At 36.0% G+C, this 71,456-nt stretch overlaps 6 protein-coding genes across 8 annotated transcripts in view; 2 read left to right on the top strand and 4 right to left on the bottom strand.

The window, feature by feature from the left end:
• The window catches only part of LOC132118556 (RING finger protein 150-like), a 13,030-nt gene extending 3,195 nt beyond the window's left edge, over positions 1–9,835 (bottom strand). The window contains exons 1-3 of one of the 2 annotated variants that reach the window (XM_059528480.1): positions 9,141–9,835; positions 1,597–1,847; positions 87–158 (exon numbers count right to left, since the gene is read on the bottom strand). In XM_059528480.1, the coding sequence (XP_059384463.1) occupies positions 87–158; positions 1,597–1,847; positions 9,141–9,591 (774 nt within the window). In that variant the 5' untranslated portion in view covers positions 9,592–9,835. The remainder of the gene's footprint in view (positions 1–86; positions 159–1,596; positions 1,848–9,140) is intronic. The other variant, XM_059528481.1, reaches the window with a different exon arrangement.
• Positions 9,836–23,234: 13,399 nt separating this feature from the next.
• LOC132118555 (anaphase-promoting complex subunit 10-like) lies at positions 23,235–26,395 on the bottom strand. Its single transcript, XM_059528478.1, has 5 exons — positions 26,240–26,395; positions 25,635–25,754; positions 25,477–25,567; positions 24,716–24,836; positions 23,235–23,621 (listed from the first exon to the last, which is right to left on the bottom strand). Exons 2-5 carry the CDS (start codon positions 25,747–25,749, stop codon positions 23,391–23,393), a joined length of 558 nt encoding a protein of 185 aa, XP_059384461.1. The 5' UTR covers positions 25,750–25,754; positions 26,240–26,395; the 3' UTR covers positions 23,235–23,390.
• Positions 26,396–26,416: 21 nt separating this feature from the next.
• Positions 26,417–40,173, top strand: LOC132118554 (ATP-binding cassette sub-family E member 1-like). Of its 2 annotated transcripts, none has more exons than XM_059528476.1 (18): positions 26,417–26,563; positions 31,029–31,183; positions 31,263–31,348; positions 32,333–32,430; positions 32,507–32,624; positions 32,755–32,892; positions 32,970–33,039; positions 33,141–33,237; positions 34,311–34,400; positions 34,473–34,594; positions 35,513–35,734; positions 35,816–35,875; positions 37,113–37,171; positions 37,245–37,355; positions 38,014–38,156; positions 38,247–38,369; positions 38,512–38,623; positions 39,570–40,173. In XM_059528476.1, the coding sequence occupies exons 2-18, from the start codon at positions 31,081–31,083 to the stop codon at positions 39,615–39,617; spliced, it is 1,800 nt and encodes a 599-aa protein (XP_059384459.1). In that variant the 5' UTR covers positions 26,417–26,563; positions 31,029–31,080; the 3' UTR covers positions 39,618–40,173. The 2 variants fall into 2 exon arrangements, with proteins under 2 accessions (XP_059384459.1, XP_059384460.1); XM_059528477.1 differs by lacking the exon at positions 26,417–26,563 and adding an exon at positions 30,582–30,769.
• Positions 40,174–40,329: 156 nt separating this feature from the next.
• LOC132118553 (OTU domain-containing protein 4-like) lies at positions 40,330–51,518 on the bottom strand. The gene is made up of 19 exons (XM_059528475.1): positions 51,061–51,518; positions 49,980–50,063; positions 49,831–49,881; positions 48,404–48,450; positions 47,642–47,714; positions 47,479–47,560; positions 47,248–47,398; positions 46,273–46,330; positions 46,033–46,156; positions 45,880–45,944; positions 45,444–45,538; positions 45,107–45,225; positions 44,774–45,024; positions 44,606–44,690; positions 44,317–44,372; positions 42,861–43,734; positions 42,557–42,733; positions 42,260–42,300; positions 40,330–42,166 (listed from the first exon to the last, which is right to left on the bottom strand). Exons 1-19 carry the CDS (start codon positions 51,214–51,216, stop codon positions 41,060–41,062), a joined length of 3,696 nt encoding a protein of 1,231 aa, XP_059384458.1. The 5' UTR covers positions 51,217–51,518; the 3' UTR covers positions 40,330–41,059.
• Positions 51,519–53,315: 1,797 nt separating this feature from the next.
• On the top strand, positions 53,316–57,253 carry LOC132118648 (reelin domain-containing protein 1-like). Its single transcript, XM_059528621.1, has 4 exons — positions 53,316–53,727; positions 54,510–54,735; positions 55,363–55,487; positions 56,183–57,253. The coding sequence occupies exons 1-4, from the start codon at positions 53,478–53,480 to the stop codon at positions 57,097–57,099; spliced, it is 1,518 nt and encodes a 505-aa protein (XP_059384604.1). The 5' UTR covers positions 53,316–53,477; the 3' UTR covers positions 57,100–57,253.
• Positions 57,254–58,592: 1,339 nt separating this feature from the next.
• On the bottom strand, positions 58,593–65,244 carry LOC132117797 (sodium/bile acid cotransporter 7). The gene is made up of 12 exons (XM_059527107.1): positions 65,057–65,244; positions 64,117–64,199; positions 63,901–64,037; positions 63,433–63,508; positions 61,769–61,807; positions 61,613–61,648; positions 61,415–61,498; positions 60,878–61,043; positions 60,383–60,434; positions 60,185–60,258; positions 59,964–60,109; positions 58,593–59,115 (listed from the first exon to the last, which is right to left on the bottom strand). Exons 1-12 carry the CDS (start codon positions 65,154–65,156, stop codon positions 59,098–59,100), a joined length of 1,011 nt encoding a protein of 336 aa, XP_059383090.1. The 5' UTR covers positions 65,157–65,244; the 3' UTR covers positions 58,593–59,097.
• Positions 65,245–71,456: the final 6,212 nt, after the last annotated feature.

Here is a 71,456-nt window from a genome sequence, read left to right as displayed (position 1 = left end):
GACACACACACACACACACACATTATAAAGAGGAAACAGAGAGAACGCACTGCTTTAAAGACCACCACACTGCATGTGTTCTTCACCTCATCTCCTTTCCTGATGCTCCGCACTTGTAACTGGCTGATGGCTTTTTTGGCTGCGTCTCCCAGCCTCCTCTGACCAATCAGAGAACAGAATGTGATTAATAAACGCTTTTCTCCAAGATCTTCTACATCCGTCTCTCGTTAGAACGATTAAAGACTGAGGGCTGTGATGAAAGCCTCTGTTGCCTTCAGGCTGCGGTGGTTTTCCTGTGATGTAAGTCACTTCCTGTGGCCTGGAATCATGGTTTAGTGTCACATTTAAAATACAATCCCGCAAATCACTGAATACAAGCAACAGTGGCCAAACAATGTGGTTTGATCTGAAGGCTGAACAATTCTTGGGCTGGGAATGTCTAATTGAAATTTTTCTGATGTTTTATATATATGTTATTATTTTATTAATAAGTGCACAATTTGGCCAACTTTTTGTGATTTTTTTAATCAATGTGGCTATGAAATAATAATAATAATAATAATAGATTCATTTTTGAATATATTATTAATAATACTAAACAAAAAATATATATTTCTAAATAAAAAAAAGTTTATCAATAAAACTGCAGTTAAATAAAAACCGGTATAATGCAAAAAATATTTTTTCAATTGTATTTTTATTTGTATAAATAAATATAATAATAAAAAGCACACTAATAATACTAAAATTTAAATATTGTTAATGTAATATTTCACTGTTCAACAAAATTTCTACATTTAAGAAAAATGTATATAAATTTATAATAATTTTACGGTTTATAATTTTATTTATATATATAATTTTCTTATAAAATATATATTTTTTAATATTAATGAAATACTCCACTCTAAAATAAAAAATTGTTTAAGAAAACATATAATATTTAAATTATAATAATTGTATTTTTATTTGTATTGTTATTTGTATAAGCAATAATAAATATTTGAAATATTATTAATCTAATATTTCGTTGCACAATATCATTTCAGTATTTTAGAACATATGTATAAATATTGTTCTTATATTTCATTCCTAATAATATAATAAATATGATTTGTTATATATTATACAGAAACAGGAGATGAAGTGATGATGTTAAAAAGAAACAGAGTTTATTGATCTTAGTTGCATATGTCTTCATCTGATGAGCAAAAAAATATTAGCAAGTAATGATATTTCAAACAGTTTCACAACAACAACAACAACAACGTCCTGTAAACCTATGGTTTCCATAAACATTCCCTCTTGTCCATCTCTTATTCACAAGCATGAGACTGAACAACAATGGAAATGCATGATCAAGGGAAAATGTATAAGAAATAAAAAAATATGAAATCGAGTAATATAATGAATGAATAAATGATTAAACAAAAATAATTGATAAACAATCAAATCATTAATCATATGAGTGACTAATGATTATGCGAATACATGATTATAAATGGATTAAAAAACATGCAATACATCACACACAGTTTGCACGTGAGGCTTTTAGAAATCACTTGAGGACGGAGATGATGTTTCTCAGGTTTGTACCTGATTGCGGTCTCTAGCGTTGGCGTATCTGAAGCGCTGGATGTAGTAAAAGACGAGCCAGGCCAGCGAGATGATCATGAGGATGATGAAGGAGATGGAGACGAAGACCACAGAGGTGCGGCTGACGTATTTCTGGAGGTTGCGTGTCCCGATGGTGATGTGCATGAGAACGGTGATGTTCCTCTCCATCAGAAGAACCAGCTCACGACCCTTCGGTTCGGGGATCATGATGGACACCACGTCACCGGAGCCTGAAACACAGAGACACAGTAAACCAGAGACTCAGCTGGAGTTAAAGAACCCACAAACCCACAAACTCTGTCCTGATCATCAACAAGTATAACCAGCACACAACTGGAGAAGGCTTCAACGGCTTATTAGTGGCACAGTAAAACTGGCTTAAATTAAAAGTTGAGCTGCAGAATGAATCATAATTATTAAACCACAAAGAGACTAATTAAATATGATGTATGCATGTAAAACTATTATCAGATACATAGAGATTCAAAGGTCGTCACGACAAACCATCAAAATAAAGGTTTGTTTCAATTTGAAGAAAGTATAGAACTTTGTTTTTTAACGGAGTATCACAGTTTTTCTCCTGTGTTTTCATTTTAACAGTAAGCCTCTGTGTTTATTTTCAGTTGATTGTATTGTAAAATGTTTTTGGTGTTTATTATTGTTGTTGTTTCAGGTCTTCATTTGATTATCACTGTTTTTGATCAAAATAAATAAATAAATAAATGGTATTAAATCAAAAATGTAATGATTAAAAAGCAGATAAAGATTTATTTAAAAAATGATTGCATTATTATTGTACAAACTGTTTTTTGGGTTTTTTTTTATGAACTCACTTAACTATATACATTTTTCAATTATTAAAATTTTATTCATTTAAAACGATATCCGGCACAATTGTGATGAAAAACATGGAACTTGGGAAAAATAACATTTAGTTTTGAGGGAGAAAATTATATAATAATTTACATTTTGTGAAACTTTTAATACATTTTTGTTAAAACTGTAGAATCCAGAAAAAAGCAGAACAATGGGGGGAGGGGTGTGTGAAATAATTAGAATTTGAAAAAAAAAATCCAGAATTTAAATCAGAATTAAAAAAAATAATAAAAGATTTTGTCTTAAAAATGTATTTGTTTGTGATTCTTTCTGATTCTTATGATTTAATGTAACCATTTAAAAATAATCCAGAATTTTTTTAATAATAAAAAAAGAATAATCTAGAAAAAAAAATTGAGGGAAAAGGGAAAAAAAGTTGAGAATTTGGGGGAAAAAATGAAAATAGATTTCATAAGGCCATATAAAAATACTTTTTGTTAAACTTTCAATAAATTGTTGTTAAATTGTTTTAGTACATTGTTGTTAAAAAAGTATAATGATTATTTAGACATGCTTTTTGATTTCTAAAATTTAATGTGACCATTAAAGCAGAATTTAGACAATTGTAAATGAAAATAAAAAATAAATGTAATCCAGAAAAATGTAAATGGGAAATAAAGAATTTAGGGGGTAAAACCATCACATCACAAACCATGAACACTTTCCTGCAGGACCTGACTTTATAGAGAAGTTTCTGTCACAGAACACCCACAAAAACAGTCATGCATGGGACACTTTACATTAGAATGCCCAAGGTCCTAGGACGAATTACTGTTTTCAGAACCTGAATGGCAGTGAATGGGTGCCGTCAGAATGAGAGTCCAAACAGGTGATAAAAACATCACAATAATCCATACCACTCCAATCTATCGGTTCACATCAGGACAAGCCATAAGAAACAAATCAATCATTAAAGTGTTTTAACTTCATTAGAGTGTTTCTCTACTTCCTGTTGGCCTTCTGTAGCAAATTGTAGCTCCGTGTAGCTGTTTTTATTTTATTTTTTTCTCTAGAATCTTTATCTTACTATCACTCTCTGTTTTTTAAAGTGGTAAAATATAACTTAATTCACACCATATTTCTGATATTATCGATCAATCTTATCAGATTAACTTTGATCGTTCACTTTTATTTTATTTACGTGAGTGCAGTAAACCTGCTAAGCGTTAGCACTCGTTAGCTTGTCATTAGCGTCTTCATTCGAACCTATCGCTGTTTTCTTTTCTCCTCTCCCTCGCTCCAGTTTTTCACAAGTTCATCAAACAACCGCAGTAAGAATTTTCATCAAGCACGGTGAGTAATGGCTTCTCCTGTTATTGTTATTTGCACCTCTTGCCACATGTACAGTTTATCTATCTCTGTCGCTGATGAGGGATTCACATGTGATAAATGCAGGGAAATAGTTAGGCTGACAGAGAAGATTTCAGAATTAGAGACACGCATCCAAACTTTAATTGAGGACAGTAAGAATGTTAGGGCTCTAGATACGGCTTTGGATGCGTCTAGCTCAGGGATTCCTATACATTGTTCGGTTCCGGAAACAGAGCCCCAGCAGCAGGGCAACTGGGTGACGGTGAGGCAGCGTAGTCGTGGGTCAAAACACCGCTCTTCTGTTCCGATCAAAACATTAAACAGGTTCTCCCCACTCAGTGATGCACCCACTGAGAAACCTGATGAAAGTGCTCTAGTTATTGGTGATTCTATTGTACGGAACGTGAATATAGAGACACCAGCCACCATAGTCTAATGTTTACCGGGAGCCAGAGCTCCTGACATCTTGGCAAATTTAAAAGTGCTGGCTAATGCTAAACGTAAATACAGTAAGATTGTTATTCATGCCGGCGCTAATGATGTTCGACTTCGCCAGTCGGAGATCACTAAAAATAACATTAAAGAGGTGTGTGAACTTGCAAGCACGATGTCAGACACTGTAATATGCTCTGGTCCCCCTCCCTGCTTACCGTGGTGATGAGATGCATAGCAGATTGTCATCACTCAATGGCTGGATGTCTAAGTGGTGCCCACAGAATAACATAGGTTTCATAGACAATTGGACGAGCTTTTGGGGCAGACCTGACCTGTTTAAAAGAGATGGTCTTGATCCCTCCTGGGGTGGCGCCACTCTTCTCTCTAGAAATATGGCAAATAGTCTTAGTGTTTATACTTGACTAACTGGGGCCCAGGTCAGGAAGCAGACAGACTGGCTAAACCGACCGTCTGCTAGCTGCCTCCCGTCACAGAGGTCAGTTAATTCTCAGCACATAGAGACTCTTTCACCTAGATATCACACTATAGAGACTGTGTCTGTTCCCCGAACTAGAAAATACAAAAAACATCCAAACCAAGTTAAGATTAACAATTTAATTGAGGTTCAACAAATAAAAAACAGAAGCAATATGGATAAACAAATGATGAAGTTTGGCTTATTGAATATCAGATCCCTTTCTACGAAAACACTTTTTGTAAATAATATGATCACTGATCATAATATAGATGTACTCTGTTTGACAGAAACCTGGCTAAAACCTGATGATTACATTATTTTAAATGAGTCCACCCCCCAAGATTACTGTTATAAACATGAGCCACGTCTAAAAGGCAAAGGTGGAGGTGTTGCTTCAATTTATAACAACGTTTTCAGGATTTCTCAGAGGGCAGGCTTCAAGTATAACTCGTTTGAAGTAATGGTACTTCATATAATATTATCCAAAGAAACAAATGTTAATGATAAATCCCCTGTTATGTTTGTACTGGCTACTGTATACAGGCCACCAGGGCACCATACAGACTTTATTAAAGAGTTTGGTGATTTTACATTTTGGTGAGTTAGTTCTGGCTGCAGATAAAGTTTTAATAGTTGGTGATTTTAATATCCATGTTGATAATGAAAACGATGCATTGGGATCAGCATTTATAGACATTCTGAACTCTATTGGTGTTAGACAACACGTTTCAGGACCTACTCATTGTCGAAATCATACTCTAGATTTAATACTGTCACATGGAATTGATGTTGATGGTGTTGAAATTATTCAGCCAAGTGATGATATCTCAGATCATTATTTAGTTCTTTGCAAAATTCATATAGCCAAAATTGTAAATTCTACTTCTTGTTACAAGTATGGAAGAACCATCACTTCTAACACAAAAGACTGCTTTTTAAGTTATCTTCCTGATGTATCCAAATTCCTTAGCATATCCAAAACCTCAGAACAACTTGATGATGTAACAGAAACTATGGACTCTCTCTTTTCTAGCACTTTAAATAAAGTTGCTCCTTTACGCTTAAGGAAGGTTAAGGAAAACAGTTTGACACCATGGTATAATGAGCATACTCGCACCCTAAAGAGAGCAGCCCGAAAAATGGAGCGCAGCTGGAGGAAAACAAAACTAGAGGTATTTCGTATTGCTTGGCGGGAAAGTAACATATCCTACAGAAAAGCATTAAAAACTGCTAGATCCGATTACTTTTCTTCTCTTTTAGAAGAAAACAAACATAACCCCAGGTATTTATTCAATACAGTGGCTAAATTAACGAAAAATAAAGCCTCAACAAGTGCTGACATTTCCCAACACCACAGCAGTAATGACTTTATGAACTACTTTAATTCTAAAATCAATACTATTAGAGATAAAATTGCAACCATTCAGCCGTCAGCTACAGTATCACATCAGACAGTGCACTATAGACCCCCTGAGGAACAGTTCCACTCATTCTCTACCATAGGAGAGGAAGAATTGTATAAACTTGTTAAATCATCTAAACCAACAACATGTATGTTAGACCCTATACCATCTAAGCTCCTGAAAGAGGTGCTTCCAGAAGTCATAGATCCTCTTCTGACTATTATTAATTCCTCATTGTCATTAGGACATGTCCCCAAAACCTTCAAACTGGCTGTTATTAAGCCTCTCATCAAAAAACCACAACTTGACCCCAAAGAACTAGTTAATTATAGACCAATCTCGAATCTCCCTTTTCTGTCCAAGATACTAGAAAAGGTGGTATCCACACAATTATATTCCTTCTTAGAGAAAAATGGTATATGTGAGGATTTCCAGTCAGGATTTAGACCGTATCATAGTACTGAGACTGCTCTTCTTAGAGTTACAAATGATCTGCTCTTATCATCTCATCGTGGGTGTATCTCTCTATTAGTTTTATTGGATCTTAGTGCTGCGTTTGACACAATTGACCACAACATTCTTTTGCATAGACTTGAATACTTTGTTGGCATCAGTGGAAGTGCATTAGCATGGTTTAAATCGTACTTATATGACCGCCATCAGTTCGTAGCAGTGAATGAAGATGTATCCTATCGATCACAAGTGCAGTATGGAGTACCTCAAGGCTCAGTACTAGGGCCGCTACTCTTCACGCTTTATATGTTACCCTTGGGAGATATCATCAGGAAACATGGTGTTAGCTTTCACTGTTATGCTGATGATACTCAGCTCTATATTTCTTCGCAGCCCGGTGAAACACACCAATTTGAAAAACTAATGGATTGCATAGTCGATATAAAAAACTGGATGACGAGTAATTTCTTACTGCTAAATTCTGAAAAAACAGAGGTGTTAATTATAGGACCTAAAAACTCTGCTTGTAATAACCTGGAACACTGTCTAAGACTTGATGGTTGCTCTGTCAATTCTTCATCATCAGTTAGGAACCTAGGTGTGCTACTTGATCGCAATCTTTCCTTAGAAAGCCACGTTTCTAGCATTTGTAAAACTGCATTTTTCCATCTCAAAAATATATCTAAATTACGGCCTATGCTCTCAATGTCAAATGCAGAAATGTTAATCCATGCATTTATGACCTCAAGGTTAGATTATTGTAATGCTTTATTGGGTGGTTGTTCTGCACGCTTAGTAAACAAACTACAGCTAGTCCAAAATGCAGCAGCAAGAGTTCTTACTAGAACCAGGAAGTATGACCATATTAGCCCGGTCCTGTCAACACTGCACTGGCTCCCTATCAAGCATCGCATAGATTTTAAAATATTGCTTATTACTTATAAAGCCCTGAATGGTTTAGCACCTCAGTATTTGAATGAGCTCCTTTTACATTATAATCCTCTACGTCCGCTACGTTCTCAAAACTCAGGCAATTTGATAATACCTAGAATATCAAAATCAACTGCAGGCGGCAGATCCTTTTCCTATTTGGTGCCCAAACTCTGGAATAACCTGCCTAACATTGTTCGGGAGGCAGACACACTCTTGCAGTTTAAATCTAGATTAAAGACCCATCTCTTTAACCTGGCATACACATAACATACTAATATGCTTTTATTATCCAAATCCGTTAAAGGATTTTTAGGCTGCATTAATTAGGTAAACCGGAACCGGAAACACTTCCCATAACACCCTATGTACTTGCTACATCATTAGAAGAATGGCATCTACGCTAATATTTGTCTGTTTCTCTCTTGTTCCGAGGTCACCGTTGCCACCAGATCCAGTCTGTGTCCAGATCAGAGGACAGTATCCAGACCAGATGCTGGATCAGCACCTAGAAAGGACCTCTACATCCCTGAAAGACAGCGGAGACCAGGACAACTAGAGCCCCAGATACAGATCCCCTGTAAAGACCTTGTCTCAGAGGAGCACCAGGACAAGACCACAGGAAACAGATGATTCTTCTGCACAATCTGACTTTGCTGCAGCCTGGAATTGAACTACTGGTTTCGTCTGGTCAGAGAAGAACTGGCCCCCCAACTGAGCCTGGTTTCTCCCAAGGTTTTTTTCTCCATTCTGTCACCGATGGAGTTTCGGTTCCTTGCCGCTGTCGCCTCTGGCTTGCTTAGTTGGGGACACTTCATCTACAGCGATATCGTTGACTTGATTGCAAATAAATGCACAGACACTATTTAACTGAACAGAGATGACATAACTGAATCCAATGATGAACTGCCTTTAACTCTCATTTTTGCATTATTGACACTGTTTTCCTAATGAATGTTGTTCAGTTGCTTTGACGCAATGTATTTTGTTTAAAGCGCTATATAAATAAAGGTGACATTGACATTGACATTCAAACTATGGTTTCTGGCCAAAAATGAGTCTATGATCCATAATAACGCTTCCTCCGTTAAAAAACTGGTCTGGTCTGAATCAGGAGAGAAATCTGCACAGATCAAGCAGTGTTTAAACAGCTCTAAACAAATAGGTTTTGAAGTGAGAGGTTAAAAGAAAATAGACTTTTTCACTGAAGGAAGCATTATTATAGATTATGGACTCATATTTTAGTAAGAAGCAAAGGTTTAAATAATGCCATGATGATGTTTTTGTTTCTTACAAACTACAGCTTACAAGCTTTTGTCTTCTCCAGATGTTAACTGCTGGACTGGATCACTTGTGGATTATTGTGATGTTGTTGTCATCTGTTTGGACTCTTGTTTAGACGGCACCCATTCACATCCATTGGTGAGCAAGTGATGCAATGCTACAGTTCTCCAAATCTGATGAAGAAACAAACTCATCTACATCTCGGGTGAGCACAATTTCAGCAAATTTTCATTTTTGGGCTAAACTACGCCTTTGTACATGTACTGACCATCATATTCAGCCAGACATGCATTTATGAATGTACCATTAGTCCATAACCAGATATGGATTCGTAACCACACACGGTGCATCACCTGAATCAGCCATAGTGACGGTCTCATTGGGGTTCGAGGATCCCACGTTGTATACGACCACAGCTGACGCGTTTTTTCCCACGGCGTTTCGGATTTTGTATTTGTACGTGCAGTTTCCGCGGCTGATGAGCGCGATCCACGCGTCGTGTCCGCGCGGCGTGAACCTGCTGTTGGGGTCGCACGCGTTTCTGTCCTGCGGCGCGGCGGGCATCGCCAGCACGCCTCTGGCCTCGCGCTTGAGCGAGTGCTCCCCGTAACGGCCGCACTCCGTCTTCTCGGTGCGGACCTCGGACGTGTCCGGATCCACGTACGTGATGTTGACGAAGGCCGTGTACCACTCCTCCTTCTCCGCCACCGTGAAGTCCAAACACAGCGGATGGACGAAGCAAAAGGACAGCAGCCAGGTGGACAGGGCCAGACTACGACACGCCTGGATCACCGAGAGTGCCATAGCTGTGTTTCCGTTACGCCCAGTAACCGACACTCATTGTCAAACCGTGTAAAATACCGAGTTTTGAGGTTAATAGCCTCTAGAGCCTGTTGCCTGTACGAGAGGCGCGTTGTTTCGGGGGAAACGCACGCAGAAGCGGCGCGACGGATGCATGGTGTCGGATGTTTTCGGCCATCGGCTGTTGACAATAATAACGGACGGATCGCGAGCGCAACAGCGACGATCTGCGCATGCGCGACACTCGTAAGGGAGCGTCGTGAAATACATGGTTTGTGAGTGAGATTAAGTAGAGAGAGAAAGAGAGAGAAGTAAATCTATATGGAGGAGAGAAGTTAATCAATGAACACAAAAACTGTGAGCAGCAAGTAACGTTAAAAGAGATTTTGAATCCAGTAAGAGGTGATGGTCTATTAATACAAGTTCTAAATAGAACTCAGTTAATTCATAGAATATAGAATATAGAATATTATTATTGTTATTCCTATTCCTCTGGGTTTAGAGGGACTTTGGCTGTAGATGGAGGAGCTGAACACGCAGCAACATCGAAAGCTTGAGTTCTGATAAGTCTGGGTAAAAAGATTTTAAGTCTCTGATCCATTGTTTCAGTAGATGGCGGTAATGCGCAATTTGTGATTGCGAGCCGTCAATAAAAAAACGTATAAGAAGTAGTAGAAAAATAAGAAGAGAAGCAGTAAAGCTATTAATCCATGTAATGCATGGATGCATTAATATATTAATATATATAAATACACATGTATATATATATATATGTAGGCTATGTATATATATATATATATATATATATATATATATATATATATATATTAATACACAGTACAAGTACACACACATATTATGTAAAACATTTTTTATTTTGGATGTGATTAATCATGACAGCACTTCCTTTTTAATGCATTCGAAAAAATTGCATATTTGAATTATTATTTATTTCATTAATTAAAAAGTCAAAACCGTAAAATGGAGAAATATCTTTACAAAAAAAAAACATTTTCTATGTGAATATATTTAAAAAAATTATTTATTATTCCTGTGATTAAATCTGAATTTTAAATGTTGATTAAAACTGAATCAGTGCAGTTCATTATCTCCAGCAGAGAGCGCTGTCTCACACTATTTCCATTCTGATGAAGAAAAGTGTCATCTGTTCCGTTGATGTAGACATTCAAGATCGTGTTCAGAGAAAAAGCTGTCCTGTTCTAGTGCTCTCTTAAACTGTGTTCAGGGGAGTTTCCCCAGCTATATTTAGACATCCTTTGTAATGTCCCTCACGCACAGTAGGGAATCCACAACCGATTGCATTGACATTTACACACAACAGTTCTGGTGCACATGAATGAAAGACACAAACTGGTGAGTGTAGGAGAACTAGTTAAAAATAAATTCAGTGGTCAGAGCAGCATCGACAAATAGGACACAAGCCCACATAAAAGTCACCATTTTACAGAGTGTATCAAAAAGCTTGACATTTTGGGTGTGTAATCTTCACCAGTGTCTCATTTTCTGCACTCTTTGTTTTATTCCTGTTGCTGCTTGGCCAGTTGGAAACCTGAGCAGTGAGACAGGCCGTAAATCAAAAGAACATTGATATAAATCCACTTTTCTAAAGGGAAAATACGGGATACAAGGATCCTTATAGTTCAGTTTAAGTCATTGTGTGTGTGTGTGTGTGTGTTTAATTAATTTATGTAGTACTTCATTATTTAAGTTAAATGTAGCTTTTATAGGACATCAGTGATTGGTCTGGCTCTGATTGATCACCAAAGAGAAATTTAAAGGGCACCTGGTGTCTGTGATTAAACTGATTTACAACAAAAACCATAGTTTAACCATGGTATTACTGTGGATATACAAGTGGTAAAATATTGTTACCACACCTTTTCCATGGTTCATTTTCTTAAGGGATTTGCATCTTTACTTTTTTTTTTACCCAATTGTTTAGTTTTTATAACTGTACTGCCTTAATGGTTTGATGTTTTTTATCTTGTGTAGAAAATAAAAAAGATTCGCGATCCGCTCTATGAAGTTCCATTCTAAATCAAGTGAGTCGCGATCCGAACTCCGAAGATCCAAATAAAACGATTCACGAATTTCACATCGGACTTCAGAGCACATATCACAAATCTTTCAAAACGCGGAATGAATTGCGAATCCTCTGATCTGAATAAAATGATTCGCGATCCGTGCTCCGAAGTCCTGATCTGAATAATGATTCACTCATTTCAGATCGAGTCTTCGGAGCAAACATCACAAATGACTCGACTCACGAAATGATTCGCAAACCTGCTCCGAAGTTCAAATCTAAATCAAATGATTCGCGATATGCGCTTTCAACGGAAAGTTCACCCAAAAATGAATATTCTATCATTAATTAACTCACCCTCATGTCATTACAAACCTGTAAAATCCTCTTCATCTTCAAAACACAAATTAAGATATTTTTGATGGAATCTGAGAGCTTTCTGACCTTGCATAGACAACTACACAACTGTAACGTTCCCAAACCCAGAAACGTAGGACATCAGTAAAACAGTCCATGTGACATCAGTGGTTCAGCTGTAATTTTATGAAGCTTTACAAATACTTTTTGTGTGCAAAGAAAACTAAAACAATGATTTTATTCAACAGTTCTCCTCTCTGCATCACCATCAGTCTGCTTTATCAAGAATAGCATGACGCTTGAGCTGCGCCTTGTTTACGAGCCAAATAATGCACATGCATGCATCGCGGTACTCTCCATAAGTGAAGAATTGTTGAGCTAATTGTTGTTTTTGTTTCTGGATTGCATTAAGAATAAGACATCAGAGAAAGAAGTTCAACACTTTCTTTTCAATCACAAGAACATGTCATTTTTAAAGTCATTTTTGCTTATTAGTATGATTGAATTAGATCATTACAAGACACTGGTTAATGAAATGGGATTAAATACATAAAGGATATTTGTGTTGACATTTAATCATTGCAGAGTTGTTTTTGTCCATTTTGAGGAATACTGAATCTGTTTTTGTGCAGGTGAGATGAGTAAATGTATGTTAATTTAGTCTAGATCTACAGTAAATCATGTTCACACAATGCCTTACTTACTTAACACTTCTGATTTCTCTCAACATGGGGAGAGCTGTCAGTCAATGAATGGCAACATAAAGTAACTGGCACTACTTATTTGAAAAACTAACTCATATACTGTATTTTTTTGTAACTTACATGTAATGCATTACCTTGGCAGTTACTTGAAAAAGTAATCATATTAATAGATTGCTGTACTTGCAATGCATGACCCAAAAACACTGGTTATGGGATTACTGTAGCTAGCTCATTTATTGACCAATATAGGGGATGGTTGAGGATAACAGCGGTCTTTTTTATTAACTTTAATATAGCCACAAATTATTTTATAAAGCATTAGAATTTTTACATAAACTTCAACCAATGATTCAATGTTATTTTTTTATATACAGTATACAGTCTCCTTTAACAGTAGATGAAACAGAACTTGAAGTGAGAATAGCAAAAGGATGCTTTTGCACTCATAGAGTCCGGATTAAGGCATCTTGAACAGGTGAATCTAAGTACCGGACACCCGAGATCTTGACAGCTGCATTGGAAACACACACACTATGCGTGTTAGTTTGGCTCATCTAGATTAATTTCAGTGAAGATCTCTTCTGCTGATCCCTGCCCTGTAATGCATAAAAATAAAGTGACACTGTAAACTCACAACATCACACATGCATGGACCTCTTTTTTTTTTAAAAACATAAAATAGACCAAAAATCATTCTACAATTACTTTCTTTTGGTTATACTGACCGGCATTGCTGACATTATTGTTGTTTTCGTTTTGTGTCGTATCGGTAGCTTCAGCTTCGGTCAAATCGTTCAAATCAGATTCGCCTCCAAGCAGATTCAGGCACAGGTTAAAATCCTCGTCCTTCATTGGTGGAGCCAAGCTCGAGTTTGAAGAGAAACTGTTCTCCTCTGGAACATTCTGATAATCTTTAAGATAACAGACGGGAAGATTAGCACCAATACTGAACACAACAAAGTGAGCTTTTACATCTCATTCATTTCCCTCTCAGTAAAGAGATTACAGACAGCTACCATCAAGAGAAGGCTTTAAATTATAAAGCTATTTGAGAGCTTGCTTGAAAAAACAGATGCAGTAAACAATGTAAAAATGCTGCTGTTTGGAAAATGCTTTACCGTTGTCATTAGTGGATGCTTCTTCAGTTTTCTCTCCACAAGACCCATTTGCTATGGCATCAGTCTTCTCCTCTGACTTGTCCTCTTGTACGTAGTCTGCACACACAGGCAGATCTGAGCAGGAAGACATAACGAGAGATTAATCAAAACCTACAGGTAGATTTACAGGTTTCTGATCAGACTGCACACAGTTAAATCGAGAAAGTTCATGTCCAGGTGCGTGACTTATTTTGCATTCACACTTGCCTTTGTTAGTTTGTTCATAGCTTATGCCTTGTTGGTCGTTTCTGAGCGGGGTGTCAACGTAATCATTGGCAGCTACGTCGACACGAGTCAGATCAAATGAGTAACTCTACAAGCACAATGCAAGAATTATGCAATTAGAATACAGTAGATCACATTAGACTAAGTGTGTGTTTGTGTGTGTGTGAGAGAGAGAGAGAGAGAGAGAGAGAGAGAGAGAGAGTAGGCAAAAGCCCCCCCCAAAAATATACATGCAAGTATGTTAAATGTTATTTAATTTCATAATTTAATTAAATGTTTTATTTTATCTAGTGTGATAAAGGATACAATAAAAAATACAAATTCAAAACTGCAAGAAATGACTAAAGAGTATTTAAAGCATGAGAAAAGTAGGTGGATAAATAAATGAAAAGAAAATAATTTGATAAATTAAAATTAGTTAAATTTTCTATTAAATTAAAATTGATCTATTAACATTTTTATTTGATAAAAGTAGAATTTCAAAACAAGAAATTCTAGTGTGAGCCTATTTAATTGAAGTGGATTAGTGAATCAATAAAAAAATTTAAATAAACTATTTTTGTAATATTGTATTTATTTATAGAATCTTTATTGAATAAAATGCAATACAGGATTCAAAAATGGTAAGAATTCAAAATGCCATTAAATGACAGTGTGATCCTCTTTGATGTTAGTGATTTAAGCAATTCAATAATAATAATAATAATAATGATAATTAATATTTCCTAAAGAGTATTTAAAGCATGTGAAATGTAGGTGGGTAAATAAATGAAAGAAAAATAGATAAATTAAAATTTGTTACATTTTCTATTAGTTAAATTAAAAATTAATTTATTCACATTTTTTAAATAAAATTAGAATTTCAAAACAACAATAAATTATAGTGTGACCCTTTTTAATTGAAGTCGTTTAGTGAATCAATTATTTAAAAAAATAGTAAACAATATTAAAATAAACTATTTTTGTTCAATTTTATTTATTTATACATTTTTATTTAATAAAATACAATACAGGATTCAATTCGAAAATAAATAAATGAAGTAAATGACACCGTGGCACTCTTTGATGTATGTGATTTAATTGATTCAATATCAATAAAATTAATTTAAATGAAGGAAATGTACTGAATTTCCCTACCTATGGCAAGAAGGTAATTCTAGTCAGAAGACAGCGTGCACTAGGTTTTGTCACAGATCCAAATTGTACAAAATTAAACAATGTATCAAATCTTACCCTTGTTTTCTTTCTCAAATAATACAAAAGGCCAAGCAGGAAACCAATCAGGAGCAAGAGGAGGATCAAAATGATGACACCTGTCAAAAACACACAGAGATCTGTTGTAGTGGTTCTCAGTTTACAATTAAATGGTTTAATGGGTTATTTAATTAATAGGTTGATCAAGTGACAGTCATTGAAGTCGTCATTCGATCACAGGTGACAGTGAAGAAATGTATAATGTTACAGAAACTATTTCATTTCAAATAAACGCTGTTGTTTTTAATGTATTTTTAATAAAATAAATGAAGCCTGTGTTGTGCAGAGAGTCAAGCTCACCTCCTGTTACTGATGCTGAATCTGAAACAGAGAAATTACAGCAACTTAATATGTTAAAACTGAGTAATGTTTTGTTGTAGTGATACAAGACCAAGTTTTGCATAATAACTAAATTATCATTTATTATTATATAATCAAGAATGCATTACATTGATCAAAACTGACAGTATAGACATTTATAATGTTACAGAAACTATTCCATTTCAAATAAATGCTATTGTTTTTAATGTATTTTTGACAGTGGTGGATGAAGTACACAAATCAAGTACCCTACTACTAGTAAAAGTACAGATACGCAGGCTATAATAAAATATTAATCAGTTAAAGTACTCCTTTTTCAATTTTACTCAAGTTGAAGTACAAAAGTACTTGATTTTTGATGTACCTAAATAAAAAGTGCTGATAGATATATTTATTTAGCAATTTTATATAGGTTACTTCATTTAATTTTATATTAGCACATATTTTTTTTATAATCCTACTGCTCAAAATACCTAAGATTTTTCCAAAATAACCACTTTTTTTAACGTTTCGTTTCTTTTACCTAAAACATAGACACTGATGATGATGTGTCTGCATTCACGCATTTCAGTGCGCTTAAATACATCACCATTTACAGCAGATTTAGTCCACAAACTACTTTTTGGACTAAAACTAGCGACAGTTTTGACCTAAATATGATTTTGAGTTACAATAATTAATCCTAAAATTCAACATTTGTAACTTTTAGCAGATTCAGTCCCGCGCGCGCTCACAAGCGCTCAAATATTCAGTTTACTGGAGACTCGCACTAAACGGTTCATTCGAATCAGTTAGTTGTTGACTCGAGAACAGCTGCAATGAATCGTTTGGTGCGGTTAGCGAACCGATTTAAACGGTTCATTGAAAAGAATCGGTTTGTTCATTAAAGAGCATATGGTGTTTTAAAGTGTCGTAATATTGTGTCGGAGACCTCTACAACAGGATTAAATGCATTTAAGGTCAGAAAACATTTTAATTTTTTATCAGAATCTACTTTTAATTATTAGAGTCATTTGCCAATGATTCCAACTTGATTCGTTCAAAGCAAACTCGGAGCAAACCCCTCCCTTCCATAAGCATACTCTTCTCTGATTGGTCATCTGGAATTAAAACAACATCAGTCTACAATAATCGACACATTCTTGGGAAATTGTGGGTTCACAGCGAATTATCAGAACTACTAAAACAGTAATAAGCTTTAACTTAAAGCTGCACTAGGTAGGCCTGTTAAAAAAATATACACATACAGTATAAATCGCAGCCTACTACTTAACTTTACAGGTTGTGGTTAGGAAAGTTTGTTAGTCCATATTAACAAGATTAGAAACCAATGAAGATAAAAGCCAAGATTAGAGAACCAGTCCTTGGTAAAATGACATGCACACAACAAAAAGATTTAATTGTATTTCTGTGGTATCTTAATTTCAGCATGATTTAACACACTAATAGTGTAAAGTGTTTGTGGGCGGGACAGACTCTGGTTGTATTTCATAGACAGGCGGGATTATGCAAATGTGTTACCAAGTGACGTATACTGGTAACAGGCAAAAGATTCGAAAATATAATGCCTCGTTTAAGAGACAGTATCTTTATTAATCATGCACTTTTTTGATTAACAACTTTGCAGATTGTTTTTATTTAAGGATAGCTACGTTATAAACTGCAAAAGAGATATTTTTCAAAAACCCATATGACCTGCTCTTTAATCAGACACTTTCCTAAAACAATATGTTTTAGGAAATGTTGGGTAAAAAAGTAAAAAGTATGATCCTATGCTTTGGAATGTAGTGAAGTAAAAGTTACTCAAAATAAAACTACTCCAGTAGAATAGCTACAGATACTTTAAAAATGTACAGCTACTAAAAGCCACTCTGTTACTGTCCACCACTGATTTTTGATCAAATAAATGAAGCCTGGTAAGGCAGGAAGAAAGCATCTTTCTCATCTTCCACAGTCAAAGCAGATGCTGTGTTGTGCAGAGAGTCAAGCTCACCTCCTGTATCCGTTGTTAAACCTGAAACAAAGCAACGACCACATTACAACAAACACCCCAGAAGAATGAACTATAGATACACTGAGAAACAACAACAATGAGAATAAACATCTGCTTTTGAGAGCATGCAATTATGAAGAAATCATTTTTTTGGTGTGAGTCTACAAACATGCTGCTGTTACACACAAATTCATTAAAATAGGAGAGAGAGAGAGAGAGAGAGAGAGAGAGAGATTTGGCTGCTGTGGTAAGTCTTTGTTCAGAAAGCAAGACACACGCTGAATCTCACACACACTCACACTTTAACCGCTCAGATCTCCGCGCTGCAAGCCCTTCACACAGATCGCCATTTCCTCACCTTCCTAAAACATCTTGTGTTTTAGCTACTACAGTATGCATTTAAAATTATCAATTTTTTTGCAACAAAACTGTCTTTTTAATATTTATAGTGGGTTTTTTTTTGTACATATTGGATTAAAAGTATAATGTAAAATGTCTTTGAACTGTTTCTTCTGCGCATCTAGGCTGCATTTATTTGATCATGATGATATAAAAACACACGTTGTGAAATATTATTACAGTTTAAATAACAGTATTCTATGTGAGTCTTTTCTGATTTATTGTTGTGATAAGCTGAATTTTCAGCATCATTACTCCAGTGTTAATTCAGCATCAAGAAATTGATACTTTTATTAAGCAAGGACACATTTAATTGATCAAAAGTGGAAAAAAATGCATCACTGTTTCCACAAAAATATTGTGCAGCACAACTGTTTTCATCATTGATAATAATCAGAAATGTTTCTTGAGCAACAAATCATCATATTAGAATGATTTCTGAACATCATGTGACACTGAAGACTGGAGTAATGATGCTGAAAATACAGCTGTGTATCACAGAAATAAATTACAGTTTACAATATATTCACATAGAAAACAGTTATTTTAAAATAATAATAATATTTCACAATTTTCCAGTTTTTCCTGTATTTTTAATCAAATAAATGAAGCCTCTGTGAGTAGAAGAGACTTCCTAAAACTCTTAATTTTTCTAAACTTTGGACCATAGCATAAATGTGGGTACATCAGTTTAATGTCAGGAAGCTAAAAGCAAGTCATTTTTGAAGCTTCAATAAATAAAAGAACCTTTTCAAACTGGGAAAATATTGTAGCTATAAATATTGAAACTATAATAGAAAAAATTGATTATGTCAATATGAGCCCTTCAAACCACTATCTAGAACCTAAATCGAAAGTCTTAAAGAGACAACAGCCTCCATTGCCCAGAAGCACCGAACAGATCATTAAAAATCCTCCAACCTTTTTTTTCTGGAGTAGTATGGTGCTTCACGTTGAGTGTGGAGCTCTCTGGACGTGCTGTTGAGGAGATCGCTCTGCTGGTGCTTCCATTAACCCTTTGAGATTCAGTGACAGAATGGTTTCTAATGCTCTCAGTCGTAATATTGAAATAATTTGGCTGATTTCTCCCTGAGCCAAATTCTAACTCGCTCGAGCCATTCCCAACTGTTATAGATTTAGCTGTCATCACAGTAGTGTTAGAGTCAGATATGTTTGATACTGCATTAGTGGGCATCCCTGAAGGAGATGGTGATGGCGTGGAGAACATCCCATAATCACACAAGAGAAGAGCAACTGAAAATATAATAAAACAGGGCAGAGCATTAACAACAAAAGAAAGAGTATGCATTAAAGGGGTCATATGATGACGATTAAAATGTTTCCTTTCTCTTTGGAGTGTTACAAGCTCTTGGTGCATAAAAAAGATCTGTAAAGTTGCAAAGACTAAAGTCTCAAATCCAAAGAGATATTCTGCCACGCCCCCTAAAACTCCTTGTTTAAACACACCCCCACATATCTACATCACTATGTGGAAATATTTGCATAATGCTGCCAAGCAAAAGCACTATGCAGGGCATAGAGGACCTACAATAATGTACAGTATTTTTTATAAATATATTTTTGTAACATAAAAGCACCAAATACACATATACACCAAAATACACAAAATAATGATACTTAAAAAAGCATCATATGATCCCTTTAATGCCTTACTTTGCATAAGCATACAAACCTACGGAGCCCCGCACATGACACGCAGAAAAAAAATAGGCTAAATCATGTGCACGATTTACTAATTCGTTCCCTCAATGTACTAAAACGTGCACACGATTACTATTGCGTTCCCTCAGTTTATAAATTGTGCGCACAACTTACTTATTCATTCAGTAAGAATTGGACTTTAAAATAAAGTATGCCTATATATGTATTAAATTCAGCATTTATGACATTTCAACAAGCGTGAGGAACAATAAAAACAGACACAAATGATAGGCGAATAAGATTATAGAGCTATAAAATGAATGCAAATATCATCCAATAGAATTTGATGAAAAATCGTTCATATTGAATTCATATCTCACATATCTGCCTCCAGATTGCAAATATGAGCACATTGTCGAGATCTTGAAGAGATGTGATTTTATTTCCCCTCAAGAGAAAATGCTTGAGCAGCGTTTACTCTTTATTTAATCTCATTGCTATCAAGGGCAAACAACTGGTTTTAAAGAGATCTCAGTTTTTATGGAAAAAGACAGTCACAGTATGGATAGGAAGATATTTAAAAAAAAATTGAAATGCACAAAGTCAATAAATACAACAAACAAAAAAAATGTTATTGTATTTTTCTATCTTACAGATTTAAAGTTTTCATAGACGCTGTTTTTTTGTTTGTTTTTCCAGATTTGAATTTTCAGACAGGATAAATATTGTTTAATATTAGTTCACACAAGCTTTGCTCAAAATCTAGTCCAAAAAAAAAACAACTTTTGCAACATCTGGTAAAATAATGTAAAGTAGCTCACCAAATAAGTGTGGAACACAGTAAGTGCGCATCTTTAAGTCCGGTCTGCTTTGGTTGATAGTAACCGTCCAGCTCCACCTAAACTGAGTTTTCTGTTCTCTGACACTTCGTCATCATCGCCTTTGAATCATGCAAACCACAGCAAGGCCTAAACAGGATGCCTGCAGCACAGCGACACACATGCAAACATGCACCTTTTCTAACCATTCATAGGAAGTTCAAGTAGAACTACAAGCACGAAATGCAAGACGTGACATCTATATTAGACTATAAAAACTATACCTTTGAGCCAAATGTCAACATTTTTGAATGCATGCTTAAATTATTGTGGGCTACAACAAACAGACAGTAGTTTTTTTCTATAGTTTTAAAATATGGCATGCCAATATAGTTGCATAACAGGCATGATTAGATTTATAATTAAATCACTAATACAAAGAAACAAAACATTTTGTAAAATTTACCTGTGTTTCATTTACATGGATTATTTTGCAAAAGCTCAAATCAGTGGAATGCATGCTGAAATCAAAGTAGGTTAGTTGTTTTTTTAAACTTGTAGTGTACATTAATCTTACTAAACAGCGACCCCTGGTGGATAACTGTGTTCTGATCAGGGCCGTATTCACAAACCATTTTATCTTACCACTAAGAGGTCTCCTAAATAGCATTAAAAGTTTTTATCTTTAAGAGAGACAAACTTGTACTAAGGAATAGTGTGAAGTCTTAAGCTAAGAGTGAGTGGGCGGTGTTTATCTCGTTGGTACGGATGACGTCAGTAAGCTTATTAACTATGCACACAGTGATTGGCTGATAAGGAGGGGTCTCTGTCAGAGATTTAAACACGGAAATATTGTAGATATTATAAATATTGTATTCAAGGATGAGCATGAAGTTTGCAATTACTCAAAAGTCTGGTTGACTTGACAAGTGAATCCCAACTAAAAAAACAACAACAAATAGGCAATGAAACAATGCAAAAAATAAAATAAAAATGCAGCAAAGGTATAGATAATAAAAAAATGGCACTGCATGTGTAAAACAAACAGATTGAAGATACAAATCTTAAACAAAGCTGAATTTTGTGCTTCTCTATCAAAACGTCTGGATGTTTAAATGTGAACTACAAGTACTAAAAGCAAGAGGTGCATTATAAATCCTGCACTTTTGGTCAAAAATGTAATTCATCATCATTATACATTATGTTAATCTGAGAACTTGTTTAAACATGCTTGTCGATACTTACACGCGAATAAGTATCTCAAACTACACTTTTTCATGCATGTTTGAATGTTAAAATGTTAGCTACAAGTACTACATCTTACATTATAAATCCTAGACTTTTAATCCAAAAGTGTTATTTCATTAATAATGACAGTATGGTTAGATATCCATTTCTTACCGGCTTGAACTGTTTGAATGTTTACATGTAAACTACAAGTAGCACATCTTACATTATAACTCCTACACTTTGAACCCAGCAATGGTTTTCAAGTACTAATCCCAATAAAGGAGATCTATATACCTTACCTAATACAGTCTTTATATGCTTGTCGATATATTTACATGCAAATAATTGTCTCAAGCTACACTTTTTCATGCATGTTTGAATGTTAAAATGTTAGCTACAAGTACTACATCTTACATTATAAATCCTAGACTTTGAACCCTATAATGCTATTCAATTACTAATCCTAATAAAAGGAGATCTATATTCCTTACCCAATTGTCTTTATATGCTTGTCGATATTTATGCACTTCTAAGGGTCTCAGACTAAACTTTTGAATGCATATTTGAATGTTCTGGATACAAGAAGTGCCATATTGAGCAACATAGAATTGAATCGTAAAATTTGTCCAAACACAGTCCTAAGTCTTGTTATAAATTCTACACTTTTAACTCAAAATATTATTTTATTACATTTATTCATTTAGCTGACGCTTTTATCCAAAACGACTTACAATTGCTATATATCAGAGGTCGCACTCCTCTGGAGCAACTAGGGGTTAAGTGTCTTGCTCAGGGACACATTGGTGTCTCACAGTGGATTCGAACCCGGGTCTCTCACACCACAGGCATGTGTCTTATCCACTGTGCCAACACCACCCCACATTATTAATAACGTATTAATAATGATAGTAAAACTATACCTCTATTCCTTGCCTTATAGATTTGCTTGAATGTTTAAATGTGAACTACAAGTACTACATCTTAACATTATACATCACAACACTTTGAACCCAAAAAATGTTATTCAGTTATCCTAAGGATAATAAATGCAGATGGATGTTCTTACCTTACAGATCATCTAATTATGCTTGTTGATATTTCGATGCTAATAATTGTCAACCTAAAATTTTAAATGCTTAAATATGAACTACAATCACTAAAAGCAAGACTTGACATATTGTACATTATAAATCCTACACTTTTAAACCAAATATGCTATACTAATGATAATAGAAGCAGATCTCTATTTCTCACCTGGCTGAATATATTTGGATGATTAAATAATATTTATGTCTGTATGGCATTAAGCTCACAAACTTGTTATTCCTCAAAAGGGCTATTTGTAGCAACCTGATAAAAACCTGTCCATGTTTCCGCAAAGCTGTGTAGAATAGCGTGCAATTGAGCGATTTGTCAACACAACTGAATAAAGTAAGCTAAACCGATCCATCCTGCTGTAATAAAGCATCAAGAGACAAATGATTTGTTAATTTCAACAAAAACAACATTTATTTCCTGTAGATTTGCATTTACATAAACTGAACTTCGAACTGTTCTCTTTACAAAACACATTTAAAAACATCTGAAAGCTTTTAATTCTAGAACAGTCTTACGAGAAGGCAAAAATGAAAGCTGGGGTCATCTGATGGTGCGGTACATCATGAAGTCTACAGTGGTGCATCGTGGGAATTTGCCGATGGAGCTCTCCTCCACAGGCGTGTAGACTTTGATCTGCCGCATGTGTGTGTCCCGTCCGTTCTGGTGGTTGGCCAACACGGCGATCTGGATCATGAAGGTCCTGATGGGATTGTTCACCAGATCCAACAAAGGGATGTGAATCCAGCCGCTCGGCTCCACCATCTCCAGCTGCTGCTCTCACACACACAAACAACGCTCATGTCACCATGAAAGGATTTAATTTGTGAAAACGCATATTCTGCTTATTATATGATTTCTTAACAAATGAATCAGTAAATTGACATTTAGTATTAGCAACAACATTTGTGTCCCTGGAGCACAAAACCAGTCTTAAGTGTCAATGTTTTAAAATTCGATTTCTACATCATCTGAAAGCTGAATAAATAAGTTTTTCCATTGATGTCTGGTTTGTTAGGAGGACAATATTTGTCTGAGATACAACTATCTGAAAATCTGGAATCTGAGGGAGCAAAAAAATCTAAATATTGAGAAAATCATCTTTAAAGATGTCCAAATAAATTCTTAGCAATGCATATTAGTAATCAAAAATGAAGTTTTGATATATTTACTGTAGGAAATGTACTTAATATCTTCATGGAACATGATTTTTAATTAATATCCTAATGATTTTTGGCATGAAAGAAAAATGTATCATTTTGACCCTTACAATTTATTTATTTATTTTTGCCTATTTCAACAACTATAACCCCAGTGACTTAAGACTGCTTTGTGGTCCAAGTCACATTTAAAAAAAATATTTCAGTCACAAAAATTAAAAAATTTAATAAGTTAAATATTTTAGTGTACTATAAAAACTATAAATATATTCCAAAAATAAGCCTACATGATTTTTTCTTGAAATTATAATAATTTTCCACTTTTTTAAGACTTAAGAAAAAAAACAATTTTTTATATAAATATATATATACACACAGAATAAGAAGTGCTAATTTCTGAATCTATTAGTTTTAGTTTTTTAAAATGTCTATTGTTTTAATAATCTTATTTCAATTATAATCTTAGTACAATCTAAATAAAATTAAACGAGAATTATTTTTTTATATTTATTTTATTTACATATTTTTGATGGTTCTAGATAATAAAATATGATATAAAATATTATATATATATATATATATATATATATATATATATATATATATATATATATATATAAAATACATTACATAAAAATAATGGACCATGAAATGTCACAAACGACCAATCAGCATCAAGTATTTGAGTTCATAGGTCATGACTCTTACCCGGATCTCCTGCAGGTTGTGGAAGTTATTTCCAACTCTGACCGAGATCTTGCTGGGAGTGTAGCTCTCATCCGATTTATAATCGGCATAAATACACAGCATTTTAACCATTGTTTTCCTCCTAACAGGACACAACAGAGACAAAACATTGTCTGATTCAAATACATTTACATTTAGTCATTTAGTATATGCTTTTAAAACAAGTCTTAAGTGTCAATTTTTAGAAATTGATGAATAAACTGAATAAATAAGCTTTCCACTGATGTACGGTTTGTCATGATAGAGCAATATTTGTCAGAGATACGACTATTTGCAAATCTGGAATCTGAAGGTGCAAAAAAAATCAAAATATTGATAAAGTCATCTTTAAAGTTGTCCAAATTAATTCTTAGCAATGCATATTACTAATCAAAAATTAAATTTAGATATATTTACGGTAGGAAATTTACAATATATCTTAACGGAACATGATCTTTACTTAATATCCTAATGATTTTTGGCATAAAAGAAAAATCTATAATTTTGACCCATTCAATGTATTTTTTAGCTATTGCTACAAATATACCCCAGAGACATAAGACTGCTTCTGTGCTCCAGGGTCACTTATTATGTATAGATATATGAATTAACATATACTATATATATTTTGTAACTGATCCAAAAAACATGATCAGAATGTCTCAGTACTGTCAGATCCCTGACCAGTGTATGGGTGTATTAGTGGGTCAGTCAGCTCATAGAGGGGCTCATGGTGTCTCTACCTGAACTGAATGTTCACTAGATGTGGCTGAGAGCCGTCGGACTGCCAGTACGTCTCCAGATTATCGTCCCTCAGCTGGTCGACTCCGAACCCTTCACACAGAAACCGAACTAATGAATGAATACACTGATCAAAAACAGAGATTAATAAGACACACACCTGGCTTGCATGAGGAAAGCGACCACACGGCTTGTGATCCGATCTCTCGGACGGTCCCTGTGCGCTCCAGCTGCTTGGGATCTGCTCCCGGGGGGGTCTTAGTGGCCGTTGCCATGGTTACTGAGGAGTGGAAATGAAGACAGACACAAGGGATGGAATTAAACCACACCCACAGACAGTTTACATATACATTTTACATAAATGTAGAACTTTCACTTAGAGAAATATGAATGAATGAATACAAAACACTAAAACTATGGTATTTATTTTTGAGATACATTTTTAAAATGTTATTTTACACACAAACACGTATATGTGTGTGCATGTGTATGTGTGTGCATGTGTATATATATATATATATAAAAGCAAATGAAAAGCATATTAATTGCAAGAAAAGCTTCAACTTCAACGTTTCAGATAACTATTGTAAAAAATAAAATGTTAAAATAAGAGTGCAATAATTTCACACTGGCATGACAAATATATTCGACCAAATAATAAACACGTTTAAATGTAAACTGGGCTAGAAAATTTTATTTTACAAACGCACAAGCAGCAAACCGTGCCTTTTATCTTTAAAGCAAAACAAAGCCGCAGTCACTCACCGGCACTCACTGAAAAACACTCACACAGCAGTGTCTTCTTCCTTCAGTTTCCACAACTAACATAAACTAAGGATAATTTTCTCAAAAAGGATAAAATATGGTCGTGGACACCCAAAAGCTGTTTGCATTTGCCCGGCATTGGCGCGCTCTGAATACGTCGTCAGGTTTTCGATCGCGTCGCGTCCCTTCTGCGTCACGCGTTCTGGCGCCATCTCTGCGGTGTGCGCCGGAGCAGCACGCGCTGCTCGTCTCTTGTCTTCACACCGAAAGAAGACACTCTCCGCTTATTAACGCGTTATACTGCGCTGTTACCATCAGCGGGAGGTGAGCGGTGTTTTATTGGTGTATTATAACAATTAAACAGACGCTGATAGGTATTTTGACAGACATTAAGCGCATCGTCGTCGCCATGCGCGCAAGGCCTTTTCTGTTTCCATTTAAATGCCCCCGGTTTCCACTAACATCAAACGAACGTCATTCTTAAACGAAGTGTTTTATAACCAAGCAGATGTTTGAAAGATCGATTGAAATAATGTTTTGGTTTTGGAGTGAAATTTATGTGGGAAGGTCCCTGAGGTAAATACTTGCGTCATCGTTATTCCCTCAGGCGCGCGCGTTTGAGTCACGACTTGCGCGCGCGCGCACCTGTTCCACGTGTTCGATATAATTAAATCTTTCAATCTGGATATTTTAACTGTTGCTATTATTTCCACAGTGTTAAAACAATGGTTGTCTGTTAGGGAGTGGTCTGATCCAATTGTTTCAGAATCTGTGGTTTATTGATTATTAAAGTGGTCTGGCGACTGAAAGGTTGCAGGTTCGAATCTCATTTAAAGGTCTGTGGACTATCACTGTTTCTTGAGTGCTTGATTAAGACAGTTAAAAACTCTGTTCAGATAACAGCTGTTTCCATTATATCTGGTCGTTTGAATGAGTCCATGTCTGTAAACGAGTGATACGCTGATTTTAATGGACGTTGTCGGTGTTGCTAGGTTGTCCAGAATAGTTGCTAGGTGGTTTCTTACAGGCTCAAGTGGAAAAAGTCCACCCTTTTTGAGACTGGATTGCTCTGTATTGCATTATTAGTAGCACTGTATTATATTGAAGAAAAATGTGGCATGCAGTGATTTGTTATAATAATGCAAAATGTGATGCAATAATGCTTCAAGTGTGTAAAATTATATTTAAACGCTAAAAATGTTTTTTTTTTTGCACTATATTATAATTTGTACATTTTGTCATACGTAGATAATTTCATTATATCATGAAAGTCTGATTATTAGCTTGTGGGACGTGTTATTTTATCATTCATCTTTTTTTTATGATTAGTAAGACTGCATGATATTAAAGAAATATGCAGTTTGTTAATGCAATACAATAATGCTTTAAATGTGTTTAATTATATATAAATGTAATTAAAAACGTAATGATATAACCTTAATCCATTTCTTGTTTTTTTGGCAGTGAATCTTGGACAGCATGACTTAAAACTCTGACTTTCCAATTGATTTAAACTATTACTAATCTGTTAAATTTATTACAATTATTTAGCTGATGCAAGCAGTTGTGATATGCATACTGCAGTTTGTATATTTGCTAGATTTGAGGATGTAATGCATTCCTAATTATTAGTTTGTCTTCGGGGACGTTCACATGTCGTGCCTAAAACGTGCCTTTTAAAACCCTTGCTGTAACTCTGCTACAAGATTTATCAACGAAGAAAAGTAAAAAAAACGCTGCAGTGTTTGGGTGCACTCCATTCTTCAAAAACCAGCTGATACAGGAGCTCTGTCTGGACAACATGAGGTTTTAAAGCCTATTTCAGAGTGGACAAGGACCTGATTAATTATATTTTAAGAAAAATTAGCCTAGGCATCAGCAAACAGAGCTTCTGTCATTCTCTCCTGCGCAACGGATCTAAGGTAATTATCGACTCTTTTTACTGAAGTGGTCTTAAAACAAATAACAGAAACACATACACACGTTCATGTATAGAATACGGAGCAATTCTTAAACAATGATTGATTTAACAAGGAATTAGTTGTGAGCATTAAAATATTTTATATATAAATAACATCATTATTGTGGTCTTTAATATATATGTCACACACACTAAATATATAAATGTACATTTCTTACAGGCATCTTGCAACTGGGGATTCTTTTAAGACCATCGCCTTCAGTTATCACGTGGGTCACTTTACAGTTGCAGGCATCATATGACATGTGTGAAGCCATTCTTGTGGAGGAATATAAGAATATATCACCCAACAGGGAACGCTAGCGAGGAATCGCAGCTGATTTCCAGTGGATGTGAAATTTCCTTGACTGTTTTGGGGCAGTAGATGGCAAGCACATAGTGATCCAGGTCCCTGCCTCCAGCTTTAACTACAAAGGCTCCTTCTCAGTTGTTCTCCTTGCTGTTATTGATGCTAGGAGTGACCCCAGAAATGGCAGAGAAAGCCATTAAGGCTTCTTGCATCCTCCACAAGCTTCTGAGGGTAGATCAGGCCGAGGACCATCCACAAGCACCATCATCAGACCCTGACTCCAGTGCAATGGGAAATCTCCACAGATGAGCAGCAACAACTCTTATTGAATAACCAAAGAATAAACGAATCTGTAACATACTGCTTAATAAACTAAATCTTTGCATTTTAATACAACTTGCCTCATTGCCTTATTTTTGTATTTTAAATCATTGATCAGTTCAGTTGTTTTAGAAACATTCAAATGTGTTAATCAACATTGTAGTTGTTAATTAAAAAGTAAAAAAAAAAAAAAAAAAATATATATATATATATATATATATATATATATATATATATATATATATATATATACAGTACAGACCAAAAGTTTGGACACACCTTCTCATTCAAAGAGTTTTCTTTATTTTCATGACTATGAAAATTGTAGATTCACACTGAAGGCATCAAAACTATGAATTAACACATGTGGAATTATATACATAACAAAAAAGTGTGAAACAACTGAAAATATGTCATATTGTAGGTTCTTCAAAGTAGCCACCTTTTGCTTTGATTACTGCTTTGCACACTCTTGGCTTTCTCTTGATGAGCTTCAAGAGGTAGTCACCTGAAATGGTCTTCCAACAGTCTTGAAGGAGTTCCCCGAGAGATGCTTAGCACTTGTTGGCCCTTTTGCCTTCTGTCTGTGGTCCAGCTCACCCCTAAACCATCTCGATTGGGTTCAGGTCCGGTGACTGTGGAGGCCAGGTCATCTGGAGCAGCACCCCATCACTCTCCTTCTTGCTCAAATAGCCCTCGATGCCTTCAGTGTGACTCTACAATTTTCATAGTCATGAAAATAAAGAAAACTCTTTGAATGAGAAGGTGTGTCCAAACTTTTGGTCTGTACTGTATATATATATATATATATATATATATATATATATATATATATCAGAATAATAATTAGACTAAAGGTATGAGCTAGACCAGTGGTTTTCAAACTGGGGTACTGGGAACTAAATTCTGAGTTTTGGCATTAATTTAATTCTACCCCAACTTACATGTGCATTAAAACCGAACATGTATTCCTGAAAAAAGCAAAATACCGCTTCTAATGTAAAAACAGGAAAATGGGAGTGAAGTAAACGGTCAGATAAATGATATCCAATCCACTTACCTCATCTTTTGCGGTCAAAACTGACTGCATCCACACACACAAGCAGCATGCATGTGATGCAAAGCCTGCTACTGTTCAATGCATCTTTAAAATAGATCTTCACTTAACAGCATGAAGAGCAAATTTTGATACGGACTGAGATCCATTTAAACTCTTAGATACAGACACACTCAGTGCGTGTTATTGTTTGCATGTTTATTAAGATACGACTCAAGAATGCAAATTTCCCTGAATATCCAAACGATGGCAGATGTGCCATTCATTTTTACAACACTTCAATCAAAAAAAAGGAAGTGTTAAGTGAACAAATTTTACATTTTACACAGAATATTGTCATTTTTGTTCTATTTTACAATAAAATAATAGTGCCAACGAATTCGAAAGTGCAACTCCAAGTAACATACAGCGGTGCTTCAATAGTGAACCAAATCTTGTGGAGAGTCAGTGATTAATTAACCCATTCATAACTAGGCCTGCAGCATTTTGCTTCGTTACTAAATGAATGAATGACACAATGCCTGACTCATTAAGACAGCGACTTATTTTTAAATCTATAAGTATCGCTTTGATTTGCCATCATTAATTGCTTGATTTATAATATCAATAATACACCTAATAAATTGTCAAGAATATTACATAAAAGTGACATATTAATTAGTAAGGATATGTTCAAACAAAACTTCATGAGTTCATCATAGTCTTGAGGTTCACTTAGAAAGCTCTTCTGGAGTTCAGAGAGGTCTGGCTCTGTCCTTCTCTTCCTCTTTCCCATTGAGGGACATCTAGAGACCGGCGTGACTCTGACAGGTGTAGACTGGATGTTTGCTGATGCTGCTGGTCGATGCCAGGGGCTCTGGCTCTACAGGAAGTAGGGTCAAGGTAATGAGGCCCTAATATTGATGAAAAAAGTAATGCATTTAGGAACAGCTAGCATAACTGATACACCAGCTAATAAACATCCATGTATAAACAGTATCATGCTTACCAGTTATTCCATTGCCTGTGTGTCTCCATGCATCGTTCCTCTTATTGGAGTCAAAATAATCACAAGACATAAATATCAGGAAATCCCTGGACTGCAATGATACGCTGCTTATATGTGAATGGCCCCTAATTCTTAATCTCTCTCTTATTCTAGTGAGGTCTAGACCTCCTCTGTTCCTGTAGATCTGTGTCATCAAACCAGCCAAATGGCCGACAAAAACACCAGAATCGCTATCGTGAACCATGACAAGTGCAAGCCCAAGAAATGTCGTCAGGAGTGCAAGAAGAGCTGTCCGGTGGTGCGCATGGGTAAGGATCGCCCGCTGCGTTCGCCCAGTTTCAGTGTCGGTGCAGGTTTTGGGGATCATTCCTGTGTGTCTTTTCGCAGGTAAGCTGTGCATCGAGGTCACGCCTCAGAGTAAAATCGTCTGGATCTCAGAGTCTCTCTGCATCGGATGTGGAATCTGTATCAAGGTAATTCGTCCTGATTCTGTCTGTTCAGTGCATGTTCAGATTCATTTATGTATTCAACTAAATGCAAATGTTTGTTTTGCACAAAACTGCACTTGTAATTACTACTGTAGTGCACTAAAGATTTGGCAGCAAAATGCAATGATAGACATCGTATTTCTCTCTCTTTCTTCAGTCAGTTCACTTTCATCTTGAAAAGCTAGTAATTTAACACTATACAGAGTTACATGTGATGCACACATTTTTAAGGTCTCTAAATGCTTAACATGATCAAATCTTTACTGAAAAACAAAATGCACACAATCTACTCCACGCCTTCTGTCATCTAATTGATAGTTTAGAGCTCTTTTAGTGTAACTGTTTTAGCTCGAGCTTCACGTGTCAAATCTTTCCTGATTGTGATCAAGTAAAGGTCAGTAAGGTCAGTGATATCTCCAGATGAACTCTTACTGGACTGAAGCAGCTCAGCTTTACTTGATTCTCCATCAATCATGTTTTAGAGTCTCAAATCTGATCCTCAGGATCTTTTGAGGAGCGTTTTTTTCCAGAAGCTTTACTTTCACTGTTCCTCAGCGGAGGAATGATCTTCACAAGCCTCCAGAACATCTCACATCTTCTGAGGAGCCTTGATTTCTGCAGCTCTCAGTCACTGTGTTATATGTACGGATCATTTACATCTCATCTCATTACTGGAGATATAGAGCACAGACTCATATTTACATCAGTTTATATCAGAGTCTGCTCTATTGTTAGACAGATCTCACTGATTAACATTATAAGCGTCAGAATTTTCTCAGACTTTTTTGCCAAATTGCATATTTCTGCTCAGTTTGGGCCTTAAAATAAAACTTTATAGAACTATAAATGAGCCATAAAAGCCTTGATGGATCAAATATAACATATGCTATTAATTTTAAGTCTCTAAACTGACTTATTTCCATAACATTTTCATAGTTTATCATAATTTAATTATTCTCTTTCATTAAGAAATGCCCATTTGGCGCTCTGTCGATCGTGAACCTGCCAAGCAACCTGGAGAAGGAAACCACACACAGATACTGTGCCAACTCCTTCAAGCTCCACAGGTATAAACTGAGTCTTCAGCACAGTAGTCATGCTTCAGTGTGTTGTGGAGTTGATCTGAGTGTGTGTGTTGGTCAGGTTGCCCATCCCTCGTCCAGGTGAGGTGCTGGGGCTCGTGGGTACTAACGGCATCGGGAAATCCACGGCCCTCAAAATCCTGGCGGGAAAACAGAAACCAAACCTGGGGAGATTCGATGTGAGTTTCTCTCATCCGCACAAACACACACTTCAAATCTGATTACTCTGAGAAAGCCTTGGAAATAGCCTTGATGCTGGGATGCCGTTAAACAGTGAATACATAAACAAACTAATGCGTGTTTTCCCAGGCTCCTCCTGACTGGCAGGAGATCCTCGCATATTTCCGTGGCTCTGAGCTGCAGAACTATTTCACCAAGATCCTGGAGGACGACCTGAAGGCCATCGTTAAGCCACAGTATGTCGATCAGATCCCCAAAACCGTTAAGGTCAGTATGAACGGCTGCTGATTTGAAGTCATATTCGATTGATTGGTTGTGTTTGTAATTCTCTGTTTGTCCTGCAGGGGTCAGTAGGCTCCATCCTGAGCAGGAAGGACGACACCAAGACAGAAGAACTGGTGTGTGAACAGCTGGGTAAGTAGACATGCACTTCTGTTAGTGCAGGATCATGTTAGAATAATGTAGCTGGTTTTGTTGTGTCTTGTGTCTGATGGTTCTGCGCTGTGATTGGTCAGATCTGTTGCACCTGCGTGAGCGTAATGTTGAGGATCTGTCAGGAGGAGAGCTGCAGAGATTCGCCTGCGCAGTCGTCTGCATTCAGAGAGCTGATATGTGAGTCTTTCAGCATCTGTGTTCGTGCAGTGATGAAGCCCTGAAGCATTCAGTCTTATTTATATATCAGTTATTGTTTTGAATTTGTTTGTTTGTTTTATATTGTTTAGCATTAAAAAAATATTTTTCATTTGACTTATTTCAGTATTTAAGTTTAATCTCAATTTATTCCATCGTAATTATCTGACGTCCTGCAGTGCTATTTTAGAATTATTTATATACTATTATAATATTAGTTTTTTTAGCTTTACATTTTTTATATATATTTTTCATTTTCATTTGATTAATTGTAATAATTTCATGTGCTTTTTTCAGTTTTAGTGCTTCAGTTTGAATTCATTTGATTTCATTAGTGTTATTTTAGTATTGTTTATTAATGTTGATATTTTGAGCTTGTATTTTTTTTGCAATTATCAAATTAATTTTAGTTTCAGTAATTGCACGCTTTTTTGTCATTTTTTTATTTTTAAATATATTTAGCTTTAATTCTTTATTTCAGTTTTAATTAATTTACTATTTAAACTTATTTTAATTCATTGTAATGATGAAATGTTGTTTCAATTTGACAAATTTCAATAATTAAGCATAAACTCAATTTATTTCAATGTAATTATCTAACATCCTGCAGTGTTATTTTATAATTATTTGTACACTATTATAATATAGTATAACTTTTTTATATATATATATTACATTTTTATTTGACTAATTTTAATCATTTAATGTGCTTTTGTCATGTGCTATTTTATGCCAGTTTTATTAATTTTATTAGTAGTATTTATATAATTTGAATACTATCATAATATTTTGATCTTTTACATTATTATAATATTTCATAATATTTTGGTCTTTTACTTGTATAAATTCCATTTAAAATTTCATGTTCTTTTTTTTTTTTTTTTGGTTTTCACAAATATTTATTTACCTTTCATTTTTAACCTTCTGTCAGTTAGTTACGAAGACAGCATTTCTATTTTTCATTGCAAGTTTTTCATCAAGCGTTTAGCTTTAATTCAGTGAATGAGCCCTGTTTAAGAGCTGGACACTGATAGCTCTGTGGCTGTTCTCTCTAGCTTCATGTTCGACGAGCCGTCCAGTTATCTGGATGTGAAGCAGAGACTGAGAGCTGCCATCACCATCCGCTCCCTCATCTCTCCAGACAGGTCTGAAGCTCCTCCGATGCTCACGTAGAGCTGCTAGTTACTCCTCGTTACAGCTCGTGTTCCTCTGTGCAGGTACATCATTGTGGTGGAGCACGACTTGAGTGTGTTGGATTACCTGTCAGACTTCATCTGCTGTCTGTACGGCGTTCCCAGCGCGTACGGTGTGGTGACCAGTCCCTTCAGCGTCCGGGAAGGTACGGCCCTCTCCAAAACCTGCGTGTGATGCTCTGTTTCTACTGGGGTTAAATCAGTAGCACTTCAGACCTGCTCGGACCTTGCATTTAAATTATTTGTGCATTGTTTTTCTTTCCTTGTAGCCTATAGTTTATAGTTTTAGTAGTTCAAAGCGGCTCTGAGGCTGACAGAGACACGCGCTGTTTAATGTGTTTTAGATGTGCTCTAATGCATAACTTACATCTCACAGGTATTTTCTCCATCTGTAACTATTCAAAACCAATGGAAATATTTCCATTTTGCTGTCAGAAGTGCATGAGCTTCTGCTTTAGTGATTCTCCGCCAAACTCAACTCACAAAGCTCAATGAAATGAGCGCAGTAACTCTGACTAAAGTATTAATTTTTGCTGAAATATTTGTAGTTGGACAATAAATGTGACACCTGCAGTATTTTAAACCTATAAGTAAGTGTATTACTATGATAGCACTAACTGTAAAGTGTAATGTGTTCAACAAAATAGACCTTTTACTCAATTAGTCTCAGCTTTTTTTTATTATTTTCATTTTTTTAGTTTAGTAACATTAACTTATGCTTTAAAAATATATAATTTGGGGTGTTTTTTAGATTTCAGTGTTACAACGTAATGCTATTGTAATCCTTTTTTGCACATAATATATGCCAACATGCTTACTTTCACTTTATTTGTTTAATCCAAATACATATAGGCTACACTATACGTCAGATCATCCCAAAAATACAGAGAGATGAATTTTTGCTCATATCGCCCAGCCCTATACAGAAGAGTACAGGAGTTTTAATTCAAGTTTTTTTCGTCTTTTAAATAGCATAAAAAACTAGATAGCAAAAATTAACTAAACAGTGAAACACCCTAAAATGTTATGTGTTTACAATAACATTCTCTCGTTTCCTTTTCCAGGAATCAATATTTTCCTGGACGGCTACGTGCCGACAGAGAACCTGCGCTTCAGGGAGACGTCTCTGGTGTTTAAAGTGGCAGAGACGGCCGCCGAGGAGGAAGTGAAGAAGATGTGTCGCTATCAGTACCCCAACATGAAGAAGAGCATGGGCGAGTTCACGCTCGGCATCACAGAAGGAGAGTTCACCGACTCGGAGATCATGGTCATGCTGGGAGAGAACGGTGAGACACGGCTCTGTGTTCAAGAAGCGCTGCTGAACCTGACTTGATTTATCATCCTCTAAACGAGCTCTGCTCTTTCAGGGACTGGGAAAAGCACGTTCATCAGGATGCTTGCAGGAGGCCTCAAACCAGACGGAGGGGGTAGAAATCAGCACACCACTCCGATTGCTCATTTTAATAAAAAATTCTAAAAGTTATTGAAATTCTAAATCTAATCCGGTTTCATTGAATTGTGATATTCTTTTCTGAGAAAATTGTTATGTTGCTATCCCTGAATACATTTCCAATCAGATTGATACCAATTAAGTTCAAGAATTTAAGAAAAAGGGTTATGGAATTTTGAAATTTGAATTTTTAGTGTGGTTTCTGTTTAAAATATTAATAACTCAATTATGGTATTCACAATGAAAATAGCCAAAGTTGTCGGCATGGTATTAGAAAGATATTTCTTTATATATATAAAAAAGTAATTATTTTAAGTCTTAAGTCTAATTGTAGGTAAAATACACATTTAAAAATAAATACTAAAACTGAAATAAAAGCTAAATAGAAATAAAATAACTTAAAAAATAACTAGGATCGAAGAAAGCGGCGTAGAAAATTTAAGAAAAATAGGTCTTGAAGATTTTAGCATTTTTGTCTTGCTTTAAATATTTTAATGTATTAAATTTTAATAAATAAGTGTATGATATGTATATATATATTTCACTTTAATTTATTATTTCACTTATAATAATTTTGGGATTTCAATTAAATCTTACAGTTAGTTGACAAGGAAACCATTTAAAACAAATGTATTTATTTATAATAAATTAAAATAAATCTTTAATATTTTACTTCAGCTCCATTTGAAATGTAATGCTATTATTTGTTAACTGTTTTCGATTAGTGTTACACCTTTAAAACGTTGGAGAAGTTAAATATTTTGGAAATGTGTATATTTTCAGTCTTTAATGTCTTTTAAGTTTTAGTAATTTTATGTGCTTTTGTCATGTATAAGTCTTAAGTCAATTATAAAACAACTTGTATAAATTAATGTAGGATTGAGGAAAGCGTCCTAAACAAATATTTTTAAGAAAAATAGGTCTTGAAGATTTTAGCATTTTAGCCTTGTTTTAAATGTTTGTATATTTTAATAACTCTGATATGGTTTTCAGCATGACAATAGACATGGCATGAATTTTCTTTCTTTAATCTGCTATTAATGCAAAGAATAATAATTACTAATAGTTATGATTTGTTTCTCTTCTGAGAAGTCAAAATACAGTTTGGGACATTTTTGTATAGATGTATCTCACAAGGATAGCATCTCTCCACACAGACAGGTTAACTGATTGTTCTCTTCTGTGTGTAAGCGAGTGTGTGTTGTGTTTCTCAGGTGAGGTGCCCATCCTGAACGTGAGCTACAAGCCACAGAAGATCAGCCCCAAGTTCAAAGTGAGTTTGAGCTCTGTCACTGCATGTTAATCATCAGTGTGCAGGAGTCGTGATGTTCGGTGTGTGTTTCCAGGGCAGTGTTCGAGCCCTGCTGCACGAGAAGATCAGAGACGCGTACACACACCCTCAGTTCGTCACAGATGTAATGAAGCCCATGCAGATCGAAAGCATCATCGACCAGGACGTGAGTACACCAGAGTTATTCTAGTGTCCTGTACTATTTAGGAGTGGAATGAGTCGCTCGTTTTCTTGATGCATCGCGTTTAGCTTTTAATCGTTTATCACCACATTGCAATGTAATATTCCAAGTAGGAAGTATGTTCATATATGTAAAAAGTCTTTAATATTTTATTTCAGCTCTATTTGAAAACATTTTTGATTAGTGTCACACCTTTAAAACAGTTGGAGAATAGAATATTTTGGAAATGTGTATATTTTCAGTCTTTAATTTAATGTGCAGATTTAGTTATTTTATGTGTTTTTGTAATTTAATATTTTTTTTTATTATTTTATGTTAGAACTTAAACACCCTCAGTACTATTATAGCATTTATCAATATTCTTTTTTATTTATTTATTTATTTATTTTTTTATTTAGCATTCAATTTTTTTCAGTAGTTTTAGAACTTCAAAACCATATAGAATTTTGTGTTTTTGCCATTTTTGGAATTCTTCCATTTGAAATTTCCTATTTAAACTTTTTTTTTTCTTCTTATTTTAGAACTTTTTCTCATTTAAAAATAAGTTTGTGTTTTTATTTTTTTTCTGTAGTTTTTGTTACCATCACTTAAGTACATTACACAGTTTGCTTGATTCTCACGCGCTCACTGATTGTGTCTCTAGGTCCAGAATCTGTCTGGTGGTGAGCTGCAGCGTGTGGCTCTGGCTCTGTGTTTAGGAAAGCCTGCGGATGTGTATCTGATCGACGAGCCGTCAGCGTATCTGGACTCCGAGCAGCGTCTGATGGCTGCCAGGGTCATCAAACGGTAGCATCTACAACACTTTCATGGCTGTTTTCACCGGTTTGATGCACTCAATGCTTATTTCACAGATTCCTTCCTTTATTTGCCATGCAGATTCATCCTTCACGCCAAGAAGACAGCATTTGTGGTGGAGCACGACTTCATCATGGCCACTTATCTGGCAGACCGAGTCATCGTCTTCGATGGGATTCCATCCAGAAACACTAACGCCAATGCGTACGTACTTCATTTACTCTGATAACGTCTGTATTGAATATACAAAAGTTCCCTTAAATGTGCAAATGAAAGTGTTCAGTGTTTCAGATATTCAGTCATAACTCTACGAGCAATGTTCATGCTGAAATGTGTTTCTCATCAGTCCACAGAACCTGCTGGCTGGCATGAATAAGTTTTTAGCGCAGCTGGAGATCACGTTCAGAAGAGACCCAAACAACTTCAGACCAAGAATTAACAAACTCAATTCCATTAAGGTTAACATTCACATTTAAATGACTCTTTACAAATTACACTAGACAGATCGTTTTCTACGGATATCATTTATTAGTATTATTACGATAATGTTTTTATTCAGATTTTGAACTAGTTTTATTTTTATATTGTGTTTTTATTTCAAGTTTTTAGTGGTTTGTTGTGTTTTTGGCGTATTGTTTTTTTTATGTGCATAGTTTTTATTCAACTAAATGAAAATTAGACATTTTGCCTTGGCAACTAGCTGAAATCAAGGAAGTTTAACATTTGTATTATGTATTATTTAAATTTTTTATGGTTTTAGTTTTAGTTAACTACACAAATTCTGCATTTAACCCAAAATTAATTCACTTTTAAGCTGAATTGACATTACAGATTGTATTAAAGCAGCTACACAGTATTATTTCTTACAAACACCAGTAATGTCATTATTCGGCTGGATTCAGTTTAAATTTAGTCTTTTAGCAGACACTTTTATCCAAAGCGACTTAGAAATGGAAGCAATAAAAATCAACAAAAGAGCAATGATATGCAAGTGCTATAACAAGTCTCAGTTAGCTTAAAGTGATAGTTCACCCAAAATTGAAAAAGTTGGGAAAAATGTGGGAACCACCAACTGTTTGATTACCAGCAATCTTCAAATTATCTTTTTTTATGTACAACATACGAAAGCAACTCATACAAAGTTTTTCAACATTGATCTTTGGGTGAACTATCCCTTTAACATTGAAAATCCAGTGTTTTTGGATTGCAGCAATCTTAAAACTCAAGCTTCTTGGCTAGATTGCATTTTGGGCCTTGTAATATAATTTCATACGTCTTTGACTTACAGAAATGCTGTCTTAATAGGCTTTTGACTCGATTGGTCTTGATGTTGTATCAAAGTGTGGCCAGTAGTAGCTTTGTACCTGTTTATTAAAAAAACTGTTATCTGCTTTCTCCTTTAAGGATGTGGAACAAAAGAAGAGTGGAAACTACTTCTTCCTGGATGACTGAAGATTCCATTTCACAGAATTCCAGAAATTTAGCTGCTCAGTATGACATCAGACCAGCAAGCGCTGGCACTGTGAGACTTACATGTTTGACTGAATTACCATCAGAACTTCAAACATATGGCTCTGCTCCTCTCCTCTCCACTCGGCCAATGGTGCGATCCAACAAAGAGACTAGATATATCCTCTGACATAAAGCCAAACTTGTGAGGAGAGGACATTATTTGAAAATAAAACCTGAAGAGATGTATGTGTCTGGGTGAATTATCGTTATCGTTAACAACTGCAGTTCTTTCTCGTCACAAAGTGGTGCGAACCAATTTACACACGCCAAACATGCAACTGTATATTTTTAAATAAAATATTTTAATCATGTGACACGATGTGTTAGATTATATTAAATAATCTCATTATGGAATTCTTGTGAAGATGCAGTTAGAAGCTGTTCAATATTAAAATGCACTAGGACCAGCTACACAAAATCTGTTGTCAGTGATATTGGGTGACGCGTCTGTGCAGTGAAATTGTTTTGGAATAAACTGACTTTAAATGGAAAGTCTGCAACTGAGAAAGATGTTCTTTGGCGTCGAAACTACTTGTATGTTTTCCTTTGAAGACCATATTTGACGAATTAAAATAAGGCAGAGAGACTGGTCTGGTCAAGCTTACTATATAAATGCATACAACTGAAAAATGGAAAGGCAACAATGGTGAAAGACATTCTTAAGCTTTTATTCGTTTGGTGTTAAAACTACATCTTTGGATCAGAAATGTAATTTGTTACAGGCATTTGGCATTAACATTCATTCAGCTGACACCCTAGAACCCTGTGGAGGAGGTTGATAAGAGTGCAATAAAGGTGCAGAGAGAAACTCAACAAAAACCAAATTTTCCACATACAAAAAAAAGGCACTGTCCTGGCACTTTTCCGGTCATCTCCAATGATATGCTGAAACTACTATGCTCACATTGCAGCACGAGATGAATGGTTTACAAGTTTTTCAGGAAGATTCAGATTTTTGAGACGGTCTTCTGAGAACCAGTCTAAAAAAAATACCCACATTAAAAGATAAAAATTCAGTGTTTACAGGAAGTGCACATAGCTATGATACATTCAAATCAATATAAAACCATTTTTTTTTATCCCCTTTTGCTGTGCTTGTAAGGGCAGTGCAACAAGAAAACATTTACTAGATTTTATTACCAATGGAAACACACAACACATTTACATTTTCACTTTGGTTTAGCGAAATAGGGACAGGTGAAACAGTTGCTTTACTTTTAATCAAGAATGTGGGGGGAGAAAAAGAAAAAAAACTTAAAAACATTGGATTTATTCCTAATTAACACCATTTACCAAAACCCACCCACAAACTGAAAACAACAGATTTTGTGTATCTGATATCATTGTAAACCAAAACTTAGTGTTTATACAGCATTTCAGCATCATGGGTATGGTAACTGTGCCCCTACCCTTGGGCCTGCACCTCGTCTCCCAAAATGTCTATAAGACGACTGTTCATCTTGTCTTCCACGGCCAGAATAATTTTTCTGGCCTCGGTAGCCCCTGCCTCGATATCCTCCTCTGTCATCTTGGCCACGTCTTCCTCCACCCCTGTAGGACTGGCTGTAGAAGGACTGAGTTACTCTAAGATCCACATTGGGAAGCTCGATCTCTTCCACTGGCCACTTATCATCAGGAGAATATGGGTGAATGGAGCGAGAAGGGTCTTCTGCGATAGGACCAGCATGAAGACTCTGTGGGAAGACTCCCCCTTGTTTTCCTAAGTTCCCATTGGTTAAAGGGGTCAAGCCTACCATGTCTCCATGCAGGGGGCCATTTGGAAAAGGTTGTAAAACAGAACAAAGTCCACTATAGTGTGGAGGTTCCATTGTGGGAACTGAAATGGGAATATCTACAGGCTTGAAATCACCAGCACTCAATTGAGGTTGGCCTCCAGGAAAGCCAGCGGTCTTCTGCAAGGACCCAAACTGGGGGTTTAGAGACCTCTGGCCATTCCCTCTGTCCAGTGATGGAGGAACAAATGGCAAGACATCCATCCGACCATGAGGGCCATGGTTTAAGGACTCAAGAGGCATTGGAAGTGGCATATGGTGGTATCCAACAGAAGACGGAGGATACATCTGATTCCCAGGGGGTGGATAGGGTGGTGTGGAAAAGTGCACTGGAGGGCTAGCTGGGTACGACCCAGCATAGCTACTTAGACCAGAGGAAGCTGGCCAGGACATTGGTGGCCTTGGTGGCAGTGGCATTGGAATGGATACAGGATGGTCATTGTACCCTCCAAACCCTATGGGACCAACAGGAACGCTTCCAGATGTTACAGGTGCAACGGGAGCATGGCTGTCCAATGAGGTGTCAGGGATGGAGCTTACATTTTGAGGAGGAGAAGGGTTTTCTGGTTGCCATGGAGTCACAGTGGGGTTAGCAGGAGAGTCAGAAGAAGGAGGAGGACCTCTAAGGTGCATCTGATAGGCTTGGTTAAGTGCACCCAGATATACGATGGGAGGAAACATCGGCTGAGAGTACGCCTGAACAAAAATTGGGAGTACTATGTAATTCCATAAACAGTGGTGGTCTTTAATAAAGCAATAAATGCAAAGAAGAGTTCTCAAACCATGTACCTTGACACCGAGGTTGAAGAAGAACCTGAGGACATTTATATCTGAAATAATACGGAACACGTTTCAAAGATTGATATCATTATGATGAAGACAGACTAAATAGACTTAAATAATGGGCTATATTTGAGAGTGTATCTTACATGTCAACTCATAAGTGTTGAAACACAGCAACAAAGACAACAAAAAGCTCAAGTACAATTTACTTAAAAGTCTTAACATTTGACTGCTTGAATCAACAATGTTGAGGTAGAAGGGAAAGTTTATATTATTGAAATGGATCACAAGGGTCTTTGTTACCTTGCGGAAGGTCTTCTCCTTTTGGGGAGAAGGAATAGGGGGGCAGAGGTTCCACCTCTCCCTTCTCGTTCTTGGGGAATCCTGGATAAACTGGGTCCTGAAGGAGCTGAGACCATTGGACATGAGGATAGGGGAGTTGTTGGGGTTGGGATGGGGGGTCAGGAGCAGGTGCTACACCTGATGGACAAGAGATGTTCTGTGAGAACTCATGGAGTTTTGTTCGGCTGAGTCTACTAAAATGTCAACATTTTACTTCTGAAATAAGATGCATTTCAAATCAATACTGAATTAGGATAAAACTTACTAGAGGCAGGCATGGCTGATGTTTCACAGGGTTGTGGAATTGATTCATTGAGTGAAGACTGAGGGAAATCTGGAGGTGGAGCTAGGGCAGGACCAGAGGAAGGAGAAGCATGGGGAAGAAGGACTGGTGTCACAGTCGTATGAGGGTCTACAGACTTATGGGCAATTGGTGGACCACTGCTTTCATCAATGGGAAGGGTGGTAGAAGTCTGATCTGGGGCATCTAATATAGGGGCAGGAACCAAAGCTGGGACAGAAACCAAAACTGGGGCAGAAACAGGTATTGCAGAGGCCGGTTTACATGGTGGAGCGGATATAGAAGATAGTGGGACACTTTGAATGGACAGGGCTGGTTCTACAGAGGCACATGGGACTAAGCCAGAAGGGGCCAGAGTAGTTTGAGTTGGGATAGCAGGAGCTACTTCCACAGGGGTGATTTGAGATGTTGTTTGTGTAGGCTGGGAATTAAGATCAGGCGTTGGGATCACTAGGGTAGGCACTGTGATAGCTTGTGATAAGGGTTGGGTAAATTTTGGAGCAGGCATAGATTGAATACTAGCAGGAGTGCTATCAGAGGCTGCTCCTGCCACAGAGATGGACTGTGAAGGGGCTGAAGTGGACACAGGGGCAAATTGACTGTTGTCTGGGCTTCGAGCAGGGGTAGTTTTGGGTGGGACAGGGGTCTTTTTAATTGCCCCGGGAGCAGACTGATTAGGAGCGGGGACTTTAACAGATTCAGATTGAGATGTGGCTGTTTTGGGGTCAGATGAGACTATAACAGCATTAGGTGGAGAAGGAGAGGCAGGGGTGGGTTTCTCCTGTACTTGCTCTTTTATTGTTGAAGGTTTCTGCCGTGGCTCCTCAGAAACCTTTATCTAGAATAGAGTTTAAACCAATCGCTGGTAAGTTCAACACAACTTAGATGAGGGATCGTTAAATCTGGCCCACAAGATCCACTTTCCTGCAGAACGGAGTTTAAACCCTAATCAAACACACTTGAGCATGCTATTCAACGTCTTCATGGTTGCGGAGTTTGATTAGGGTTGGAGCTAAACTCTGGAGCGCATTGGCCCTCCAGGACAAGATTTGAGGAACCCTGAATTATATTAACATGGAAGGGATAAGATACATTGCATGAGTTCTCAACTTTCTCACACTTTCCTGCAGAGTTTAGCCCCAACCTTGATCGAACTCACCTGCCTGTACCTTTCCAGTAAACCTGAAGAACTTGATTAGCTGGTTCAGGTGTATTTGATTAGGTTTGGGCTGAAGCTAAACTCTACAAGAAAGTGGATCTAGAGGTCCAGAATTGAGAAACACTGAAATATTTCCATGCACTTGGATAAAGTGTTGCCCTTCAGCAACAGGATTAGACGCCTCTGGTCTACAATTTAAATAAAGACAAGTCTGAATCGGTTTAGTTGACTGTTCTCCATCTAAATGAATGTGTAACTCACCCCATGTTTTTCTTCATTGGCAATCTTCTGTCTCTGTACAGGCCTCTGGGGTGTTTCTGAAAGCCAAAACTTCAGGATGATTATACATGAATGAAAATGTCATTAGATAAACTGTTCACAAAAAGGCATTGTTCATAATTTGGTGGAAAATGGCCATTAAGTATTAAGTATACATTATAAAAACGCAAACCAGTCAAGGTAATTGACGTTAGTCGTAAACTCAAAATTTCTCCAGCCTACCATGTTATTGAATCTAGACATAAAGGGGCGGAGCTCCACCACCGCTCACCTGTCTCAGAGACATGCTCCTTTTGGGCCTTCTTCCGGGAGGCTCTCTTTTCCCCTCCTTTCTTTATGACTTCACTAGCAGTGGCCTGAATTCAAAAGAAACATGCATTTGTATCTCTGTTATTAAAAGTGAAGTACTTGTGCACTTTTCGAGTATAAATGGCATCACCGTTTGGGAGCTTGTTCCCAGTAAGGGGAAGTTGTGCTCGTCTTTGTGCAGAAGCTCCAAAATAACGCTTTCCTCTTTCTCCTCCGGAAGCACACACACAGGACTGTTGTGCTGATCGGACCGTCTGAACTTGTTTTTTGTGTCATCCGGGGTGGCCTGCGGAGGCCAGGAGTGTTGCTTATGCACACGGCTGCTGGGTGCCGACTGAGACGGCGCTTTGTTTGACCTCCGACTTCCTCTGCTTTCCCATTCTGCATAGAGAATCAGATGTGAACACTGAGCATGTGCGAGTTTACATCAGCCGAATGGGTGTATGATTCGGAAAGAACATACCAGAGGATGTCTGAGTGTTGTTGTTTGGTGCACCATGTATTTTACTCTTTTCTGCCACTGGCTGCCATGACTGAGTCTCTTCAGATGGAAGACGCAAACTCAACAATGGCACAGTTTCTCTAAACACACAAGCAAGAGTTTTAAATGTATTATCAATTACATACTGCATATTTTAATATGTTAAATGAATGCATTAGGCCATACTGACATTCCCTGCATACAGAAAGTTAACATGCAAATCGCAGTATACATACTGCATACCGCTTTTTCCAAAACAGTAGTCGGTAGAGTCTATGAAAACATCTACACATATGCATAAAATCATTAAAACACATACTGCTTGTTGAGTTCCCCAATAAACACAGTGACTGGGCCATTTTCAGGACTGACTTCCTGTACGTAAGCATTATAATAGTGATTATTCAGCTGCACCTGAGAAAGATCAACAAGAGAACAAAATCAATACACATAATAAATAATACATTTCATTTGGATAGTATTTTCAGTAGCTCTAACTGAACAAAAATATCCAGTAATAAAAAAAATAAACAATTAGCACAAAATTGTAAGGGTCAAATTCATGAAAAAAGTAAATGAAAAATGTCAATAAATAGTAAAATACTGTTCAAAATACTGTTTGTGGTTGTAAAATACTGTTTGTGGTTGAAAGATCCCAATTTTTTACGGTATTGTACCTGTATTAATCAAATGCAACTTTTTAATCAAGTCTTCAAGTTCTTAAAAATGTACAAATGTCATCACCTACTGCTTACCTTGCACTTATCTCCGACAGAATACTGCATTCCTGCGGCCATGCAGAAATCCCGCTGCTGCTGAACTAAATACACACATAGTTATTAAAATATATTTTTCAAACAAAATATGAACTACATTTCCAAACAGTAACAAAAAAGGAGATGAAGTACGTCGTTTAGAACGGAGCCACACGTCATATTCCACGTTCCTGTAGAGGGCGGGGTTTAAGGACCTCTGCACCTTAGTGGAGAGATGACCACGCCCCCTTCCTCGAGATTGGCCCCTCCCACGACCCTGAAGTGCAGAGATAGTTTTGTTACCACAATATATCAAGAGTTTAATCAAAAATACAGAAACGAAGTGATTTCAATCTTTAAGAAAGAGATAATTAAATAAAGAGAGAAAACCACCCTCTGCGGCGGTCTGACGTTCTTCCCATTGGAAGGCTTTTCTCTGGCTTCACTCGACCTGGAAAGACCAAAATATTGAGTTACATTCAAGTCATACATAGCAGAATTCAAAAGGAATAGTACTGACAATTTACTGAAAATGTACCATTTCTGTACAGATTTGGAGAAATTTAGCATGACATCACTTGCTCACCAATGGATCCTCTGCAGTGAATGGGTGCCGTCAGAATGAGAATCCTGATAAAAACATCACAATAATCCACACCAATCCATCAATTAACATCTTGAGAAGCCGAAAGCTGTGGGTTTGTAACAAACAAATCCACCGTTAAGATGTTTATACTGTAACTTCCAAATGTTGGTTCTTAGTAAAATATCCATAATATTGCGTTTTCCAGTAAAAAACAAAAAACAAACATTTAGTCTGAATCAGGAGAGAAATCTGCACTGATCAAACACTGTTTACAGGCAAAAAACGCTCTGAACAAATATGTGGCTGGATTTTGATGCGAGAGACAACAGGAGATGGACTTTTTACTAGTTATTATGGATTATAGACTCATATTTTGGCCAGAAGTGATGGTTTAAAATTAAAACATCTTGATGGATTTGTTTCTTTTATCTTCAGAAGATGTTTACTGGTGGACTGGAGTGGTGTGGATCACTTGTGAATTATTGTGATGTTTTTAGCAGCTGTTTGGACTCTTATTCTGACGGCACCCATTCACATCCATTGGTGACTAAGTGATGTAATGCAGCATTTCTCCAAACCTGATGAAGAAACAAACTCATCTACATCTTGGATGGCCTGAGAGTGAGCACATTTCCAGCAAATTCTTTATATTTTACTATTTCTTTAATCAAAGCAGGATTTGATTTCATCCAACGGGATCGACTAGATCATAAAACATTATATAATATTGCACTAATGATACTATAAGAGAAAATGTCTCGTGCAAACATGCAAATCCATACCAGAACTCATCTTCTTCCAAGCCAGACTCTTCACTGCTCTTACATTCCTCCGAATCCAGTTTCTCTCGTCCTTTCCCTCCTCTCATACACGAACCTAAAGCACTGCGTTCAACGCCACACACTCGATCATACAGCAGCTCATACAGGATCGCTAGAGATGGAGAGACAGTTTAATGTAATTCTGAAAGCATAAAGCTGCATTATATGGTTAAATCATGGAGAAACGCTCACATTGACACACAGCAGCACTTTTCTCAAAAGATTGTGGGTAAACACTGTCATAATGGTTTCCATTGAGAAAACACAGTCGCACCTGGCAGAGAAAGAGTGTTATGAAAATGAATTGATTTACATTTTAAAATCTAAAGACTAAAAATCTTGCATGAAAGTTCACCTTTTTAGTGAAGCCATACTCTGTGATGCTAACAGGGGACTGGTCAGGCTCCTGGAAAATAACAAAATCATGCCTGGAAGAAAGAATTATTACACAATCTATAAAAAATGGTAACAAACTGGTAACATAAAAACACACTTTACCAAATGAAGCCATGGTTTTATTTCTCATGTAGTCTTATATAGTGAGAATATGGTGAAAAAAAACGACTTATTCGACTTATTATTTTACGACGTAAAAAATACGTTTTATTCAGATGCCCAAACTGAACAATATCACTCGTCACTATATATCTCTAATAATATACGTCTTAATAAAATCAGATTTAAATGATCCAAACATATAATGCAATCCAATTAAGATTGAGAGATGACGAAATAAAAAAGATTGGTTCATGCATTGATAATCTTGTTGACGATATGATGTATTTGCATTTCACAATTTGCAATGTAATCACTTTCCCCTCAGGATCGTCATTTATAAGAACAAGAAAACTGATTGCATGACAAATCGGAATGAGACGGGTTTTTCTTTTTTTTTACTGCCAATGAATCCCATTAGTGATCAAATTTATGTAAGTGAACATAATGCACAACTGACCACAGCTTTTCAAAAATCAATAAAGCTTCTTCATGAAGGCCTGCCATAAAATCACTGTCCGAGTGAACGAAGTGTAATAGACACTAAAGACAGCAAACTTCATCACAGTTCATATCTCAAAATACGCAGCTAAAATAGATTTAAAGAATGTAATATTCTCACTTATAGAGCTCAGCCAAAGCTGTGATCTCCACCTGTCCAACCCAGCTCTAAACAGACGGAGGAGCATAAGAGAGAAAAACAGAAAGTGTTTAAAATATTTACATTTTGATATTAAATCTGTGTGCTATCACAACCAATTCAGAACTAAAGTTTACAGTGGCATGCGAAAGTTTGGGAACCCCTTGCAGAATCTGTGAAAATGTGAATAATTTTAACAAAAAAAAAAAAAAAAAAAGAGATCATACTAAATGCATGTTATTTTTTTAATACTGTCCTGAGTTAGATATTGTACATAAAAGATGTTTACATTTAGTCTACAACACAACAAAAATTGCTGGAATTATTAAAATAAACCCATTCAAAAGTTTGTGAACCCTTGGTTCTTAACACTGTGTGCTGTTACCTGATGATCCACGACTGTCTCTGTTTTGTGATGGTTGTGGATGAGTCCCTTGTTTGTTCTGAACAGTTAAACTGAGAACTGTTCTTCAGGAAAATCTTTAAGGTCCTGCAGATTCTTCAGTTTTCCAGCTTCTTTCGCATATTTGAACCCTTTCCAACAGTGACTGTATGTTTTTGAGATCCATCGTTTCACACTGAGGACAATTGAGGCACTCCAACACAATTATTAAAAAAGATTCACACATTCACTGATGCTCCAGAAGGAAACAAGATGCATTAAGAGCTGGGGGTGAAAACTTTTGAACACGATGAAGATGGCCAAATTTTTCTTATTTTGTAAAAATATAATTTTTTCCAATTAGCTCTGCCCTTCGTAAGCAACATAAGATACTTGTATGTTTCCCGGAACACAAAGTAAGTACAATTAAACTCGATCTTCCAATTCCAAAAGTTTTCACCCCCCAGCTCTTAATGCATCTTGTTTCATTCTGGGGCATCAGTGAATGTTTGAACCTTTTTTAAATAGTTGTGCCTCAGTTGTCATCAGTGTGAAACGGTGGATCTCAAAATCATACAGTCACTGCTGGAAAGGGTTCAAATTTGCAAAGATGCTGACCTTAAAGATTTTTCTGAAGAACAGTTCTCAGTTTAACTGTTCAGAACAAACAAGGGACTCATCCACAACCATCACAAAACAGAAAGACAGTCGTGGATCATCAGGTAACAGCACACAGTGTTAAGAACCAAGGGTTCACAAACTTTTGAATGGGTTTATTTTATTAATTTCAGCAATTGTTTTGTCTTGACTAAATGTAAACATCTTTGATGTACAATATCTTACTCAGGACAGTACTAAATAAAAAATAACATGCATTTAGTATGATCTCTCTTATTTTGTTAAAATTATTCACATTTTCACAGATTCTGCAAGGGGTTCCTAAACTTTTTACATGCCTCTGTATCTGTCAAGCTAAAGCATGTTGGAAGAGAGAGTCTGCATGAATGTACAATATAATTTTTTTTACCTGAGGATCCTGTAAATTCTCCAGGTATTTCTCAAAATTGCCTTCAATAAACTACCACACAGAGAAAAAACAAAGAAACTTTAATACGCTCATCATATCTGCGTGCATGTGAATGCATGTAGTCAAAATATGAGTATATAGTCTCTCACGTGCTCAAAGTTAGATCGGTTCTGTCTCAGATAATTCACGCAGGCCGCACGCACTTCTGTGTGTAGAGCCTGACAGTTCAGCACCTGTCAATCAAACACACACCTGTCAGTCTGTGTGCTAGGATATGATTAATAAACATTATAATACGTGTCATGAGATGCATTACACTCCATGATTCAGATGTCATAATCTGGAAAAACAAGTTTATCAAAACTGGATTCAAGTTTTAAATGCAGACTTCATGAGTGATGATTCAGCAACAGTTAACTCTATACTAGCCCACTAATGTTAAAAATAAATAGAAACAGATAATTATTAAAAGAGAGAGGGAGATTTAAGTCATTATTAACATTAACATTCATTCAAATATATTTACAACAGTTGAATTCTAATTCATATCCAAAATCAGTCGAACAGATTATCTAGAACTAAAAAAAAAAAAAAGACTCTTGAAACTGCAGATCAACACATATGAATGAATTTATGATGAAAAAAAAAATTATATATATATATATATATATATATATATATATATATATATATATATATATATATATATATATATATATATATATATATATATATATATATAAACACTGATCTCCGGTATAATATATTAATAAAACGAACATATTTCAATAATATTAACAATTCATATTACCCACAGAAATGAAGTAAAAATCAACACGACAATCGATAAAAACCTACCAAAAACTTAATGATTACAGTTTATATATGTCCTTCGTTCAGATTAAATAAATCATAATTGTGTTTTGTGTTAGTAAATACGCTAGCATACGCTGCTAGTATGCTAAAGCTAATTAGCATCAGACAAACTAAAAAGTGATCTTGGCAAATCGTAGAAGATTACAAACAGACACAGTTAATCACAAGTGAGAGAAAAACAGGACAATAAGTTTTATCGCGGTGATTGACATTTTTGATTTAACGTAACGTTAATCACACGATGCGACACGAAGAAGGCGGTTAAGGAAGTTTTAATAGATGTGTTTAAGTAACGTTGTGTTTCTGTTTATAAACATTGAAAGCGTGATTATGAAGACCAGGATCAGTCCTGACCTGTTCTGCCACGGCCCTGAACAGACACGACCCGTCCTTGGCGATCTTTTTGCGGTATAAGCCCAGCGAGCGCAGGTACTCGTCCATGCGGCTCTCGTGTGTCCCGTCAGCGGCCAGCTGCTGCTGCGCGTCCGCCGGAGACTCCCGGAGCTCCATGATGATCCGCTCCCAACGACACAATCCCGGTAGAAATCACACTATATCTGCACACAGAGTTTCTTTACCATCTCTGCTCTCCAGTCTCTCGTGAAGGCTCCCGAGGGACTGGATTCGCTTTTGTTTCAGTGGAAAGGAAAGTCGGAGCTGCAGTTGTTTCCAGCAACACACGCGTCCAATGCTGCACTATTTCCTTCAAGTTACCACCAGGACGCAAATCAGATAAATGTGTAGTTTTCTAAAGGCATTGGGACACAATTGACCGAGCAAACGCTGGGAGATGTAGGCGAAAAAGAAAGTGAAACTACACGCCCCATGCTGCATCTATAAGCACAGGAGCAGAACTGAAAGAGAAAGTGGTAAGAAATCAAGAAAACAAACAAATAAATAAATGCTTATTTATTTAAGTTTATTCATTTACATGAAAGAAGTTAAAGTAGACTATTTTGTGTATAATAATAATAATATATATAAATATATATATGTATATATATAATTTTTTATTTACTGGCTCACCTATTGGCTCTAAAACTTAAAAAAATTGTCAAGATACACTATCCAAAGCTCTGAGAATCCTAAAGCAGTCTCTATATTCATCCTATGTGTCCTCTTAAGATGTAAATATATTACTTTTTTGTTAACGTCACAACACTTATTAAATTTGTCATGTTAAAAAAAAAACTTAATTACTATAGTGTTTACTACACATTTACCCTAAAACTATTCTTAAGTCATTTGTATGTATAAACTTTCTTTCTTTCTTCTTTGTTTTTTATATAAATGTACTGCCTTGATGGTTTGATGCTTTGTTCTGTGCGATAGAAAGAAAGAAAGAAAGAAAATAGATTTTTCAAAGTTCTGATCTGAATAATGATTCACAAATCATCATTTCATATCCAGACGTCGGAGCACATATGCCCAGGTGAGCAATAATAATCTGGGCATTAAATTGCATTCATATAATAGTATTAGTGTTAATGTAAGCCTTGTTACTCTGATTGCAGGCCTTGTGTTCACATGCACTGCCTGAGAAGAGCAACAGAACAGGTTAGGAACACACACCATGCATGCAAATAATTAATAAAATCATGATGTATATTTGAATAATATTGTGTTAATAGTGTTTTATATGTTTCTGCAGATTTCTGTTAAGAGATAATATGTCTGTAGCAACAATCTGAGAATGAAGTTTCACTGGCTGAACTCCGTTTTTATTGGAGTTCATGAGATGGGGATGCCCTGTGTGTGTGTGTGTGTGTGTGTGTGTGTGTGGAGCAGGAGGAGGATGTGGTGGTTCCTGGATCAGCAGCTGTTGCACATCCTGGTCCAGAGATAGAGAGAATAAAAGACATCAGGATTAAAGAAAGGCAGGATTAGAAAAGAAAAGAATTGGAAGGGGTGGGCAGTGTGAGTGTGTGTGTGTGTGAGAGAGAGAGAGAGAGAGAGAGAGAGAGAGAGAGAGAGAAAGAGATGAGAAACTCCTCAGTTGTTTGTTTCACTGACCTGCAGGACAGAAGCTTCTTTAATGTAAGTATGCATTTACTTTATATCACTGATCACCTGAATACATCATGTGAATGTAATTCATATTTAACCATATAAATTAGTTAATATATAAATATATATAAATGTGTTTTTTAAATGTATTGTATTTTTGGTAAACACCTTATTTTTACTAAACCAACTAACAGCTGGAATATCTCAAATATATATATATATATATAATATAATGTTCTACCTTTAAATATTTCATGCTTATGGACTGACTGAATGAATCATGACTTTAAATCTCTTAACAAGCCTCTAATATGATATTTGTTTTATATTTTATTGGTTTTAATGAAAGTCATACTGTTATATTTAACCATTTCTTTCTGTCTGAATCTAGAATAGAATATTCTGATATATACATTTAAAAAATAAATATATGATAAAAAATAGTTAATTACAATAGTTAATTAAAATAATAAAATAATAAAATGTATAAATAAAATTTAATAAAATAGTAATGAAGAAATAATAATAATAATAATAAAATGCAGAGGCTTTGATTCACATGGAATTTCTGAACTGTGTGACTTTGAATGCAATGTAAATCGCTTTTAATAACAATATCTGCCAAATGCATTAATATTAATTGTTTTGGAACAAATTCATATTTTTTAACATTAACACAAATATGTGCAATGTAAAAAAATTAGATAGGAATTTAAAATAGCAAAAACAAAGTTGTATATACATCTAATAGCAGTCAAACACTCATGTTCTTAGCAGAAATGATGATGATGATGAAGAAGAAGATGATGCTGATGAAGGCAGTGTGGGCTGCATGTGTGTTTCTGTGTGTGTTTCCCGCCCGTGGAGTGTGTTTCTCTCGTGGGGCGAGCGTCTCATCATGTGTGAACATGAAACCCGGTCACATCAGCTCCTTCCCACAACACACACACACACACCCCACCGTCAGCGTACGCACCAGCCGATCAGTGTACCTGCCACAACACACACTCACAGGTAACACACACCTATAAAGCTGAATTGATATGTGATATGTTCTAACTCCCATTGGTATATTGTTGTAAATAATAATAATAATAATAATAATAAATGTTATTTGTGACATTTATCTTACAATTCTGTTTATTTCTTCTTAAAATTCATAGTGTACTTCTCACAATTCTACATAAATAAAAATTCTCAGAATTGTGTGATATAACCTCAAAATTGCAAGTTACATAGACAGAAGTGCAGGATATAATTGTAAGAAATTGCAATCGTAAGAAAACTGTCCTTTTTTCCTCAGAATTCGACTTTATAACAATTGCAAGTTTATATCTCAATTCTGGGGGGAAGAAAAGTCAGAACTGCGAGAAATAAACTTGCACTTGTGAGAAAACTGAGAATTGCAAGTTCATCGCAAGGTTATTGTGAGAATTGTGAGATATAAACTCCCAATTGTGAGTTATAAAGTCCAATTCTGAGAAAAAATCAAACCTAATTTCTTACAATTATATATTGCAATTCTGACTTTAACTTTCAAAATTGCAAGTTCATATCCCGCAATTCTAAGTTTATAAATTGCAATTGCTTGTTTTTTATGCAATTCTGAGAAAAAAGCACCATATGCGAGATTAAAATTTCCATTTGCAAGAAAAACATCAGAATTGTAAGATAAACATTTGCTCAAAAAAAACCCTTGTTTGTTTTTTATTCATTTGCAGAAATGGGCCTATATGCTATCTGTCTGTCTATCTGTCTGTGTAACTGACTGATAGCTTGTGTGTTGTTCTGCTCAGTAACGGTCCAGAGTTCCCGGGCGTTTATGGGGTTTCTGCTGCAGGCTCGCTCTGTTGTGGAGGACCGTGTGGTCGGCGGTGAGTTCACGCTCCACCCTCCGAGCACACACACGCTGTCCTGCCTCAGTCCAGACGACACCGTCACACACTCGGACAAGATGCTCAAGAGGAACCTGTCCTTCAGCTGGAGAGCCCCGACACACCCCAGCGGAGACCTGCGCTTTTAGTGAGAAAAACACCAGCTACGCTGTAATTCAACTAGCTTAACCAGAACAAAAACAGATTATGTTATAAAATAAAAAGAACTTGCTATAAAAAAAACAGGGCTGTGTTATTAGGCCTCAGTAATCCAGTCTAGACCAGCATAGATTGTATTGATAGTATTGATGTAAGTTGCATGTAAGTTGCATACATGAAGACAACACTCAAATGTGACCCTGGAGCACGAAACCACTCATAAGGGTCAATTTTTGAAATTGATGTACTGTATGGTTTATTAGGATCGGACAATATTTGGCAGTGATACAACTATACAACAACAAATCTGGAATCTGAGAGTGCAAAAAAAATTTAATATTGAGAAATCACCTTAAAAGTTGTCCAAATGAAGTTCTTAGCAATGCATATTAAAAATCAAAAATTAGGTTTTGATATATTTACAGTAGGAAATGTCCTAAATATCTTCATGGAACACGATCTTTACTTAATATCCTAATGATTTTTGGCATAAAAGAAAAATGAATAATTTTGCCCTGTAAAATGTATGTTTGTCTATTGCTACAAATATACCTGTGTTTTACTTTTGTGCTACAGGGTCACAAATGTGACATTTTTATTCTCTTTCTCTTTGCAGCATCACACTGGTTCAGTCCTATTTTGTGTACTGGTCTCGAATCAAATCGGCAGTGGTGCATGATGGGACACGTAGTTCACAGAACACTGACAGCGTTACAGGACAACCAATGGCAAGCAGGACAGGTGATTAAGACCAGCACACGCACACGCAATATACACAAACATAATGAATGGACCTGAATTTGACTTGGGTTAGAAAGAACCTAGCAACCCCTCAGAACAGTGTAGCAAGTTAAAAACAACCCAGAATAACGATAGAAACCACAGAGCAACAAACCACTCTGAACCGTAAGCAACCATCATCGTGGTGGTGAGTTCCACACATTTTAGCAACACTTAAATTTGCTTAAATGCATCAAATCATTAAATCATATTTGGCTCAGGAAATTCTTACGTTTAGATAATATTCAATGCTTTGTTGTTGTTTTTTTGTTCAGCCTCTTTACTGGAAAAAACAGACAAACACACATCCCTGTCTGCACACACTAACACATCTACACACGCCTACACATACTCAACACACAACACACACACAATCACATCTACACACACTAACACACACACCAACACACACTCATCACACAACACACACACGACCCCATCTACACATGTTAACACAAACGCCAACACACACTCAACACACAACACACACATAATCACATCTACACACACTAAGAATTATGCACAACATAACATGGACACCAACACTCATGCAGCACATAACACACACATAATCACATCTACACACACTAACACACACGCCAACACACACTCATCACACAACACACACACAATCACATCTGTACCACATAACACACACACCAACACACAATCGTTAAAAGCACACACCAACACGCAGTCAACACACAACACATACACAACCCCAACTTTTAACACACACACTAACACACAATCGTTAAATGCATCACATAACTTACACATTAACACACACTCAACACACAACACAAACACACACTCAACTCCTAACACACAAACTCCATCTTTTAACACACAAACAATCACACAATCATCAAATGCCACTAAAACACCTCTGTCCTCGTCTACACAGACTTCCCCAAACACATCTTCATCTCAGAGCATCTCAACACTTAACACACCAACACCAAATAACACACACCAAACCTCTGCTAACAACACACACACCGTACCAAATCCACTGTTACAGACTCATGCTTCACTTCAGATGACAATGCAACACACACACACCTACACACCTCCATCACACACTCATAGCACACAGTCCTTCGATGCATCCCTCCATCCCAAACCCTCACCGGCTCTACGACAAGCCGACTTCTTCTCATCCCGGGAGCCCACAGAGCGTGCCATCTCCCTGACCCAGCACAAAAAACACCCATTTGATCTGTTTGGAGATGTTCTCAGTCGCCCAAAACAGGCCAAAGCCCCGTCTGGAGTCCCGGAGAGAGGCATGAAGAGGCCGGAGCACGTGCCCAGGCAGAGTGCACCTGAGCTGGGTCTGCTTCTGGGTCTCTCAGCTGCGCTCGGCATGGCCATCGCTGTGGGGCTCCGGTACCTGCAGAGGAAACACTGTCGCAAACGAACAGCCGTGTCGCTGAACGACCGTAGCCATGACGACAGAGGCATCATGCATGTGCAGGAGTGCGGAGATCTGGTGCAGGTGCGGAAAATACGGCAGAACAGTGTCCTGGTGCTGCAGGCCGAGTATAACCTCATCACACCGAGCGGGAACTGAACACGTGCACGGATATGGTTTATGAAAGAAATCACAAATTAAAAAGTTTGGGGTTGATCAGATTTGTGCATGTTTTTGAATAGAGTTTCTTCTGCTCATTATGGCTGCATTTATTTGATCAAGAATTCAGTTAAAACATTTATATTGTGGAATATCATTACCATTTAAACCATTTCTATTTGAATGTATTTTAAAATGTAATATATCTTTAAAGATTTCTGGCTAGGACATGAACATCCCAGCAACCACCCAGCATACCCTAGCAACTGTATAGAATTACCATAGCAACCACATGGAACACCCTAGTAGTAACTGTGTTGCATTACCTTAGCAACCAGCAGAACACCTGGCAACTGTGTATTATTACCATAGCAACCACCCAGAACACCCTGGCAACTGTGTAGCATTACCTTTGTAACCACCCAGAATTTTCCTTAGCAACCACCCAGAACACCCTGGGAACTGTTTAGCATTACTTTAGTAACCACCCAGAACTTTACTTTAGCAACCACCCAGAACACACTGGCAACTGTGGAGAATCACCTTAGTAACCACCCAGAACACCCTGGCAACTATTTAGCATTACCTTAGCAACCACCCAGAACACCCTGGCAACTGTGAAGCATTACCATAGTAACCACTAGAACACCCTGGCAACTGTTTAGCATTACCTTAGTAACCACCCAGAACTTTACCTTAGCAACCAGCAGAACACCCTGGCAACTGTGTATTATTACCATAGCAACCACCCATAACACCCTGGCAACTGCGTAGCATTACCTTAGTAACCACCCAGAATTTTCCTTAGCAACCACCCAGAACACCCTGGGAACTGTTTAGCATTACCTTAGTAACCACCCAGAACTTTACCTTAGCAACCACCCAGAACACCCTGGCAACTGTGAAGCATCACCTTAGTAACCACCCAGAACACCCTGGCAACTATTTAGCATTACCTTAATAACCACCCAGAACACCCTGGCAACTGTGAAGCATTACCATAGTAACCACTAGAACACCCTGGCAACTGTTTAGCATTACCTTAGTAACCACCCAGAACTTTACCTTAGCAACCACCCAGAACACCCTGGCAACTGTTTAGCATTACCCTAGTAACCACCCAGAACACCGTGGCAACTGTTTAGCGTTTACCTTAGTAACCACCCAGAACTTTACATTAGCAACCACCCAGAACACCCTGGCAACTGTGAAGCATCACCTTAGCAACCCACCCATAACATTACCTTAGATACCAGCCAGAACAGCCGAACAGATTTAAGACAGAGAAGCAGAAAGTGCTTTTGCCTTGTTGAAGAACTACGAGAGCTGTACTTCAGTCTGAATCCTAGTATAAACGCTCTGTTTAAACCACTAATAAGATAGAATAGATACAATCAATAACATCCACTGAAGGTAAATCACGAAAAATGAAAATAATGATTACAAATAAATTTAATAAATACTGATTTATGAATCTGCATTATTGTTTTGTTGTCATTTTTTGCAAACAAACCCTCATTTAGACTGATATTATTAATGACAATCTTTATTGTCTTCAGTAACATGTCAGATGGTGACTACAGCTGACCTTTAATTCATCAAAATAAATGAACAATGAGTCAGTTACACTCTCATCTTTAGTTAAACTTGAAGGATGTTAGCACTGCAACTTCACTTTAGTCTTAACTGCTGTAAAATGAACACACAAAAGACTTCAGAGCTCTTTCTGGATGTCTAAAAAAAAACCAGAGTGCCGTTGAAGTAAGAAAAGATTTTAGACTTCATATACAAATATACATTCATGTATCTGTTTATAAAAGCTCATGAATCGTCTGTCGTCCCTGTTCTGAGGCGGCTGGCCGTCTGAGGTCAAGCAGGTCACGTTAAGGCACGTATACATCCACCTGATCGCGTCTCGTCTGGTTTGGTCTCGTTGATTCTGGTTTGGTTTGGCTCAGCCAGTGTTTCACAGCTTCCAATCGACAGTGTACCGGTAGTTCATATGGGTGTAAGAGTCTGGAAAGGAAGTCAATTAAAGAGTTAAAAAAGCCCCAAATGAACTTTGATCCAGCATACAGTAGCACAGTAATGTATCATCTGACATCTTGTGAAACAGATTTTAAGTTCAAGTTTTTAATGAAAATCTGATATGCATATGCATTGTGAGCACAAACTTACACAATTTAAAATTGAATATTTTGTGTTCATTTTCTCATTCTTGACCTCATTACATTTCCTTGCAGTTCCACAAAATAATAATAATTTCAGATCAGTATCCAGTTTTTTTTTTTAAATCAAGGTTTCCTATCTTGAGTCCACAAGTTGATGAAAATCTAACAATTAAATAAAAATAAAAATATATATAAAATATAATTTAAACTTGATTTGATGTATATAAATTAATTAAAAACATTCTTTTAAATTAATAATGTATTCATTATTAACTAAAATAAAATAAAAACTAAAAAAAAGATTAAAAATGTAATTCACCTGCAAGTTATGTGATTATAAAATGACATCAGAGAACTACAAACATGCAAATATGTTGTTAAATATTAATTTTAAAAAGCATACTTTAAGCACCTATTTTAACATTTTATTCATCCATTATTTAAATTACAGAAAATAGCGTACTTAAAAAAATACATATTTAAAATGGAATAATTAAATGCAGACAATGTCAATAAAAGATGGAAAAATAATTCATTTTTTTCACAAAAACATCTTTGCATCTTACAATTGTGTGATCACTTTTTTACATTCCCACTTAATATTTCACAGAAAGTACTGTTTGGATTTTCTCACACTTGCAGTGTTTTTATATAAACTTGCTTAGGTTTTGTTCAGATCGGTGTGTGTGCTACCTTCTGTCTGCTGCTCATCCATGTTTTAATGGAGGGCAGTAAGATGCTTCCCAGCAGGATCTGAGCGGGATGATAGATCAACAGAGGCACTGATATCAGAGACAGATGCTCGTAACCCTCAAACACGATCTTCAGCATGGGAATACCTACACAAACACACATCAAACATGAGTTTCAGTAACCATTCATATGTGCTTTACTCAGACAGACGTGTGTTTTACCTAAAGTGAGGGATTTATGAGTCGCACAAAACATGATGGCAACCGAATCAGCCGCAGTGAAACCAGAGGATTTCCTGCAAACATCACAAACATAGATTAAGACATGTTATGTGGTCTAGCACACACCACAGAGTAAGAGGATATAGTTTAGTCAACCAAATGAAAGTAAAACCCTAAATTATTAAGCATATTTCTCACCTTGTAGACAAGAAAAATATCAGGGCCATGAAGCTCAACTGAATGGAAAATACTGAAAAATGAGGGTGGGGGGGGGGGGTGAATATTAATGATATACCTTGATAGTCTTACAGCAAATATGTGACCCTGGACCACAAAACAAGTCCTGAATATACATTTTTCAAAACTGAGATGAATAAATAATGTATGGTTTGTTAGGAGGACAATATTTGAGAGATATCGGAGGGTGCAAAATACTCTAAATACTGAGAAAATCCTCTTTAAAGATGTCCAAATGAATTCTTAGCAATGCTAATTACTTATCAAAAATTAAGAAATGTACTAAATATCTCCATGGAACATGATCTTTACTAAATATCCTAATGATTTTTGGCATAAAAGAAAAATCGATGATTTTGACCCATGCAGTGCATTTTTGGATATTGCAACAAATATCCTCGTGCAACTTTGTGCTCCAGAGTCACAGATGTTTCTTGCTCTGAGAACACCACTCACTGATGAAGACGACGATGAGCAGGCTCAGATGGTCCAGCTCTATGTTGGGGTTGGAGAAGGTGTCACAGAAGGTGGTGTAGATGATCATGAGCAGAACCACGCTGCTCACCGTCCCGAACGGAGGCTTCCGGCGGTCCAGACACTCCCTCAAAAACCTCCTGCACACCTACACGCACAAAACATGCTCAATCATCACAGTGCCTTCCTCTTAACTTCACTTCAGCTGTTAAATCATTTAGGACAGAAACATTAACTCTCCTACTCCTTCCTCTTACAGACACTATTTGTCATTTTTAGCATGTAAATGAGATTGTTTCCATTCATGAATTGATTTTCCCCAGAAGGCAGATTTCTGATTTCAGATTTTATTATTGCAGTTTATTTATTGCTTGTCTGTGTCATAGATGAGTCAAAATTAACAAAACATTGGCTTAATTAAGGATTAGAAGTGATTTTTGTACTCTTTTGTTGACATTTGGTAGGTTGCGTGAAATAATGAGCATCAAAACACACAATTTACTAAAACAACTCACTCACCTGTCCGACTATGAGAGGGACAACCACCGTCATGAAGAGCTGCGAGAAGATGGAGGAGAACGGGACAGAAGACGAGGAGCCCAGCTATAAACACACACAAAACAATATATGCTCAGAACAAACCTACACAGAACATTCTTATTGTTCAGCACATTCACAATGACCAGAAATAACCAATAAAAGAGGAGTTATACTCACAAACACCAGCAGCAGAAGAGGAGTGAACACAATCCCCTGGAGACAGGACAGAGAAATGCAACTCTTTCACATTAAGCTTTTATTTCTTTGTTCTTTTGTTGGTCTATTCGTCTCTTTTTTCCTCCCTTTTTAATCTCCCTGTATAATCAGACTTACCAGAAAACTCCCAAATGCAGAATTGAAAATGGCTGCAGCCTGTAACGAAAAAAAAATACATGTTATATACATTAAATACATAAACACATACATACATTTTGTTTTATGTACTATGTGCACATAACATTGTGATTGCCTGGTTGTAGATTTATGATTTGTAGAACAATGTGTGATTATAACAGTATTGTAACAGCATTGCAGGGGTCTATTTGTAAAGTTCTGATGAAATACACTTGATAGTAAAGATGTGATAGTTGTGATCAAGTGTTTCGATATATGAAATATTGGTAAAGTTGTGATTCCTGTGATAGAACTTGTATATAAAACTGTGATGTGTTTGTAAAGTTGTGATTGTTATGATTGAGTGTTTTTTGTGATGGGCATAAGCTTGCAAAATTGTAATCATTGTGATGATAGGCGTTTGTAAATTCTATGGTTTTATTTATTTTTGTACACCAAATGTTGTGATCGTTCTGATGGGAAGTTATGATTTCTATAAATCATTTGTGATTAAAACAGCAATCGTGATTTTGTGGTGAAGTCTATTTGTAAAGTTGCTACCCACATGGAACTGTGTTTTTAAAGTTGCAAGCATGTGAAGATATAATAACTGTAATGAAATGCATTTGTAAAGTTGTGATTCAGGGTTTTTGTAAAGTTGTTACCCATTTGAAGGAATGTATTTGTAAAGTTGTGATAGTTGTGATTGTGTAAAGTTGCTACCACTATGAGGAATGTATTTGTAAAGTTGTGATTGCTGTAATGAAATTTGTTTGTAAAAGTGTGATGCATGTATTTGTAAAGATGTGATTGTTGTGATGGAATGTGTTTGTAAAAATGTGATGAATGTATTTGTAAAGATGTGATTGTTGTGATGGAATGTGTTTGTAAAAATGTGATGAATGTATTCGTAAAGATGTGATTGTTGTGATGGAATGTGTTTGTAAAAATGTGATGAATGTATTTGTAAAGTTGTGATAGTTGTGATTGTGTTAAGTTGCTACCGCTATGAGGAATGTATTTGTAAAGATGTGATTGTTGTAATGAAATGTGTTTGTAAAAATATGATGAATGTATTTGTAAAGTTGTGATGGTTGTGATTGTGTAAAGTTGCTACCATTAAGAGGAATGTATTTATAAAGATGTGATTGCTGTAATGAAATGTGTTTGTAAAATTGTGATGAATGTATCTGTAAATATGTGATTGCTGTAATGAAATGTTTGTAAAATTGTGATGAATTCGTTTGTAAAGATGTAATTGTTGTGATGGAATGTGTTTGTAAAAATGTGATGAATGTATTTGTAAAGTTGTGATAGTTGTGATTGTGTAAAGTTGCTACCACTATGAGTAATGTATTTGTAAAGATGTGATTGTTGTGATGGAATGTGTTTGTAAAAATGTGATGAATGTATCGGTGAAGATGTGATTGCTGTGAAGAATGAGTGTGTATAGTTGCTGCTGTGATGGGTGCAAGCTTGTTGTGACATTGTCACTACTGTTATAAAGATTATTAAAGTTTTATTTCTAAAGGGGATTATTAGTTATTTCATTTTACCAAATGATGTTGTTGCCAACAGTGTGATTATAAAAATGATCATGACTTTTTAGTGAGGTCTGCTTGTAAATCCTTTTCTGATGTATTACGGTTTTATCATTTATTTACCTCATTTCCTCCTACAGCTTTAGTGAGGATGACAGCAGAGGAAACAGGAGGAGGCATACAAGCAACCGTCTGCAACCTGAGAGAGAAAGAGAGAAAAGTTCATAATAATTTACACACATAACTTTGCATTTAAGTCACATTTGTTTCCCCACTGTATTTCCAGACATAATTACCCTATAGTATAATTACCCTGAGTCCCTTCAGGAAATTTCAGTGAATGGTTGTGCTGTAGTGACTCATAATCTTAAATGTTATAAAATCATGAAAGCCTTTTCTGCCTGTGAAAGGCTGTGTGGAGGCCGCAGATGAACACAATGACTCTCTTGCAGGAAAATAACCAAAAGCGCCAACACAGAAGACCTGTGAGGTCCAGTTACACTCAACACAAACCTACCATTCAGCCGAGCGGTGGACAGGTAGAGAGTGAGAATGTGCACGAGGAGGAGGACTGAAAACATGCACACTTACCCTCTGAGAAGCCATTCGTTGATCGCTGTCAGGGCCAGAACTTTGAGAAGGAGCCAAATAGCGATGGGGAAAAATACTAGCGTGAATGTCTGGATGAAGAAATGCAACTTTACGTGCATCAATGCACTTGCTAGCTCCTGAAAACAGAGCAAAATAGACATTTGTTTTTACAAACTATATAAAAAAATTAAATTAAAAAAGCATGCACCATCATACCTCTGTTTTCAAAGACAAGCCACTGTTAAAGAAAATAACAGATACTGCAACATAGGTGATGGTGATCTCTGGCCGAAGAGGACCTGAAAGAGAACAGACTCTAATGATCATTGGGAAATAAAAGCATTATTATGTATGTAAAATGGTATTTCCATGTTTTCAGACGCTAGGATAATGGGACTAGGGTAATATCATGGTAGTTTGGACAGATAAGCATGGTTTTATTCCATTTATCATTGGTGTAAAATATAAATAGCCTACTATCATATATTTATGTATCACGTTATTCAGTATCATATTATAACAATGTACATTGTGATGGTTTTCTATATTAGATATTCATGTTGGAGGAAAACAAACATATTGATGATTTTTGCTGTAACATTCCTGATCAATCAAACTTTCCCATTGAGAAATCTGAATCCAGATCTATCTATCTATCTTTCAAACTTAAAAGCGGTTTAAACAACCAAACACATCTCTATCAAGGCAATACTCAATGTTCTCCCAAAGGCCTCATATAAACAGGAAAAACAGACCGTGAAACAAACGTCTCTCTCCTCGAACAGTATTATTCAGATCCGGGTGTTGCAACGTGTCAAAATAATGACAACTAGTTAGACTTTAAACAACCATCAACCTGTTGCACAAAAAAACCCATCCTATTGAGATCAACTTCACCAAGAACCCATGCATCAAGACTGAGACATCCAATGCATTTGACCCCAACTCACATAATAACTACTTACTAACACTTTAAGTCAATGCACAAACAATAAACTATTGATCACTCCCTTGTTTTGTCATTTTCATGCATATGACTCATACCAATCATTCCCTTATGTTGATCTCGGCAAAATGCTTAATTATCAATGCTCTGCAACTGATTTTAACGTTTTTATAGACATTATCAGTTCAGAAATGTGTCCGGTTTTCTCACCTCCTTTCACTCCCACGGACGGCTCGAGCTTGGCGCACGTGATGACGAGCACTATACCGATGATAAACCATTCTTTACGTACGCGAGCGATCAGACCCATCGCCCATCACACCGACGAGCATCCAAAACCGACGAGCCTCTCTCTTCCGGACACATATGCGTTACCGTAACCACCGGAGTCCGAGCGCAACGCTTTTTGAACATATAAACATGAATATTTATAAGATCCAGATACAAGCCCCGCCCCCTGCTCCAGGATTGGTTAGTGGAATCTTCTTGCTTAAGCAGCCAGCATTTTGAAGTAGCCATAACAACAATAGTACGCTCATAAATATTTAGCCTACTACTGTTGCGTTTAGTAATCAAGCAGAATTGCATGCATTTGTATTTAATATTAATAAGCAATGGATTATGAATATTAAATACACCGTAATGACTCGTATCAGAGCGCACACAGTATGGGAATGCATAGTTGTTTGGTCTCTTAAATCTTTTGACCTAGCCTATATATATATATATATAGGTTCATAGTTAATTTTTACGTGGCATGCAGTTAAACAAGAAAATGTTTTCGCTTTTTCACAAGTACTTTATTTTAAATGTTTTCATTATTTCATTTATATAATGATTAAATTAGTTAAAATCAAAAGCTTTCAGTTCGGGAAATCCAGATGGAAATGTTGAAGAAAAAAAAGAATAAAGTCTTATTTTTGTAATCATCTTTTTAATAAGTGATCACAGAAACCATTCCATACAAAAAAAAATATGAATTTACAGTTCACTGTTTTATCTCTTGACCCTTCATCATTGACTTCTTCGTCATCCTCTTCATCCTCAGTGAGTGAGTGAACATGGACGCACTGAACTCTGGACTGGATCTGGACTGGTCTCCTCAACAGAGAGAGGAAAATCCACAGAGTCACCGTCCATTTCTATGTAACCACTGGCTGTACATTTAAGAAAATATGATAATTACAACTTAAATCTTATTTCGGAAACAATCTCGTGTTAATAAATTAATACCACGTTCTTCAAAGAAGAAGAAAAAAAAACTTACCCCCACAGGGAAAAACAGAAGTCATAAACTTCCAAACAGCAGACAGACAGAAGAAGACAGAAGATGAACCCACGCGTGTGACTGCAGAACATGTAATATTACAGTTGTGTTAGAACTCTGTCTCCATCTAGTGTGTGTTTCACCTTCCTCTATACTGAACCAGCCGCACAGTTATCACATGAAAACTTATAATAACGTGTTACAAAAAAACCCTAAAGTGTTTCTATCTGTTGAATTGACAGATAATCGTGTTATTTTTAATAATTTAAAAGTATTGTAAATAACTGTGGTCCGTTTTTCGTGTATGAGTGATTCATTTAAACAGTCATAAAATCAGAATTCCGCGAAACAAGAGCAAATATCTGAACTCTTATCACTTAACACTGATTATTATATATATAGGCTATAAAACAGAAAACACGCTTCACAACAAAACACAAGACAATCCGTTCAGAACACGCTATAAACGTTTTAATAATAAAAATAAAAATGAAATAATTTAATGACTCACTTGTATTTGCGTTTTGCATGTTCTAAGTGATTGGAGAAATTAAATTCCTTGCCTCGGTTGTATTTCGTCCAGAGCCCTTAGTCAAAACTACTGAAATAACATGCCTCGGTAAAAAAAAGAAAAAAAAAAGAAAAAAAAAACTGGTGTGGTCTGACGTCACGTTACAGGGGCGTAACTTGAAATAGGAAGTGTAACCCCTCAACCCACCTGCTCTTTTCATCAGTGACCACAGAGCACCGAGAGCATCTAGAGAAAGACCAAACGACACTGAGAATTTGATTTTGGTAAAGTTTGTTCTGCTGGTTTTTGTTTATACAATGAAGACTGACTTTCAGAAGCTTCAAAAGCATCATCAGCAAAAAATGAAGGAGCTATTATCTGAAGTGATTGACAGTGCTCTTATTACAGGGGCCTACAATCCCCTGATCATCCTGGAGAAAAGAGCCGTGCTCACAGACATACTGCTGGTTTTGAACCAGTTCAGTGGTTTAGCACACTACAAAAGTAATAAATCAATGCATGGACTTGTAAACTCTGTGTAGATGTTTTGCAGACATCAGCAGTCAGATTGTCCTGCACGTGTTCTTCTGCTCTCGTTTCAAGGTTGTGTGGTTCAGAGAGCCGTCATCATGGTCTTCCTCGTCCTGTTGCTCAACGACATCACCATTGAGAAGAGTGAGATTGTGAAGTGCAGCAGCAGAACTGTATCAGGAGGATGATGGGTTCACCATCTGTAAATACATGATTGTTAGAACAGTAAGTTTGAATGAAGCTTTGTTTCATCTGCTGTTGACTTGTATATGTATTTATTGTGATGCTAACTTTTATACATTCTTTTCATCTTTCAGACATGTTTCTTGTTGTCAGTAAATAAAATATCTGATCCATTCATGTATTAATTGCTTGACTGAAAACTGATGTATTCACATCGAATGCATTTGTTCAACTAGTGTATATTCATGTATAGCTATGTCACGACAGAAAATAAATTTTGCTTCTTTTACTAATGTAATTTTAAGGGGAAATAAAATGTATATAATTATTGGCTGGCATGTATCATTATAATTCTATATTATAGATCAGTGATGGAAGCACTTAACTCCAAACAAAGAAGTAAGCAGCATTTTCTATGGTTTTATTTTTAAAAGATTATATGTTTGCCAGTATTTCATAGTTTGTATGTAAAATTGAAGGATTTAACTTATTATTTAAAGTTTAAAATCAATTTTAGAATCGCAAGTTTTAAATCAGGAGTACTAATAATTTTTTTTAACTACTTCATATGCAGAATATACAGTAATTGAAGTGCTTGAACATATAGCTGACGGAAATATCTCAGATGTTGACTTTATGTGGAGTGATGAGGAAGATGGAGAGGGAAATGCAGATGATGCTCGATCTCCAACAATTGGTGAATGTAGAATTAAAATTAGGGATAGTTAGTTAAGACGTTTCATACAATTAGATGTCGCTAAATGTATTGAATATAATTTTATTGGATATACAGTTTCCACTTGTATGAAGTTGTTTTGTAAGGGACAGTTTTGGTAATAATTTCAGGGGAGGACAGAGATGAGCCAACAGTATACTATAGTAGGGGAAGAACTTGAGATTGAGGCAGAGATAAATCAGATTCAATAAGACAGTGAAGATTATGAGCACGAGGCAGATGTAGAACCAGTACTTGCTGATGATCCTTTACAAATATCACAAAAAAGAGTGATATTCAGTGGCGTCGTCACACCCACTTTAACAACATGGGAAACTCCCACCACTGACCACAACACCACTTTTCCTCCTCAGAATGGACAAACTCGCTATTGTTGAAGAAATAGTCTGAAATACGATATATAAAGTTGCATTTGTGAGAAAAAAAAGTCTCAAAAAAGAATTGTGAGACAAAATAGGTGATGTTAAATGTAAAATAGTTTTAACCTTTTCGCACGTGAAAGAAATAGAGAAGATTTTCAGAGAATGAAAACCTCGCGAGGAGTCAAAGTGAAAGTATATGAAAAAGTTAAATAAAGTGAAACTATTCTCCTGAACCAAACGACCTCAAAACTGTTCAGTGTTTTTAACAAAATAAAGTGCATTTTAAGTTTCAGACATTTAAATAGACATTTTAATAGGCATAGTAACAAATAAATTTTTATTATCTTAAATACACACTGATATATGGAATGCGGTAATAATAATCCTTTCATTTAAAATCTGACGACGCGTTTTATTCCTATACATTGTAAAGTTTAGGCTACTCTGTTTTTCTTCCAGTTACTGACCACTAACGTTAAGGGCCGGGTTTCCCGATAACGATTGATCTTATAGCGCTTAACAGCGTTTTCTACGAGTAATTTTGCGATCGTTCGTTATTGTTTCACGTGCGTTTCCCAACAATGCACGTAAAGCAAAGCTGTAGCTCCTGTGTAGCTCCGTTTATCAAGTGCTGAAATCTCACCGTATAGAATGGCTCCTAAAGACAGACAACTTGGATATAATAACTATAACACAATACAATATTATTACATTATTGTCTATAATATTATACTTTACATAATAATATAATATACTATATATTTAAATATTATGTTAGGTAAAAAATGTTAGCCTGAATGCACTGTAAGTCACTTTGGATACAAGCGTCTGCTCAATGCATAAAATTATTTAAATTAATTTATTTATACACAGTATAGAGAGAGAGAGAGAGAGAGAGAGAGAGAGAGAGAGAGAGAGAGATGTTATTTCGGATCAAATACATAGCTGGTTGTCCTGCACTTCAGCAATCATTGACATATATTTTCCCCCAGTCTTTGAAACATTTCCTACATTACTTATTTTATTCTTTTTTTATTTTTTTGTCCGGTCATTTAATTTAAATGTGTATTTCGATATTTCTGCCCTTTTTTAATTATTTCATTTATAAACTGATAAAACAAAAATAAGAAAACGAGTCATAAAGTGTACAATAAAGCTCAATCAAATCCTTATATTATAATCACATTGCACCTGAATCCAGTTAAAGGTGTAATCTGCTGATCTTCATAAATCTTATTTATTACTATGCACATAGGGCTTCACGATTACTTCAGAGCACTCGTAGATCTACGATGATTTTCAAGTGCTACTTAAGTTACGATGCTTTTAGGAAACAAACCGTAATATTAAGATCATTCGTACGATTGTTTTTACGACCTTTCCCAAGTAAAAACAGCGTTACAGTTATTTACAGTGTTGGGGAGTAACTAGTTACATGTAACGGCGTTACGTAATTTAAATACAAAATTATTGTAACTGTAATTAGTTACAGTTACTAAGAAAAAATGAGTAATTAAATTACAGTTACTTATGAATTTTTTTACGATTACAAAGGGGATTACATTTGAACATTTACACACATCCACATACAGATTTAACTGATTTCTTTCCCAAATTGCACTGACAATTCTGAGACATACCGCCCTGATAATTTCCGGGATGCGGAAACACAGTCTGGTTCGTAGAATCCAGTCATAAAAACGGAATGCCTAACGCGGACGGAATATGCCACATTTTGGATGACTAAATCAAAAGTAGGTCAGTACACTTGAATCAAAACATGTCATCGACTAGTGTCTGTGAATATATAGCCCCAAAAATGCAATATATGACTTCCACATTCTGGAAATGAGAAAATGATTACTATTGTTTAACTGTGATAAACAAGGTTATTTTACTTTTATATAGGCTAATAAAAGCATGGTTAATTTTTTGTAAGGGAAAAACATGACTCGTGTACAGTATTAGGATTTTTCTATAAAGATATTGTAGTATTGTAGAGTATTGTATTGTAAAGTATAGTTTTGTTCAATCTTGAGTATTAAAGTCATGAGAGAGATGGATAACAGGGCAAAATAAAGAGACTGAAGAGAAAAATGGAAGTGAAGGTGCAGTTCAGGAGACAACTTTTAATTATTTAGCATGTCCCCAAATTAAAGATTTAAACCTTTTTTATGTCAGGTCCATACAAAAAATAGTTTTGTCCATGAATTTGTTTGTATGAGTTTGAATTTTCCAGTCTGAATTTTTTTCCCAGTCCGAACCTCCTGTAAATTAATGGCAAAGACATGGTTTCATTTACTACACATAGGCCTACTGAAGCTCGCAGTGTTTTTAACCTCTGCCGCCTCAATATAGGAGTACACGAGCACATAAACATAATTTCTAGAACTGCTTTTTGTCACTTAATGTGCATTTTACTTATTTTGAGAAAACTATCATCATATACAGAAACAGCAGTTTAAAAAAAACACCAATGTTTCAGGAGTTTATTACACAGAATATGTCACATGCTTATTAGATAACTGTATTTAAGTTGATGTATATGCTTTTATTTATTATTCTTTAATTTTCACAAATTTAGAAAAGTAATCAAAAAGTACTCAAAAGTAATTAGTTACATTACTTTAATAAAGTAATTGAAAAAGTTACACTACTATTACATTTTAAACAGGGTAACTTGTAATCTGTAACCTATTACATTTCCAAAGTAACCTTCCCAACACTGGTTATATAGTTGTAGATACAATAAACAACATATATTAATTGTTTTTTTTTTCCAACTTTTTTTAAACTATTATTATCATTTTCTTCTTCAAATTAACAGTTTATGAAAGTTTTAAGAAAATATGGAATAGTTTATTGACTCGTATTAGAGCTTTCAGTGTTGGGGTAGTTACTCAAAAATTGTAATTAGTTACTAGTTACTTCTGTAAATTGTAATGATATTACTTTACTAGTTACTGCATTTGAAAAGTAACTTCACTTATTACTTTACTTTTTATTTTTATCAACTCCTT

This window comes from Carassius carassius, chromosome 37 (assembly GCF_963082965.1).
Source record: "Carassius carassius chromosome 37, fCarCar2.1, whole genome shotgun sequence".
Lineage (NCBI taxonomy): Eukaryota > Metazoa > Chordata > Actinopteri > Cypriniformes > Cyprinidae > Carassius > Carassius carassius.
This window is presented reverse-complemented; position numbering and strand designations above follow the sequence as displayed.

Excerpts from the sequence above, each read along its gene's own strand:
- LOC132118555 (XM_059528478.1), bottom strand. The coding sequence starts at position 25,749 with ATGGCAACGGCCACTAAGACCCCCCCGGGAGCAGATCCCAAGCAGCTG. Across the intron at positions 25,568-25,634 it reads GCTTTCCTCATGCAAGCCAG|GGTTCGGAGTCGACCAGCTG; the intron begins GTGTGTGTCTTA and ends TTCTGTGTGAAG. Across the intron at positions 23,622-24,715 it reads ACAACCTGCAGGAGATCCGG|CAGCTGGAGATGGTGGAGCC; the intron begins GTAAGAGTCATG and ends GTGTGAGAGCAG.
- LOC132118554 (XM_059528476.1), top strand. The coding sequence starts at position 31,081 with ATGGCCGACAAAAACACCAGAATCGCTATCGTGAACCATGACAAGTGC. Across the intron at positions 33,238-34,310 it reads TGCATTCAGAGAGCTGATAT|CTTCATGTTCGACGAGCCGT; the intron begins GTGAGTCTTTCA and ends TGTTCTCTCTAG. Across the intron at positions 35,876-37,112 it reads CCTCAAACCAGACGGAGGGG|GTGAGGTGCCCATCCTGAAC; the intron begins GTAGAAATCAGC and ends TGTGTTTCTCAG.
- LOC132118553 (XM_059528475.1), bottom strand. The coding sequence starts at position 51,216 with ATGGAGCTCCGGGAGTCTCCGGCGGACGCGCAGCAGCAGCTGGCCGCT. Across the intron at positions 47,561-47,641 it reads AGTATGGCTTCACTAAAAAG|GTGCGACTGTGTTTTCTCAA; the intron begins GTGAACTTTCAT and ends TTTCTCTGCCAG. Across the intron at positions 45,025-45,106 it reads CAACACTCAGACATCCTCTG|AATGGGAAAGCAGAGGAAGT; the intron begins GTATGTTCTTTC and ends TTCTCTATGCAG.
- LOC132118648 (XM_059528621.1), top strand. The coding sequence starts at position 53,478 with ATGTTCTTAGCAGAAATGATGATGATGATGAAGAAGAAGATGATGCTG. Across the intron at positions 53,728-54,509 it reads GCCACAACACACACTCACAG|TAACGGTCCAGAGTTCCCGG; the intron begins GTAACACACACC and ends TGTTCTGCTCAG. Across the intron at positions 54,736-55,362 it reads AGCGGAGACCTGCGCTTTTA|CATCACACTGGTTCAGTCCT; the intron begins GTGAGAAAAACA and ends TTCTCTTTGCAG.
- LOC132117797 (XM_059527107.1), bottom strand. The coding sequence starts at position 65,156 with ATGGGTCTGATCGCTCGCGTACGTAAAGAATGGTTTATCATCGGTATA. Across the intron at positions 64,038-64,116 it reads GCTTGTCTTTGAAAACAGAG|GAGCTAGCAAGTGCATTGAT; the intron begins GTATGATGGTGC and ends CTCTGTTTTCAG. Across the intron at positions 61,808-63,432 it reads AAGCTGTAGGAGGAAATGAG|GCTGCAGCCATTTTCAATTC; the intron begins GTAAATAAATGA and ends TTTTCGTTACAG.